At 51.2% G+C, this 61,442-nt stretch overlaps 1 protein-coding gene across 3 annotated transcripts; it reads right to left on the bottom strand.

Moving 5' to 3' along the window:
* Nucleotides 1-15,313: 15,313 nt before the first annotated feature.
* Shc (SHC-adaptor protein) lies at nucleotides 15,314-49,107 on the bottom strand. 3 transcript variants are annotated; one of them, XM_077658191.1, is made up of 12 exons: nucleotides 48,260-49,107; nucleotides 28,497-28,965; nucleotides 27,843-28,242; nucleotides 24,643-24,713; nucleotides 24,466-24,526; nucleotides 22,505-22,678; nucleotides 21,990-22,171; nucleotides 21,154-21,283; nucleotides 20,824-20,980; nucleotides 20,604-20,669; nucleotides 19,231-19,466; nucleotides 15,314-16,889 (listed from the first exon to the last, which is right to left on the bottom strand). In XM_077658191.1, exons 1-12 carry the CDS (start codon nucleotides 48,321-48,323, stop codon nucleotides 16,761-16,763), a joined length of 2,139 nt encoding a protein of 712 aa, XP_077514317.1. In that variant the 5' UTR covers nucleotides 48,324-49,107; the 3' UTR covers nucleotides 15,314-16,760. The 3 variants fall into 3 exon arrangements, with proteins under 3 accessions (XP_077514317.1, XP_077514318.1, XP_077514319.1); XM_077658192.1 differs by lacking the exon at nucleotides 48,260-49,107 and adding an exon at nucleotides 39,947-40,091; XM_077658193.1 differs by lacking the exon at nucleotides 48,260-49,107 and adding an exon at nucleotides 35,769-35,872.
* Nucleotides 49,108-61,442: the final 12,335 nt, after the last annotated feature.

The raw sequence follows: 61,442 nt of genomic DNA, 5'->3' as shown, positions 1-61,442 counted from the left end.
GTGTGGACCTGCGCATTATGGGGGGTCATCACAGTAGTAGTGAGTGGTTTTTATTAAAATAATATTAAAAAGGAAGGAAAAGATTTTTGCTAGCCCCGGCATCTGTCATCGATACGGAAGCAACCGTTTCAAATGCCGGCAGCACTGAGCACTGCAAATATGGCGGTTATTCTTGGCCTCGACCTCGTCAGCCAGTTCTAGATTGGTCTTTCTGTGCGGCTTCCGGACTACACCCCAATTTTCGAAGCGGAGTTTCTGGCGATGGTGCTTGCTCTTCGAAAATTAGAGCCAGCTTTTTCTTCAGTGGCTGTCATCACAGACTCTGTTTATTTGTATTCGTGCCTTGCTTCGGCTGTGGATTCGCCAATCTTATATAAACATCCTTCCATTCATTACTCCCTCAGCCTTGTTCACATGATATGGGTGCCAGGTACGTCATAGCGGTGTGACAGCCAATGAAGTTGCGGACTGCCTGGCAAAGGCGTCCCTCAATGGCCCCGTGCTTCCTCTCGTTCCGGCTACAGGGCACATCACAGCAGCGAGGTTTCGAACACAGAGTTTGTTACGAATGACAACTGGATCTCTTTTAAGATCTGATGATTTACTGCACCTGCAGTATTCGTGGAGCAGGCAATCATGCCATTCACGGCAGCTTGAGGTTTCTTTATCAAGGCTCAGCTGCCGGATCCCATCCGTAAATTCTTATTTGCACTGCTCTGGGTTGGCGCTTAATCCCGTCTGCGTATTCTGTGGTGAGCACGAAACCATAGACCATTTTTTGTTGTTTTGTCGCCGGTACACCATGATGAGAAGACGGTTTTTAGAGAAACCACTACAACAGCTTGACCTTTGAGCAGCCAAGTCATGTTACCGTTTGGAGCCACCATACTTGGGTGCAGCCACAAGTCTCTTTTTACCGCCGTCCAAAATTTTTTAATGGAATCAAATCGGCTACCTTGGTAATTTTATATTTTTTTGCAATATTATTTTTGTTCTTACAATTATTATTATCATTTAACCACTCGACTATAAACATGTCTCGATCTCCTGCATGCGTTATGCATTTCCCGTTTCATTTCGTTGTTCCTTTTTGTCTTACTTCCTTCCTCAGCAATCATTTTATTTTTGTCCAGGAGATATTTATCTTAAAAACTCCCCCAATTCTTGGCCTATCCCCCTATGTGGGCATGTGCCATTGTATGAGGGTAACAACAACAACAAGTACTGAAGCAGCTGAGCTGGAGCAGCGGAAAAAAAAGGATAGCAGGCAGAATGGAGAAATGAAATGAAAGAGGTGAGGGGACAGGAAGAGAGGATAGGGGGAGAGGTAATATACACAAACTATTTACACAATTAGAAATGTGTCCAGGCTGTGAACGTGAGGAGGACGCTTAACTTTAAGAGTGGAAAGCGACAGCGTTTTGCAGCTCTGCCAGATATAGTCCACGGAGCACCATCGCCCGTTCGACCTTGCCCGTTGGACAAATAGCTCGGCGTCTCTAGGAGGCCTCTCAAAACAGCCCATCCGCCGCCCGATGAGGTCATTAACGGGCTGCAGTGACTCTGCTCCCTGAATTGGCCGCTGTGCGTCTCCATTGAAAAAACTGGTTTTGGGGGAAAGGAAATGGCACAGTATCTGTCTCACATATCGGCGGACACCTGAACCGCGCCGTAAGGGAAGGGATAAAGGAGGGAGTGAAAGAAGAAAGGAAGAAGGAGGTGCCGTAGTGGAGGGCTCCGGAATAATTTCGACCACCTGGGGATATTTAACGTGCACTGACATCGCACAGAGCATAGGCGTCTTAGAGTTTTTCCTCCATAAAAACGCGGCCGCCGCGGTCGGGTTCAAACCCCGCGTTTTAATGGAGGAAAAACGCTAAGACGCCCGTGTGCTGTGCGATGTCAGTGCACGTTGAAGATCCCCAGGTGCTAGCAAAAATCTTTTCCTTCCTTTTATTCTTTCTTTATGTTATTTTAGTAAAAACCACTTACATTATCTGAAGGCAAATGTGCTTGGCGGGTCAGCTAGGTATATAGGCGCTGTGGTGGCGCGCCGATTTGTTGCGAGGGGCAAGATACTTTTGTGTCTATGTTTGTGTTTTGGTTTCTGCCGCCTTGAATAATTGTTATCTGGTCGTGGAAATACTTTTCACCCCCAGGGGTCACTACAGTAACCTTTTGCACATAAAAAGCCTGTTTTTTGGAATAAACCTCAGTTGAAGTCTTGCGTTCGTGGTGTCTACTTTCTTTGTCCGTGTGTTTCTGTACGCTGGAATGATGCCTCATAATCATATGCCATTTCCTTTCCCCAAAAACCAATTTTCAATTTTCAAGTGAATGATGATGATGATGAATCAACATTTATTAAGCCCGAAATAAATCGATGGTGCTCGCAGGCCCCAGACGGGGTGGTTCCCTAGTTACGGGACCCATACGTTTCCAGCAGCTCCTGGCCCCTGTCCGTCAGTGCGAGCTGATCGGTAGGACGGGGCTGGATAACAAGGTCTCCCATCGCTCAAAGGGTTGGGGATTGGGGGTGTTGGCGGGAAGGGGAGGAGGGGGCGTCTTGAGTTTTGTGCATTCTACCAAGACGTGGGGCAGGGTGCCCTTTTCTCGTTTGCAAAAAGGACAGAGCATATCGTGTTCCGCAGGGTACACGCGGTTCATCAGTACGGGATGCGCAAACGATCCCGCCTGCGCTCGACGCTGGATCATCTGTTGTTGCCTGGTGAGTTTGGGTTGCGGTTCTGGCAGTCTGCACCTTTCCTCGCGGTATATCCGGGTAATGTCCCGAAAGCTGGTGACCGGGTGCGGTAGCTCTTCCGGCTCGTGCTCGGCCCAGATTGACATTTCTCGGGCATGGTATATAGTCGGCGATGATGTTGCCTGCTACCTGCGAGTGAGCCGGGACCCACACGAGCCCTGTGGCTCTTCCCGGAGGCTTGCACTTGGATAGAATGGCTCGGGCCGCGGAGGAGATTACCCCCCTGCGGAAGCTTCCGTAGGCTGTCTTTGAGTTGGTGACCATGGTGTCCACGCTCGGCTGTGCGAGAGCGAGGGCCACGGCCGCTTCTTTAGCTAATGCGGGGTCTGTTGTCTTCAGGGACGCACTGACGATCAGCCTGTCTTTTGACGTAACCACCACCGCTGCATGGGCACTGTGTTTTCGGAGCGAAGCGTCCGCGTAGAGGACCCTGGGGTTATCTTCCAGCTTCCGGGCTATGGCTTTGGGTCGCGCGGTGCGCCTCTCGCCGTCCTTGCCCGGCGCCATGTTCCGGGGAAGGGGCTTGGTCGGAATGGTCGTCTTCCAGTCATCCGGAAGGGCCGCCTTGATGGGTACTGGCTCGATCTGCCATCCTGTCTTGCGTAGGACGGTTCGAACGTGTTCCGTGTGACTGAGCCGGATTCTCTGATTAGAGAGGTGGGCTTCGATAAGCTCCTCCACCGTGTTGTGGTCGCCCATGTCTAGCAGTCTTTGCGTGGACGAGTATATGGGCATGCCCAGTGCTTGCTTCGTTGCCTTACGAAGCATCATGTTTAGGGTGTCCTTATTCGCCTTCGTCAGCTGGAGATACAGGGCGGAGTATAGTTACCCGCGACACGACGGCGAGTGGACGGCTGGTGCGATGACATGCATGCTGCTGCTGTGATGTATGGGTCTTAAGGGAAGAAAAGAACTTGTGATACAGGAAAATTCTTGAAGTGCGACGTCGACACGGCAGCATTGATAATCCAGATACCGATATCAGAGATAAAACGATGACATCAGTGTGCGGCACGAGCGTCGGTTGCAACGAAGCTGTAAAATGGTTGAAACATGTTTGTAACGAAGGCGCCGTCGCATTTGTTTATTCTTTTATGATTACATTAAAATATTACCGATGTGTGCCGGGGTAATGTGTTTCTGACCTGAACAATCGGGAAAGGACAGAGAAAGGAAAGACAATGAGCTGCACACGCTGTGCAACTCAAGGCACGCAAAGTTCAAATCATACGCACCCGCTTTGGAGACAGACGTTCAGGATATAGTTTCGCGCTGACTGGAGTGCCGCTATTGATATATCATGCCGGGCCGGACATGCGCTGTTCAAGTGATAGCGTACACGAGAAGAAAGAGTTATGTGGCGCCCTCGAATACATGACTGCAACGCAGAAATGTTGCTGTTGCCTCAGAAGCGATGGCAACGCAGAAATGTTGTTGCCTCAGAAGCGATGGCAACGCAGAAATGTTGTTGTTGCCTCAGAAGCGATGGCAACGCAGAAATGTTGTTCTTGCTTCAAAAACAATGGCACATACCCACGGTGGGGGATTGCGCCAATAATTCACTTCCTCTTCATTGTGACTGCTTCCCGCCCACATTCTTGCACGTGCAATCCTGATCGCCACAGCAGGAATTGACTTTTCAGAGTTACTACCGACGCTGGCACAAACCGAAATAACTTCAGTTGCTTCAGGCAGCCCATATAATATCTGTGCTCGCATGCAAGCTGAAAGAAGCGGTGTAGGCTTGCAACGCATAGTTCTCTATAGGGCAGAAAGGAAATGGCGTCGAAGAAAGTGAAGACGAACTACCTTCGCGCGCCAGTGCATCGTAAGAGCGCCTATAGGAACAGACTCATTCGGCATGCAGAAGAAGAATATGCGTAAGTCGTGTTTTGCACGCTCATATCGATATCCTGCATAGCATATAGATCTGTGCGGCTCCCTGAAACATGCGACGTAGCTACAGCTGCATCTCTCAGAGCCTGTGTACGTATAATAGGGCTCCTGAGACTATACGCTGGAGGGATCACGCCTTCGTCTGACGCTCTCTGAATGACCCATGGTGCAAATAACGTTGTGCACACAAGCAGGTGCGACTTCAATAACGAAGTCAATAGCGTGCATGGCCCCTGCGTGCAAAGTTGAGGGGCGTTCGATCGCACGTCGTCCTAAACATCAGTTGCGATGCATTAAAATTTACGTGGTGCATGCGGCCTCCGACAGACGTGAATAATGATAAACACTGGACAAATCTAAAAGATTGGCCCACGTCTGCCAGTGGCGCTGTAGATTGGGCGAAGTGTACGCGGAGCATACGGCACTGTGTTCTACTGTATTTACTCGACACGGTGAAAATGAATAGCCACGCTGGGGTGATGTGTTTCATCGCTGCTAAGATTGCGCCTAATCATGCCATGCTTCCCATTCTCTCGGGGGACGTACGTTACGGTATTCCACCGCAGCGCTGTGCTCCATGCAGCGGATTTATGGGCAGCTATTGGAATTGCCAGATGCGGGATCTTTGCAGAAAACACATTTTGAATTTCCTTTGAAAAAAATAGGGGGGGGGGGGGCGACGTTGTTTTCCCATAGATAATTTTTGCTTCATGGTGGGTGAACAGCGCAACAAAGGCTGGACAAAGGCAAGACAAGAGCTTGTCTTGCCTTTGTCCCGCCTTTGTTGCGCTGTTCACCCACCATGAATGGTTACCAACTCGCCCAAATTTACGCTTTATTCAACATAATTTTTGCTTCCCAACCCGCCACCTTAAATTCGCTAACACATGCTTTACCTGTAAAACAACTCTCGTTTACCTCGCTCAATTGAATGACGACACCTAAATGCACGCGTTGGTGCACCATTTCTGCTCCTTCAAGACGCTGAACTCGAATGAAATCAGAACTTCACATTTTCCAAAAGTATATCACTTTTTCGACATAGTCCCCACCAGCGGCGATGTACTACTTGCGACAAAATATGCTCGGGGAAAAATGAGGGGAACCTTTGACGACAACAGCCCAGCCAGACAGCAGTTTCCACTGAGTGCGCAATGGACTAGCTACCTGGGACATTGAGAACGTGCATTAGACGTCCACAAAAGTCCCTGCGAATTCGCATCAACGCAACATGCACAAATGATCTCCTCGAAAACGTACCGTCAGTGCCGTATGAATGCCATATATGCTGCTGGACACTGGGCACGTGCAGTTGTATTCCAGTTTGATCCTGTAAATATTAACATATGTAATACCCCTGTCAAGCGCGCAAGTTAAGTGGCGACAGAAAATGGGCGAAAGGTTTGATGAGGTCAATGGAAAAGAAAAAAAAGATCTTAAAAATTGATCGTTTGACTTGAGAGTGCAAACAAAACGAGCTCAAATAGCCCTTAACAACGAAAAAAATAGAAATACAAGAAAAGCCAAGACCAGCCAAGACAATTCAGAGTTTTGACAACAAACAAGATGACGGCGTGCAGGGAAGTTTAATTTAATTGCGTTCCTTTGTTGTGTTGCTTCGCTTCTAGCTACACCGAAGCAATAATTCTTAAAAACAGTGTTACAGCAGGTAAAATAAACTGGTGACTGCTTTTTTTTTATGTACTGTACATACTGTGTCTTCGAAGTCGTTGCTAGCGAGGCTACGCACTCTGCCCTCAAAGTGTGTTCTGTGCACGCACTCCGGCGTGAGTGCGCACTTCGGCGATGTGTCCTTATTTTAAGCCGTTTAGCTCTGTTAGAGTGCGCACTTTTAGCAAGTGACACTCTTCGTAAGTGCACTTTATTTTGAACACTTGACAGGGGTATAACCCTATAGAACAAAACTTTTGGTACTGTTAGTCAACATCCTGAGCTTGCTTCCCAATGCATTATCAAGCCGCATGCAGATGTTAAGTGCTAGCAGTCTTGCAGCAACGTGGTCCGTCTGGTTGGGCTTGTCATGGGTTTTATGCGAAGAAAATACCGCTCTCAAACTTGCCTCAACGAAAAAATAGAGGCGTAAAGTTTTTTCTCAGTAAACTGCAGCCTGATATGCAAAATATGACGCTTACGCGCCCAATTGACAAACCAATCTGGCATGATACCGTTGGCGCAGGCCGATGCACATATATTATACGACCAGAGTGTGTTCGAGCTAACATCCCTTGCAAATGGTGCAAAACACGCATTTCGGATGTCTGTGCTGGTCTTTGTTTAGTATAATCGTTCATGTATCGTCACATGCCATACCAATCATCTTCAGCACGCCATACTAACAGGCTCACCATTCAGTCTTGCGTCACATGGATGTGGCATCTTATGTACGCTTGTACCATGCTGCACGCATAGTGACCGTTTATAGTTCTATATATATGAACGGCACGCACTGTATTGGTGACGTCTTCGTCGGAGGCGAAGTGCGTACCCTTCAGTTCCTTCACCTTGAGAATGAGCGAGAAAAATGATATCTAGAGATGCTTACTGTACCGTGGGGTAGCTAAACAGCTCTCCTCATTATTCTGCGATGGCATGCAGAGACTGATGCATCGATGCCCCAAATGCAATGCCACTGTTGTGGACTATGCTTAAAAATAACGTTCTCCCGAGAAAAAGGACATTGAAAACTTTTCTGTGAATAAAATGCAACAACATTTACAGAAATAAAGGTACAGTCCTAAGTGGATATACTTCTTGTTCATTTGTTTCTGTACACTGTTACGGTGACTGAAAGCGCGTTCTACGCCAGGGCCGTTTTGTTTAGCCGTCCGGAAGTGCAGTTGCAGCGGAGGCAGTAAACAAAGAGAAAGGCTGACCTGCCATTGGGGAGGCAAGGCGCATGCGCATCAAGGAAGAAACAGAATGCACTGTGTAACGAGGGCAAAGAATGCGTATGTGATGCGGAAGCTCTGCATGCGTCGTCCTATAGCCTAATTGCGTTGTGCTGCGAGCGTTCCGCGCGTTCTGTGCTTTGGCAACTGGGTAGTCACCGTTGCCTTTTCTCTTTCCACCCGCAGATTCCGCGCAGCCACTACCTCACATGCTTGCTCGGTATGTACGCAGGCACACCGACCCGTAACACACCTGCATGCGCTATATATATAGTTTTCACGTGACGTCAAGGGCGCCATCTTTGGGTGCACAGGCTAGCTTCCTCAGTGTACGCAGGAACCTGCTGGCTATATATAAGCCAGTCGTTTCCCGCGTGAAAAACATCCAGGTTTTCGCTGCGCTTTCTGTACCCAAAGATGGCGGCCGCTATGTGCCGTCGGTGCAAACTGTACTGTTGAGCCTGAATCTTCGATCGAGTTGTTTCGCTCAGCCATGAGTGCAAAACTGTTTGCCGAGCTGAAATGAAAATGAAGTGCGGTTAAAATAAATTCAAGTCAAATTCAACTAAATAAATACACCAGCTGTAGTGGAACAAGGGAGAACGTGCGAGCCACGGGTATGTAAGCCATACGTTAAGGCAGTGTAAGGATTCTGCCCACTACAGCGGCAAAAGTAAAACATGAAGCAACGCACAGTCGACAGAACCAGTAAGGGGAACACACGTGCGCTCGCTGCTGCGCGACGGCCCTGCGCCTGCGACTGCTTTCCGGATCAGAGGCATGCCCTGCCACACTTGGGGCTTGGCTGAGTTCCTACCTGTCGGTGTGCTCGCATTCCCAATGTAAGCGCCTTCCTAAGGGTAGTGACACAGTTGTTCTGCGTCCGACGCTCGTTGTGATCACAGCACTCAGGCGTTGACAGTCCCACCGGTTAGCGCTTTATCGCATTAATCGTAAATATTGTGAAACACAACAGGGAACTGTAGGGAACCCCCTCTGTTTCGATCAGAAGCTAAATGCTTCAGGGCTCAGAGTGTTTTGTATATATATATATATATATATATATATATATATATATATATATATATATATATATATATATATATATATATATATATATATATATATATATATATATATATGTATTCAGCACGCACGTATACATGTGCCAAATGTTTCAAGACCGCATATTCAGAAAACACTGTTTAATAAATGCTTGTGTTCAAGCAAATAGATTTAACGAATTCACAGAACGGAAGATACACACTGCAACACGTGTCGGATAGACGAATGTTTGGGAACCTACCGTTAGGCTTAGAAGGAAATATGGAGGTTTCCGGTCAGCTTTCCGGACAGCTTTACCACTCAAAATTTACCGTTATACTACAGCGGTGGCCAAGTGTTTTAAGCATCCGCCTCGTATGCGGGAGGTTCGGGGTTCGATACCCAGAGCCGTCGGCTACATTTTCCAAAGGGTAAGCTTTCCCCTGGCCTGATGCTCGACTTCTTTGGGGTGAAATTCTTTTAAAAAATGGCGTTTGACTCCACCCACGCAAACGAAAACCCCTTGCAATGGCGCTTTTTGTCCAAAGCTGCCCTTGCGCCATAAAACCAATTTGTCATCGCCATCAAACTGACCACTATGCACAATCTGTCAGCGATCGGCGAAGACAAGGAAAAATGCGACGGGGCACAGTACACGGCGGGAAAACCGTGCCAGTGCCTCCTCCACAGGCTCGTGCATAACTGCCGCAGAAAAGCGAAACACGCTGCAGTAGTTATTCGAATATATAGGCCTACCACGAATGTAGGCTGGCACTTTATGTAGCTAGGAGCCAGCGTGCGCATTAGAAAGAAAATATTCACTTATGTGGACACTTATTTTATACCAATGTGGGATTCAAGGCGACAAACTTCTGTTTTGACGTAATGGGCGGGACATCGGAGATTAGGACCATCAGGACCAATAAGGGCTTCTCACTTAGGTGAGATAAAACTTCTTTGTTGACCCTATTTGGTCGATTATATAACTTGACCCCTTCTTTCTATATATATATATATATATATATATATATATATATATATATATATATATATATATATATATATATATATATATATATATATATATATATATACACACACACACACACACACACACACACACACACACACACACACACACACACACACACACACACACACACACACACACACACACACACACACACACACACACACACACACACACACACACACTACAAACCGGGTGTTTCAGCGAACCCTTTCAAAAATTACTGCAAATATTGGGTTCAATATATAAAAAAATAGGTGTAAGATCTCACACTCTGCCCTGGCGGACACAATGTGCTCCAAACCCCTCTAAATATCCAGGTAGTCAACAAAAACCCACTAATCAACTTTTGAATTATCGCAGCTGGGTGGTTAGTCCCAATTGGGAGTTGGATGGCGTGAGCAAGACGATGTCGTGTCAGTGTTTGAAACGAAGAAAAACTCAATTTCTAGAGCCCTGCAGCGCGAAGAAATCCGACGCTTTTTCCCGCAAGCGACCGAAACTGAGAACATGAGGAGCGCCGGAACTATGGCGTAAGCGAAGCGTCCGCTGTGACGTAATGAATGCAGCGCCCATTCCGAAACGCGTGTGCTAACTTTCCTCGCTGGAGAACCTCGGCACTCAGCTTAGACCGCGGCCGACGTTATCGACTGCTCCGTCGCTCGGAGTAAGGAAAACTACAGTCATCGTCTGCTACGCGGCCGTCGCTTTTGGGAACACTGATAAGCACACCTCGTGCTCTGCCTGTCTGGTTAACTCCGAAAAGAGTTTTTTTCATCTTTTTTTTATTTTCGTCACTAGTTTCTTGAAAGGGACAAAGGTACTCTTCTCTGACAGTGTGCACATTACTGCTTAGCGTTAAGTGCCGGTATATCGACATGCACTGTATTATTTCTGTCAAGCGTCTATTTCTTTTATGCGGTATCTGCTTGACTGCTACAATAAATGAGAATGACTTCGTAGATTAAAATATTCTAACAGAAAACATTGCAATTTTAGCACTAAGGTGCTCCGTATACCGGCTGGCTCAATACAGTTGCCGTGTGCTGGATCAGACGTCCCGTGCTGTAAAAAGTGCTAGTACTTAACTAGGAAACCTTGTCCTCAGATGTTTAGCACATTCTAGTTGTATGACTAACAGGAATCAATGAAATTTGTACCCTTTATGGATTTAGTCGGTTGCAACCCCACTTGGACTCTCCAGGAAAGAACTAGTATATGGGATGAAAAGAAGCCGTTTTGACATCACGTGTTCAAAATGCTTGCTGTCTATTGCGATGCACAGTAGTATGCGGTCTTTGATAGAATTCACCGCAGAAATGAGCATCTCTCGGGGAATCGTTTCAATTGATATCTTGATACGCTCCTTAAGGTGCTGGCCAGGAATTGAACCGCGGAACGAAAAAAAATGTGGCGGGGCTCAGTCATGCTGAAACCACATTTCTTTCAATCCGTCCAGTTACTGTAGTCCAGTGGTAGCGCTGAGACAAATTCAGAGATGGCGCCTTTAAGGATGCAATCTACTTTTTCCCGGTGAGCTTTTCGTCGATGAAGTAAGGACCGACAATACGGCCGTCATAAATGACTCACCAAACACTTGCTGACCATCTTACTTGTTGCTTGTGCTGGCGTAGCCAATGTGGGTTCTTGTCGCACCAATAATGCGCACTGTGCAAGTTGACATTGGAGTCCTTGCAAAATTGGGCCTCGTCTGTCCAAAGCACTTTGTGCAGGAAGTCCGGTTCTTCATCACATTCAATTAGGCACCAGTTGCAAAAATCGAGCCGTTTCTGAAAAATCATTTGGCGTCAGTTCATGGTGAAAACGCCCATGATAGGGGTGGCTATAGCTGTGTATTGATAGTGACCTCCAAACTGATGCCGGGATGGCTCTGTACACGTTGGCGATTTCCGTGACACTTGCTTCTGGCCTGACAGAAACGTACGCGAGGACATCAGTGTCGAAATCGTCGGTTACGCTCCCTGGTCTCTTCCTTTTCTGAACGTGAAGTGATCCAGTAGACTTAAATCGATTAATTATCGATACGAACGTGGGACGAGTCGGCACAAGACGACCAGGATGTTGGGCAGCATACAGCCTAGATGCCAGCTCCGCGTCGATTTGCGCGCTCACACAAGCGATCACAATGTCCACCTTCTCGGCAGTGGAGTATTGGAGTTGCGCTGGCGCGGCCACTTCCACAATTCACTCAGTACAGCGTGACTTTTTAATCCTAGACGGCACTTCCACATAATCAAGTGATTTGACACACTGGCACTGCAATGGCCTCGTCACACGCGCACATCCAAGAAAAGCAGCTGAAATGCAAACGACTGCACTCTATCGGGAAACTGAAGCTAACACACGCTAACACAACCGCAAGAACAACTGCCCGATAGCACACAGCCACTGCCGCGCAAGCTCCCCTTGCCACGCTGACACAGCTTTTATTTTTCGGACGTGGTTCCTGATGCGCAGCGATAATAAGAAAACAGAAGATTAACCTAGTGAGTAAATGAGTTCATGATGACGCACAAAACCGAGCCTGTCGGGCAGCCATGCCAAAAGTGGCGCACAGACACACAAGAAGGCCTGCAGATGCGCCCATCAGGGCTCTCAAGCTCGACGTTCCCGTAGCAGACGATGACTATAGTTTTCCTTACTCCGAGCGACGGAGCAGTCGATAACTCCGGCCGCGGTCTAAGCTGAGCGCCGAGGTTATCGAGCGAGGAAAGTTAGCACACGCGTTTCGAACTGGGCGCTGCAATCATTAAGACACGTCACCGGCGGACGCTTCGCTTACGTCATACTTCCGGCGCTCCCCGTGCGCTCAGTTTCCGTCGCGTGCGGGAAAAAGCGTCAGATTTCTTCGCGCTGCAGGGCTCTAGAAAAGAGTTTTTTTTTTTCGTTTCAAAAACTGATATGACATCGTCTTGTTGACGGCATCAAACTTCCAATTGGGACTATAACCACCCAGCTAAGATAATTAAAAAGTTGATTACTGAATTTTTGTTAATTACGAGGATAATTAGAGGGGTTTTGCAGCATTATATTGTGTCCGCCAGGGCAGTGTGTGTGATCCTGCACCATTTTTTTTTGCTATATTGAACACAATAATTCAGCTATATTACAGTACGCGGGCCTCTAGAATTTCGCCTCCATCGAAATTCGACCGCCGCGGCTGGGATCGAACCCGCGTATTTCGCGTCAGCAGACGAGTGCCATAACAACTGAGCCACCGGGGCGGCCCTCACGCTCATTTGTGACGCCGCAGTCATTGTCTGGCGACTGAAACCGAAACTACAAAGGAAAAAAAAATTGGAAGTTATTTATTGTGCGCTGACGAATTCTACTTGGTTATCCGCGTTTACCAGTGTCGCACTCATCATTCCGATGCAAACGCACACTCCGTGAAAATTTTATTTCTTCCAGTGGCGACAGCTGCACCCAATTTTTGTTCTTTATAGGAATCGTTTCTGTGGCTCTTTCTAAAAATGCTAATCTTTGACCGGAAGCAAACAACGAATTTACTGCTGAGCAAATTGGACTTAAAAACTTTCCCGCCGCTCGCGTCCAAACTCGCAACGTCAAGACATCAAGATCTGAAAGGACTCCGTGATTAGCAACGGGAAGTAGATGGCGGTACAGCCTAGCCTCAGGGATCTGTTGAAAACTGTATCGCCGCTCTGCAGTTTGCTTGCGAAAGCTGCCGGTGGTGGCAACACTTGTATTTCATTTCTTGTAACTTTTTTTAGGCAAAGATGGTTCCATTTTCAGTGGAAGTAGCGTCTTTCCCATCAGAGTGTGCGGTAATCAATCAATACATGCCAGCTTGAATTCCTTTGCATTCATGATGTCTGAGAAATACCAAAGAAGTATCCATTTTTTTTTTCACCATAGAACAGTAAGATACCTTCTCTCAAAAGTAAAGAAACCAAGGATTTTTATTCTGGACCACGCTGCATCATTATGCATCGCCATCATTCACAATCTCTTGAAAGTGAGAGGAACTCTCATCCTTGCCCCAAGACCTAATTCTATGGACGCTACTATAGAGTCCCACTACATAGCTTGGAAGCAAACCCCTTGGGCTCTTTACCTTTGGCAAAGACTGTACATGTGCATAGCACACCGAGTACCGTTCACGGCGCGCTAACCTTCCGTTTCCTGTTGAAAAACAACAGCGAGAAAGACGAGCAACCGGAGCCTGTGATTCCAGACGGCGCCGTCTACATCATTGGCGCCTTTGTCCTGTGCCTGGTCCTTTTTAGCCTGCTCTTCATGGCTCACGTCATGATCTCTGAGAGCGGTCAGTGCACTTTTCGAACACTTGTGCATAGGCCTCGCACCAGAACCACGTGATCAAAGTGCCAAAAGCACCTTCGATGAACGTCACCAGTGCACAGTTGTATCTTCGATCAGTTGCACCTCCGTGCATATATGGCTCCATTACAGTGGGCTTAAACACACCGCAGCGATTTCAGGGCAGCTCCGGTGGAAGTTTATTGAAGATGCCATAGCAGAGCGAGACTACATGCAATGAAAACTTGTTACAGAAAACCAGAAAAAAATCATAAAATAGTTCGATATAGCCAAAATTCCTCATATAAAACGCCAATTACATCGGCTTCCTTGCAAAGCACCACAACGCACGGCGGCGTCAGGTCAGAAGCCAACTAGGGTGGCTTTCTCGCATTACAGTGGTGTCACGTAAAAAATCGGACGCCAGGACGAAAGCTATAGGATGGCTGCTGGAAAGCTGAAACAACCGACCATGTCGCAGGTTCTGGGGCACTATCGACGGATGCGAGAGGCTCTAACTGGTGCCGACAGCTTAGCTACCAGCTGTTCCCGCCGCTATGCCTTCTGTGGCACTGCTGGCAAATGCAAGATAAAGCGTGAATCGTAGTGCGAACGCTTGCCACACCACCACCAGCCACTTGTCTAGCTAGGCAAAGCCTGCCAATCGAGCCGGCATAGCTTGGCGCTCGGTAGCTCGATATATCCGTTTTATGGCAAACCGCTTTTGATATATATAGTGGGAAATGCATGTGTTTGTCAAAAATATTTAGGAGCAGTTCGATATAGCCAATAAGTTGTAATATCGATGTTCATTGTAACGAGGTTTGACTGTTTCCTAATCTACTGAAACTGTGCAGCATTATTGAATGTGGAAGTTTTTGCTTGCACTCGGATGGCAGGCGCTGGCTTCGCAACATAGCTGGAGCACTAAAGGATATAAAACAGTGCTCAGGCGAGCTATACACTTCGCATAAAAATAGAAAATTCAGCTGAAAATTAACCAGAATGTGGAAGGATTTATCAGAGACAAATGAAACAACCTTTGCTGCGGTTGAGCTTTGGTCAGCTATAAAGCATTGGGTTGGCTTAACTCTGCCAACCTCATTTCACGAAAATCAGAACAATTTAATTGCTTTCTTTCTCTTTTTTTTTTCTCAGTGGCAGTTGGAGCGAGGAAATGATCAGCACGTAATTTGTCTCCATCTGAGCAAGTCAATGGCTTGAAGAGCACTTCATCCATGTCATGTTGTGCCTTGTGGCTCCGTGCTGGACTGCTGACCCACTACTGTGAGCAGCACACTCAGCTGCGATGGATTTGTGTGTCACCCATCTCGAATAGTGACTGAGTGAGGCATCTTGAAACAAGTGTTCTTTTGTCCACGAGGATGCCAGCTCAAGAACTGAACGTTTCCAGTTGTTCTTTGCTGACAAGGACATTGTTTATTTGGGCATTCAGGTACTTTGTACAAAAATAAAGATGCAAGATATTAAGGGTGTGAGACAGCTTTGGCTCTACTGTTTATTCAAATCATGTTTGAAAGCGCAGCAAGGCTAGATGCTCGCAGAACACCATAAATTACTTTCTTTACAGATATGTACATGTTATAAACTATGTGAAACTCACAACATACACAAGCAAGAAAAACTAGCATATATAAATTAGAAGCTTGCTTGAGGAGAGGTGGGAAACAAAGAAGCAAAAATGCAGGGGTTGGGAGCTTTGCGAGGACAAGACACAGGAGAAGAAAAGCTTAAAAAAATTTCAGAGAATCCTAAAAGGCATTTTGTTCCACTTTGATGGTCCTAAGCCAGACGTGGGTGACTAGAGCTGGACAATGCACCATTCACAAAACTGTAGTGTCTCCTAGCATTAGGATGACAGCATTCCTCCTTTCATGCCAAGCATTTGCTTGCACGATGCCCAGCCAAAATCTTCATGGCCATGAGTGGGCAACCACAAGTGCTGTTTTGTTCGATTCAACTCTTCAGGCATACTTTACAGCAGTCAAAATAATCTGATATTAGCTATTTCAACAACAGGCTCAGTTCCGCAAGGGTACTAATGTGCCAGCAGGCGTGTGCAGTGCAGCTGCTAAGTTGCGCAGCCAATACTTTTTAAGAATGCTGTCACAATGGGCCCGTGATCCCTTGATAAAGTTGGAAGACGGCTTGGAAGCCAGTCGAAATCCAGCCCTCCCTTGCTTCAGAACCAGCCATTTTTTTTCTTATTAAGTTGCTTCTCTCCTTATTTTCCCTTTTCTCACCAAGAACTGTAGCAAACGGTGGATGGCACTGCCACCGTCGAATACTGGGTTGAAAGTTCTTAGCAGAAAAACGTAGCAGCCTAGGCACTCTTCAGGAAACACACTTTTCCTTCTTCAAGGAGGGGCAATAGTAAAAATAAGAAGGCTGGGGTCACCTAAGACAAACAGCTCGCCGCCCAGCTTCAAGCTGTGGCATGCTGTGTAAAACGCTGCTCACTGCAGCAGGAGGCCATTCTGAGTGCCACTCCTCCACCACGTGTCACTGATGGCAGCAGATGTGCCACAGTTGCTACCCGCAACTTGTCAAAAAAAAAAAAAACTTCAACGGTGCTGCACCGATGCTTGACAGTCGCACCGGTCAGAGGGTTCTGCACCGCTGGCGTCAGTCTCTTGAGAAGCCAGACCTCCTGTGGTCAAACGAATGTCCCACAAAAAGAGGCAGCACGAGTCCTCCGAGAAGTCCACAAAGGCACTGACTGACGATTGGCCGTAGTGATTTTGTTCGCCTTTAGCCCCTTCTTCTTTTCATAGGGGTGTCGAAGGGTGTTCGATCAGCGGGGCCTTGGCACGGGAGTCTTCAGGACAAGTGCACTCTCCGCTGAGATGATGGGGAGAGCGTTGTCCCGATGGAAATTTACGAGGTGGCTGACACTGTCAAAGGTGCGGTCTTTTGTGCGAACCTGAAACAGAGCAAAAGGGGAGGCAGCCTGATCAGGAAACGCATTCATTACCAAGTGAAAAAAATGTGCAAAAGATATGTAGTTTTATTTTTCCTTATGTTAATGGCATCAGGAATTCCGACTGAAATCAACACGCTGCCACTCCTTAAACATGTCGGGTAGATAACCTAACCTAACCTAACAAAATATAATAATTTGGCACTTTTTGATTTAAAAAAAAAAGGAGACTGTCGATTGCATTCTTGCCATCCTTTGTGAAGTCATATCAAGCTTAATGATAAAAGCCAACTGCACTGTACATATGTATTTTTCACAAATACGAGAGGGGCAGAAAAGTCAACCAGAACAGTACAAAATTTGTCACAGTGTGCAAGAAAACTAAGAGAAACTGTTAGGATGACAAGAGCTAAAGCAACTTGAACACGCAATTCAGCCTGCACTGAGGGTAAACTTTAGTTGAAACTCTGCAAGCATATGTTCCCATTGCACTTGTTCTCATCTTCCTGCCAGTTCACTACAGCTTCTGATCTCAACCCAGTTCTTTTGCTGAGTGCCTACAGTGTTTGGCTGCTGAGCACGAGTTGGTGGGTACGGTCTAGCTGCAGTGGCCACGATTCCGTGAAGGTGAAATGCAAAAATTATCGTGTACTTCGATTTCAGAAGGTACTTACGAACAACAGGTGACTGAAATTAGCTAGAACTCCTGAACAATGCAATGCCTCATAGCAGAAAGTATTGCTGCTTTGGCATGTAAAAACCCACTGATCCTTTTAATTCATCCAAAGCTACACCTTGAAGCTTTAGACATGGCATCAAAATAAACTTTCTTCTATAATCATGAGAATTCCTCTGAATACTATTAAGTGCAGCACACTGCAGTTTTCGCATGTGGGGTTCAATGTCCCAAGCCAGCATGCAAGCTATGAGGACCACAGTAATGGAGGGCTCTGGGTTAATTTCAGCCACCTGGGGTTCTTTCAAGTGCACTGTCACTGTGCAACACATGATCAGTTCTGCATTTCGCTTCACATCGAGAGGCAGTCGCCACAGCCTGGCACGAACAGAAAGAAATAAAGCATACTAGAGCATTTAAAATCCACTTTCTAGGCTAGTGGAAACTCGGAAATTTCATGAGCATAGACATATGCTTTTGTGAAAGCACCACTGATATGCATGGCTATCTAGTAGAATCCCGATGCTATAAGCATGGCTGATACAAATTTCGGGATGGTATAGTTCTCTGGCCAAAGTTCATTGTGTACAATGAGCACAATTTTGGGTGTTCCAAATACTCACCAGCGCCAGTATGGATGATACAAACATGTGAGCTGCTACCACACCCTCGAGCACTAAGCGCTGTCCCCACATCACTAACGTAGCAATAGCCAGTTGCGCGTAGCCATAAATAAATCCTCAATAAAACATGTTGCGGGACTAGTTGGTGATGCATTTTTTTGTAGAAAAGTAATTCAGTGCTACTTTTTTCCGGACAAGCACACACACAGATATGACACACAGTCAAGTTGGTTTGTGTGCTCATCTGAAAAAAAGTTGTGCTGAATTACTTACCTAAAAAAGAAAGCAAAAAAATTCTGTAAATTGTAAACACACCCGCCAAAATGCATTTCCTGTGCATCTGCATACGGATTTTGTTTGTTTTGGAAGTTACGAATTTCGTTTCATACGAATATTTTTTGCTGCACGGCAAGATTTTACTCTACCACGAATTGTTAACATCTGCAAGGAATGATATGAATGTAATTAAAACAGCAGAGCATGCTTTTTTAACTGTACTGAGCCGATATGCGCACAGCTAAAAGCCTTCCTCATCTGTACTGTTGAGATGTGTCTTTAAGTTCCACCACAACCAACTGCAGAATGCACAAGACTTACAAAGCTTCCTTGTAGCTATGTAGAAAAATGTGCGACAAAGGGACCACAATGCACAAACGTACACGCATAGAAACTCCCCACTGTTGGAATGCAAACCAATGCATTGGAGACACCCCATAAGAAAAAGCCACAGATTGAAGCATACATGCTACTGGCACCCTGTGATGTGGAATAAAAGTTTGTTGTATCATGCACTTGCCTGGAAGTCTTAGCCAGACAAAACACCAAGTGCACCATAAGATGTTCATATGTACTTAAAACTGCACATGTGAACTGCATCATGAAAAAATTTACTTCGTAAGAGATGCGACAATCAAGTGGAGGTGATTTCTTTTTTGGCCACCAAACGCATGCCAGAGTGAGGAATTCTCTTTTCTGTACTTTCTTGTGTAGAAAGCATGTGTGTGCAATGAGACACTTGGGCAAACAGTGGGAGGCTGGCACGTACCACGCCCGCGGGATCGACGAGCAGCAAGTGCCGCCGTGCCCCATTCTGCATGCCTGTGAGCACAAACTGGCCGGGTGAGTTGTGTGACTCGCGCACAAGGAAGTCCCCGTCGTGAGTGAGGCGCGCCTCGCCCTCCTTGCGGCTGATGGCGCCGTGGAACCATGGCTCCCGCTCCAGGGTGGCTCGGTGCCAGGCCTCCTCTTGGGGCACACCACCTGCCGACGGTGCCACCGGAGCTGCATAAACAGGGACAGTGTAAGATGCTGAAGCCTCGCAAGGTACTGGAGCTCCAACTCCATATGCAACTACAGTACAAACACCACTGCACTGTATGCCCTTCCTCTAGTCCTTGTCAGAAAAGTTGCACTGTTTTCTATCTTTGCTGCCATGAATTACCAACAGCTCGATCAGCCACGCTTGCAGGACACACCTGAGCACCGTGTTTTGTCTAGTATTTGTGTTCATGTTCAGCGTTCCTATAGTTGCGCAGCGGCTTCAAGGTCACCACACAGTTATCAGACCTTAAAATGCTCAAGGCAGGAGTAAGAGCGACAAGAGTTGCAGTAACCCCCCCCCATGCGGACAAGAAACTTTGTGGCACACAGACAAAAACCAATGGAAAAGACTAAAACCAAATTTCCTCACCATACCCCGCAACAAACACAGCCACAGTGCATTTTACAGCAGTGGCTAGTGCTGAAAACAGTTTATATATATATTTTTTCAGTGCTGAAGCAAAGTCCAGTGCTCTAAAAGAGAGGGAAAGGCCCCCAGGTGCACTGTTACTACATTTAAGGGCAACAGTGCAAATAACATGGGCAAAAGAGCAAAAGATGAGGAAAACACAGTTGTCCATGTCTTTTGCGCCATCACCCTTAAAATGTATCAGCAACTTGCCTGTTTAGCTATAGTGTTATACTACTAGACATTGGCTGACATCACCTAACTTCAGTTTCACCAGAACAAATGCCTTACTATCTACTGTAAGGAAAAGAAAGTGTTTTTGAGAATTCCTGAACAGAGGGTTAGCAGCATACAAATTATAGATATATTAGCATTCAATCTGCCCACTATGAACTGTCAGTCTGTCTCTCTCTCTCTGCGTGCGTGCGTGCATGTGTTTTAGGTTTTATGGTGCAGCTTAAGCAACTAAACCTATCATGTGCAAAACACAGGGTTACAATTAACGGTGACAACTGGGCAAGATGGTCAAGGCTCATTATTAACAACAACCCAAAGAAGAGCAGGCGTAACGCAAACAGAAAGAGGCTGGACAAGTGCTTGTTCTGTCTATCTTCATTCGTGTTGAGTCTGCCCTTCTTGCGCAGTTGTTAATAATGAACAGTGTTACAACAATTTACAAAGATGCTCACGCATGTCAAAAGGGTCCAAGATGCCATTCTTGCAGAGCCCACTGTCCTGGACCATGTTGACGTATTCTGTTAAAAAAGAGAAGAAGAAAACAACTTAAATGAAAAGGGTTCGCTGCAGATCTGTCAACTGCATTCCTCCTCCGTGGAAAAGGTAAAACTGTGGCAGCATCAAACTAAAGTTCACACTTCACTGCAGAATATCTTTCTGTGATTTACTCACCATGGCGTTGCACGAGAGGTGCTGGTGGAAGCTCCTCGCCGCTCAAGTCAATGAGGTTGGTGTCACGAGAAACCTTGCGTGCATTTGGTTGTGGTGGAATGACCACAGGCACGCCAGGTAAACTGGGTAGTGCGTCTCTAGAGGAATCCTTGACAATCTGTAATGCCAAACGAACCACCTTGATCAGGCAAGTGCTTGGCACATAATCAATATCTGCTTCTGACCACCCGGTGGCCGCCTTGTAGCAGGCCAAGAAACAGGCAACCGGTGGAAACAAAAGCTTTCATAAAACTGTAGTGCAGTGAAACTGCATATTTAGCCAAAACCCACCTCAGCTGCAGACTCAGTTCGGTAGTCGGGCAGTGGGGGCACTGGTGGAGGTGGCGCCTCGGGCGGTATCTTGCCAGGTAGGTCGTTGTAGTAGTCAGGATCATCTTTCGTTGGCACCACTGTTTCTGGCCTGCAAGCACACACACATGCAGTCATGCATGATTACCTCAACTCAGGATGAACCAAAGAGCCAGGTAGATGTGCTTTTGAGTTTTTCTCAAAATCCACTAACTTGTATCCACTTTGACACTCCAGTGTTTTACGCAATAATTGTTCCACGGAAGATGATTCTGAACACCTGTATTTAAGCACCCACGCGTCTGGCCCTTCTTCCAAATTTCTAATGCATCACACCTGGGATGCTCAATACACTGCAAAATCTAAACCGGCAGTCCAAAAACAGACAAAAAATTGGCAGTGGCTTAGCTCGGCTATGCCAGGATATACGTAGCGAAAGCTAAGGCATAGCTTGGTTAGCCTTGGTTAATCTTGATTGCAAGTCCAGGTTAGTCTGGTTGTCTGGCTTGTTGTTGCCACGTGGTTCGTCACGCAGTTGGTCCCGTGACCAGTAACATGGTTGGTCACGTGGTGCGGTGCGACCACGGTGAGAACGCGAGCATGGCAAAACTGCGAGTTCGTGGCCAATGTAGCTTTCGCTACAAAAGTTTGAAGAGGCTGCAGTGTACTAACTGGGCTAAAAGCTTTACCTGAACCTTTGGAATGCAAAGCACTTGCCAGACTGTGCTTCTTATCTATGAGCAATGAAAATGAGCAGCAGCCCTTGCCTAAAAGGGCAAGGTGACGTGAAACACTGTTTGTGTAAATATGTTCCTCACCTCTTTGGCGGCAGCCCTGGTGGGGGCGCAGTGCGCATGAACTCCCTAAAGCGAAGTTCAAAGGCATGCCCGATGGTTGAAATGACGTCCTGCGCCAGCACGCCACCCGAACATTCCAGCACGAAACAGGCTCGTGCATTCTGCCCGTCCTTGGCCACGTATGCCACGAAGTCTAGCGTTTCCTGTAAAGTGGACACAGAAGGGGGCTTCGTGTTTTCAAACTGTCCTTTGGCTGTGCTGTACAGCTACTTTTTCAATTTAGAATAGCTATTTTTCACCTCCCACGCAGACCAAGAAATCCAAATTCATGGGGGAGGGGGGGATTCAGTACTGCAGGGGGGCAATAAACACGCCACTGCTATGAACCATTTCTGGTAACCATGCATGACAAGACATATAGCTTGGTAGCAAAAAGTGATTTGTGTACTAGTCTACACAACTTCTTTCAGCACAAGCACTACTTCTTTCAGCACAAATGCTCTATTCTCAGCAAAAAATCAACATGTGAAGCTCACCGTGTCACCAGCAGAAGCGAACGAGATGTTGGGCATGCTATGGTCGGCGATCACTTGGCCACTCTCTACAATGGCCAGAGTGAGGTTAGAGCTGGTGACGCAGAGAGTGACATTGGAGCCAGCGTAGTCTAAATTTGGTCGATCGGCCAGCATCCTCTGCAGCCGCCGATCCACCTGCAAAAGGAAAATCATGGCAGGACTGTCACGCCTGTGCAAGCCGCAAAGTGGAAGCAAGATTGGCACAGGACATCTTTTCTGACACATCATGAAATCACACATCAGCAAACTGCACTAAATATATGGCGAGTGAACTGAAACATACCTGAAACACATCACTTGGTTACCCATCCTGACTGACTGTTTTGTAATGCTTAATTCAACCGATGTAGCACATTTCCTCCTTTATGTGAAAATACATTGTTGCATTTGTTACACATTTACTGTCGGTAAAGGGGCCCATAAATGTTTTCTCTAGGGAGACAGGGAGAAATGTGTATCATGACTGATGCTGCTTTTGTCAACCAGAAATGCACACACAACCAACAGAAATCTCACTGTTCTGAACCAGGTAAAGCTACAGCAAGTAATTTCAAGAAGCACGTGCTAAATGTTAGGTGCTTGCTAGGGAGACGGATTGCTGGGCTCAACTTTCACCATGTGCCCACCTGCTTAGTGCTCTAAAAGGGCCCGCAATACATGAATGCTGGCAGCCGCACAGCTGCGAGGCAGTACGCGCATAATTTCAAAACTGCTGGCCTCGCTTTTCCTAGTCCAAACATCCGGCCTGGCAGCGAGATCTTTCATTCTTTTACTACGCCTGTTCTATTCTGTGTTGTTGCCTGCTTTCCTACGCCAGGCCTGTTGAATGTGAGCATTGAGTCAGTCAGCAGCACTCATCTCTCTTTTCAACGCCCACGCATGCACACTGCTAGTTGCTGGGACAGGAAGTGGGGGGGGGGGGGGGGGGGGGGGTAAAAGAAAAATTCTGTATATATATACGATACGTGCTATGCCAGCTGCAGGCCCCCGGTGGTGATAAATCATTGAAAAGTGCCCAAGCGTAGCTTAACAACACAGACAAATGCCTGCAAAGGAAGCTGCACACGTACACGAGCCGCACGCAGGCAGGCAGCCATGGCTTTGCAGTGCAAGGCGCCGTCGGCTACAACCATCACTCAACTGATAACACTCAGCACAGCAACGTGGCAGGCACCCAGCTTGAAACCATGTGCACTCTTCTCGCACGCAAGAGTGAATACAGAGGCGCTGTTTAATGGGCAGCTTGCATCAACAGAGGTCTAGATACAGCCATGATAAATATCATTTGCCCAGCAAGCAATGCCAACTCCTACTTCTGCACTGCGAGACTGCACCCAGCATAACGCTACTAAGCGCTAGAGACTAGCCTGCTAACTGAGAGCTGTGGTCAGACACAACCTGACTGCAAAGAAGCTCCACCTAAACAAAAAGCTAATCCCAAGGTGAAGGCATATATGCAAAAATTCTGACGCCCCTGACTCTTTTAGTGGACATAAGTTTGCTATTGTGATCGGTTGGCACCCTGCAAGCCATAGGCTGTAGCTAACTGCTGTGTTTCTTTTTTTATGTTGTTTCTAGGAGTTGTACTTTTCAGTTTTTACTTTCTTTTCTAGATTTGGCATTGTTTTTTAGTGTTTACATCAGAATGCAACTTCCTTTTTTGGTTCCCCCCCCTCGTTTACACTGAAAACTTCAACAACCACTAGTTTGATCCTACTATAGTGCTTGTTGGTCTCCAAGGTACAATGAAAAGCAATATCTGGTTAGATAACAAATGCAATACATCCTCCAGTATTAAAGTTAGCCTGAGCCTTCTTTTGGCAAATTGAGCTCCTAAAGCTCCAATCAACCACTAAAAAGTCAAAACAACATTTCTGTACATTAAAAAACATGCAATTTCCAAATGTCTTCAAGCTCCTTACCTTTCTTTTCTTATCCACAGGCCTCAGCCCTGCCGCTTCACAAACCCTAGTGATGCACTCCCTGGAAGTAGACAGACAAATTATATAATTTTACACTCTACTGCTACTAGCATGGCAACAAAGTGCGATTCATGACTGTCAGCAGAATGCCGCAGAAAAAAAAAAAGCCATACTCACTTTGCAATTAGGGACCGCGTGTCAAAATCCAGTGACTTCATTGACATCTTCACATCAAGGCAGCCAATATACTGCAAGCAAAAAGAAAGCACAGTGAAATCAGCATAGCACTCTGCAAGGTACAGTGTGCTGATGGCAAATAATTTTTTTATTCAACAAAGCAACTGTGCATAATCTGAGCTACAAGTAACAAACGCTAGCAAAGGAACAAAGCAAAAGGGAGAGAGCAAGTCAGGAAATTGCAGCTTTACATGAAGGTCTCACACTCTACCATTGATGCTAGCCTGTCACACTATTTAGCTGGACACAGATTCCAAGAAGTGCCTAATCAGTCTATAATTAGGTGCAAAGTTAAAAAACCAACTGCCATGCAAACTACATATGCCTGAGGAACACTGTAAAATCATTAGGCAGGAGAGTGTGCACTAATCAGTAGCCCCCAACCACAGATGTCACCAAACAAAGCAATGCCAGTGCACAGACACAGCAACAATAAGGCTTGTGCCCAGAGGAGGCACATTTGCAGAGAGAGCCCCATTCAGCTCCCATTTCCCCTTGCCCAGTCACCTTGAGGAGCAGCCCACCACTCCCAATTTCCAAATGGCACAGTGCCTCAACAGGAAAGAGAGGGCGAGGCAGGAGGGGGACACAGCACAAGAAAAGAAGCCCCTCCTTCTCCCCTTTCCAGGTAGTCAAGAATGAGCAGGCCTAAGGGCCAGCTTGCCTAGCCTCCCTCCTTCTCCCCGGAGCCGCCCCCCCCCCCCCCCCTCGCTGTCTGTATTCACAGGTGGCTTCTTTACAGCTCTCAACACAGGGCTTCCTTCCTTTGCAAGGATCGAAGGTCGGGAGAGGGCAGGGGGCGCCCTGGAGAAGGCAGCAACAGAAAGCCCCCCCCCCCCCCCCCCCCCACACACCAAAACGGCAGAAAGGGGGAGAGGGTGGGGGGGGGGGGGGGAACAGACAGAAGCTGCGGGACCTAGTGCCAGCTGTTCTTTCGACTCCAGGCAAACAGAGAGAAAGGGAACCTTCCGGTGGGAGGCGGAACCCCCCCCAATTCGCATCCCGCTGTGGAAATGCGCCGAAAACCGGAAGTAGAGAAGCACGGCAGCCCGCACGCACGAACTCGGTCGTCGTCTGCTTCCGGTTTTACAACACGCTTCTTGTTACCGCGACACGCCATCCGAGTGGCGCCCCTGCTGCCATCATTTCGGGGCTTCCGATCTGCCCTGCGGAAGGGGCGAGGAGAGCGGGGCGGAACCGCGGTCGGAGAGGAGGTCGACGGAAGTGCAGAATGCACGAAACGGACTGAAAGGGAGCCGCACGCGATCGTCGCAGGACGCAAAATCGGCGGGAGCCCTGCTCTCGATGGACCGGCTGCCGGAAAGTGCGCCGCGCAAGCCGCCTTCTGCCGCGCCGGAAGTGCCTTTTCTCGATCCTCGAAGTTCGCGACTGGACGGCTATTCGAAGGGAGGGGGGGCTCGACTGACAAGCCGATCGACTCGTGAAGCACAGAGGGGCTCTAGGGCAATTTCCTGCCTCATAGCAAGCACCGCGTTAAGCTCAGCTCGTCCCAAGACCACAACATTCGCTGGCCCCAGGCAGCATAGTGCTAAACAAAGAGCAATCAGATCTCTTTTCTGTTGCTTTCGTAATGTTCTAGTAACGTTACCTGAAAGAGAACGGAGGAATGTGCAGGTTACGGCCCGCCCGCTTTTGTTCGCCTGGCAGCTTCTGCTTTCCCTGTCGGCAAGCAACACTAGTCGCACAGAGTAACATAAACACTAAAAGTGGACACTCGGGCTCTTTTGGGGCCGAGCTCAGCGTTCCACGCATCCGCCATATGGCGTTGCACATGGCTAGGTGGGACTTTACTATGACCCACCGCCTTATTTAAAGGGTTCAGCCTTATCCATCCGCTGCGGGCATGGCTTGCGAAATTTTGGCCTCCGAGATATGATGCAGAGAGGCGGCCATCTCTGTGCATCTCTGACCATCTCAAGGCAGGCGCGCTTCTTCACCTCCGCCAGGTGTGCTGAGAGAAAATGTCGGCCGCAGGGGCCCTACGGGAGTGTCCTCTCTTATCCAGTTTACTGTATCTTAAGTCGAAAGCCTTTAAAGGCTCATGACTCGCCAGCGGGGATGCTCGCAGAAAAGTGTCACACTGTAGCTGTCGGTAAAACTGATGACTTCATCTTGTCAGACGCCTCCTGAACGCCGATCTGGAAGGATGCCGCCTAAACGCTATCCTGTGTCTCCTGCAACCAAACGTGCGCGCGCTAATGAACCACACCGACACAAGCAGCAACACCGCGCTAAATGGTTTCGCCTCACCGCGCTTTAGGTCAACAAAGTGCTTCCCTGAATTTTCTACTCATGGTCGTCGTGCGATCGGCAAGAATCGCCAGAAAAACTCGACCAATCACTTGAGGGCTTGCAATAGGGAGGCGCAGATGATCAGCTATCCCCCTTCCGGAGAAAGTGCCGAAGCCGCTGCTTTTATGCACACATCTGCGCACTCGGCAAAGGTGTCAAGTGGTCCTGACCACAGAGGCGCCGTCAACCCAACGGGCACAGCGGGACGCAAGTTCGTTCTCGCAGCGTACGCGTAGGCCGCGGGCGACACGCGTCGGTGCGTCGGCGCTATTTGCCGTCACCCGCGGGAATCGGGCCAGGGAATCATCGCACGACAGTCGACGAAGCGGGGCCCACCATGCAACGACGACAGGACGTGTGCGTCCCGCTCGCGCGGCCATGTTTCCCGCATCACCGCCCAGAGCGGAGGCACGCCTTCCACGCGTCCCCTCAGAAGACCTGGGAACGCCAAACGCCAATTCCTAGACGCTGCGCGTCCTGCTTCAGCGCCGTATATGCACGAAGCGGGCGACGCACTGGTTTTCTCGAACAACCGCGAAGGACCAACAGGGCCGATATCGAGTCTCAAGAAAACCGAACAACACGCCGACAGGCGCCACTCCTGTTGGTCCACAGGCCCTCGGGGCACCTTTCGTATCATTTTCCCACTCGGCGAAGACCTAGCTCAGCCACAGACAGAATGAGAGAGAATAAACTGCATGCGTAAAAGTGTTCGTTTCCGAGCTGGGGTCCTTATAATGAAGGACGTCCAGAGGGCCCCTTTTTTTGCCGGCGAAAGTATTTGTAGCACACGACACCAGAAGCGCCTGGCGAAGAGGATGGCTCACCCTGACGGCGTACGTGACTCCCGGGCCGAGCACCTGCTGGTCCGTGTGCAGCCAGCCCCGGGCGGGTCGGCTCACGAACCCAGAGGGCGCCGGGTGTGGCTGTCCGGGCGTCCTGGCGCCCCCCAGTTGGGACCAGGACGAGGCAGCGGTGGCCATCCGGCTGCCGCTGCGGCTCCGGGGTGCCGGACTTCGGCTGCTGCTGGCCTCGGAGGGGTGCTGCGGCGGTGAGGGGGCCGCGAGGGCCGGCGGTGCTATCGACGCGGCGGTGGCCGGGGGCGAAGAAGCGGTTATCACAGCGGAGGGGCCGTTAGAAGACGTCCGGCTCGCGGGACTCGGTGCGGGGCTGACGGGAGCCGGAGGCGCCTGGCACTGCGGTGGCGACGACGACACGCATGCGCTCCTGCGGCGAAGGAAACGAACACCGCGGTCATCGCGATGCGCGTGCTGGTGGCCTGCCCGGTCGGCAAGTCAGGGTTAATTACCGCAGCATTCGTTATAGGGTGGGCTGTAAAATAAGAAAAATAGTGTCCTGCCGGCACCGCCTGTGGCACAAGGGGCTTTAATTAAACCACAACAGCCTCACGGTGCCGCGCGGCCATCGCTCCCAGATCCACAGTATACCGCCAAGCAAAAAGGTTGCGGGGGAGCCCTCACCCCTGCGGCAGGCGCGTGTATCGCTCGGCGCCGTCGGCGAGCGCCGCGTCCTCTCCTCCTCCGGCGAGCAGCGAGGATCCCTGGTGCAGGAGCGCGGGGTCCTCCTTGCGGCGCAGGTTGGCCTCGAGGTGGCGGACAAAGGAAGGCGCGGGCCCCGCGCCCGGGCCCTGCGCCGCCCCGCTGGCCCCGGCGCCCGTCCTCGCTCTGCGCAAGACGCCGCCCACGCCGCCCTCCGAGACGCCGCCGCCGCTCAGCAGGGAGCGCTGCTGCTGCTGAGCCTGCTGAGAGGACTGCTGTTGCTGCTGCCGGGACGGAGACTGCTGGTGCTGGTCGCTGCGCCGCCTGCCCAGGGGCCCCCCTCCGGACTTGGGCGACTTGGCTCCTCCGCCCGACTGGAGCGCGGCGCTCTTCTTGCCAAGGGTTCGGCCGCCGCTTGTGCAGCAGTCAGCCAGGGCGACGCGCACAGGGCCTGCAAGGGGAAGAAGCGCCACGGTTTGAAGCGACGCAGGCCTCGCTAACTTATCTGAAAACGTTTCGATTGGATCCCTCTGCTCTGGGCAAGAGTGAGATTATGTTAGGAACGGTATTTAGCTTCGCAAAAGGAGGACGTGGCGGTGCTCGCTCGAGTCATGCAACACAACAAATCCCCCACAAACACCCTAGTCATGCCGCCCTCAAACCTCCTTTCGAAACGTGCTCATAAGGCCCTTCTACGCCGACAGGGCACTATCAGTAGCGGCATATGAACACAGGCACGAACAGCGCTAGGATCCCGCGCCAACTGAGCTTCGACAGGCTCAAGAGCTCCCGGAGAACAACGCAAACGTCCGCTGCACGCCAGCCGCGTTCACGCAAAGGGGGGCCCGAGACAGCAAGCCGGCAATGTCGCCACCAGCGACAGTCGTTTCGCCGTTCCTTATATTCGACTCAAAATGGTCAACATCGCTAACTGTTTTAAGTTGGAGACAAGCTCTCCAAGAAGAGGGACCAATCCCCGCGAGCACCACGAACGATGGGAGAGCGTTTGCATCGGCACCTGCAGCACCGCAGGCACACGGACACAACGAGATACATGTTTCACTTGCCACGCACTCCTGCTTTCTGCGCGGCTATAGGAAAAGAACGCAACTAAGCGAAGAAAAAGGGCGTTTCTTGAGAGTACGCCGAGTGCACCCATCCAGGAGCGCACATCAGGTTTTCCAACGCATTAAAAATAATAATAAAGCTTCAGTGGAACTTCCCGTCCGTCACTCTGCAACTTGCTATTATAGGGGACAGCGCTAGTATACAGGACAGCTGGCAGCAGCTCTGCCCGCCGTTTCAACAACATGCCGAGAAAACTTGTACAGGTGCAGTAATTACAAAATTTCCACCGCATATCACAAACGAAGTGTAAGCGGACAGACAGCCTGCCCTGCTTTGAACCAAGTGTCAGGGGATCTATGCGATTTTACACTGGCTGCGCTTGGGTGGATGACAATGAGTAATTACTCCCTTATTAGCAAATCTGCTCTCTGTATATATATATTATATGTGTGTGTGTGTGTGTTTTACGCGAGCGAGAGGCTCCTCCGGTGGAAGTGGTCGCGGTACGCCACAGCTGTCGAAGGCGGGCGGACGAAAAGGCGCTCGATATCCGCCCTCGGCCCCTGATTGCCTCCCGATGACAATCTCCGCGCGCAGCCGAGCGAACCAACAGCCGTCATTTTCGGGCCGTAATTGGTCCCGCGCGCACGGTGTCTCCGCGCGTACACAGAGCACCGCATCGGCGACCGTTTACGGCGCGGCGCCTTTTTCCCAGCCGCCCTTCCTTACGGACGCCATGGAAGGAAAGGAAGGCAGCCAGCCGGAAAGTTCCCGGCACGCCTCGCTTTTCTAAGCCGGCCAGGGTGCGTGCGTTGGCTAAGGCGGTGCAGCCATGAGGCTACACGAGGCTACACGGCCTGCGCGGTGTGTGCGGGCGTGCACACACATTGCACAGCCAAGCGACGACGCGGGAGAATCAAATGTGTGCGCGCGAGTGAGTCGGAGGGGGAGAGCACGTACCCGTGCGGAGGAGTCGCGAGCAATGCCGCTTAGTGTTATTACGAATGAGGGGAAAAAAACAACAACACAAGCAGCGACACTTCCAGTCGAGGTAAGGCGAAGAACCACACACCGAGCCGAAAAAAAACTCTAAAAGTAAACGTAAAGCGAAAAATAAACGGCAGGAGAGGGAGTGTGGATCGGCGCAAGGATTCATAGGACGGGAACGCTTTCGCTGTTGTTGCGCGCAAGGGAGCGAAATTAGAGCAATCATAACAGCCAGGAGGGACAGGGAGACGAACACGCCTGGCGTAAACGAGAGAGTATGCGGCGAGCGAGCCACAGGGGAGAGACGCGCGCCAGGGCGATCAAGACACCAGCGCAAGCGGCAGGCCGACATGCAGCACAAATGCGCCCCGTCGGATGACTCCCCCCCCCCCCCCCCCCCCCCCCAACTCGCTGAGGGGCGCGAACACTCGGAGGGAGGGGGATGAAGGGGGCGGCGGTGTAGTAGTAGTAGAGGTAGAAGGCGCGCTTCCCGGAAACAGAAAAGCCCACTTCCGGTCAGGGGAGCGGCGGCGAGAAAACACCGGAAAGCGGAAACGACCGTGTCGGTCTCCCCCTTGAGAAGGAGGGGAGCCCACACGACGGGAGGCGACAAGTGCGCAGACACATGCGCCGCTTCTCAAGGGCGAACAGGCTGGCTGGCTACGCCGGAGAAGTCACTGGGTTATTAGCGCAGCCGCGGTTGCGGAAAGTAACCACGGGTAGTAAGTAGCCCCGAGGTTAGGGTACCTGGATGCCGTAAGTACATGCAGGACGCCGAAGCCGAACCATGTGCACTTCTCTCGCCTGCCGCACTCGTCTCTACGTTCGAGAAAAAAAAAAAGAATGTTTTTGTGTCATTTACTGCCTAACTCTGGCGTGACCATTTCTCGTGAACTCATGCGTTTCCACTACGAAGCCCCCCACCCCGCAGAAAAAAAAAAATGAAACCATCTAGGGGCAAAAGCTTAATAATGGTGGAAAACAGCGCAAACTGAGCGAGGCACAGAAGAAAGCAGCACACGAACTCAGTCGGCAAACACTGCACGGACAACGCGCTATTCGCCACAGAAGGGTGCCGCTCCGTTGTGTGTGTGTATATATATATATATATATATATATATATATACGCATACACAATGCGCTCGTGTTGTTACGTTGTACACCATCTTCGCACCAACACGCCTGTAAATGGGCCGCTTCATAAAACGCGCCACGCAACTCGTCAGTTGCGGGTTGCAGAGCAAGCAACAGCCAGACACGCGCGGCGCGTGACAGCGTCAACGTGAAATGACACCGGCTTGCCGCGCGCTTGCTGCCACGGTCGGGAAAAAAAAATGTATACGAAAGAGCAGCGGCTTCGCGGGTCGGATGACTTCAACTCGATGCGGTCGTGGCCGGATCATCATCCCTACCCGCGAGTGCCTTCCTCGGCGCTGTCACTAGGCGGGCCTCCACGTGCCAGGGCGTAGTACACGCACGCAAAGCAACCTTCAACATCGACCTTCAGTACCGGCTGCAGCATATCGGATGGCGCGCGCGCAGCAAGGTGTACTGGTAGCTTCAATGTGAAAGAAAACACCGTTGGAGACAAGAACGAGCCCCGCCGCGGTGGCTCAGTGGTTAGGGCGCTCGACTACTGATCCGGAGTTCCCGGGCTCGAACCCGACCGCGGCGGCTGCGCTTTTATGGAGGAAAAACGCTAAGGCGCCCGTGTGCTCTGCGATGGCAGTGCACGTTAAAGATCCCCAGGTGGTCGAAATTATTCCGGAACCCTCCACTACGGGCCTATTTGTTCCTCTCTTCTTTCACTCCCTCCTTTATCCCTTCCCTTACGGCGCGGTTCAGGTGTCCAACGATATATGAGACAGATACTGCGCGATTTCCTTTCCACCAAAAACCAATTATTATTAGACAAGAACGAACCCCTGCACTGAAGCCGGGGACGTGATATGTCTTGCGGGTATCAAGTGTCCATAAAACAATGTAGCAAAAATAAAATAAAAGTGAGCTTCTCAATACTACTTGCGGATGACCATTGGCTGAATGCCACTCATGCGTTCCATCACAAAAGGTGGGGTGCACGCTCACTCGTGGCCGGCTGCCCAGGGATAAAAGCGCGCTTCGGCGCACCGTCAATTGCGGCCGGGTCCACGGTACACAAGTGTAGTAGGAAGGTGCATCAGCACCTTGGCCGAAGAATGAGCTGCTTGTTATGCGACAGCCGAGTGCGTTTTGGCTCTTTTTGTGAGCGCGGTCGACTGGCTTTCGTCTAGTTTCTGCAACACTTAGAGCAATGCGTTCGGCTCTCTTCAGCGCTGTGCGCTCGCTCTTCGGTCCGACAGGGCTGAACGACACTAAATGTCCGAAGACGAGAAAAAAAGAAGGGTGATCAGTTTATTAAGGATTTTTTTTTTCATGTGTCGAAGCAACCCTGCGGGGTGTGAGCCATGCGACAGATCGCGTGGGATTCTGTCACGTGAACCTAACACCGAACGAGAAAACATGCTCGGTTGTGAACTTCAGGCATCTACTTCGGGCACAAGCACAAACACCACTGCGACGCAAACGCAGAGGAGCGGTTGATACCGTACAGAAGAAAACACCACCGGGTCTTATGAGAGCGTGCACCCGATTCGGCTCCGGCGGCCGCCATTTTTGAGCCCGGAAAGCGCATCGAAAACCTCGGCCGTTTCGTTAATCCGCCCATCGCCAACCGGTTCCCGCGTACACTGTGGAAGCTAGCCACAAAGGTGGCGCCCGTGACGTCACTCGAAAAAAACAATGTTTAAAGAAAAAAAGAAAAACAGCCGGAAATCGAGCCGACACTTTTTCCCTTTCTAAACGCGCACAGGCTCGGTTTCAAGCATTCTGGAACTCGACCCCCCGTCAGTTCTATTATGCGCTTCTCGTGACCGAGGACCCCGCAGTGCGCGCTTGGGCGTCTTCCACGTTTCACGCGCACACGCCGCAAGCTCGTGCCTTTCTCTCTCCACGCCGCACACACGCGGAGGGGGGCAGCACCTGTTGTACGGGGCCGACGTGAATGGGGTAGGGGGGGGGGGGAGGAGGAGAAAAAGCAGCAGCGGCGGCGCACTCACGCCACGCACCGCGGGTCTCCGGACGAACGAACGAACGACTCATTCGAGGATTGCTACAACGTCGCCCACGCGCCATCACGCAGCGACCCGCGAGCAGCGTGACCCGCAGGCACGCAGCAGAGCAAGGGGACGGCGACGCTTGAGCAGCGAAGGCACAGCGGGGCTTGTTATTCGCGCCGGCGCCCTGATCTTAGTTAAGGGCCTGTCGTGACGTCAAGACAGCGTCAAGCCGGGTTCTTCTCGAAACTACAGAGAACAACCAACGGTTCGTCGACGGTGACACAAGGGGGAAGCGGCCGCACAAAATCTGCAGCTGTGTGGGCATCGATCGGAGCCAACTCGCTCAAGGCCGCATCATCGTTATCGTCATCGACCCAGTCGAGAAACCACTGCAGGACAAAGGCTTCTTCTTCCTGTAATCGTTCCAGTTGCGTGCCAGCCATACGCACAGCACGCTCCAGCTGGTTTCCTGAGCTAGACATTTCGGATGATTTTATAGACCACCCGCAATTGCCTTTTCCACACCTTGGTAACGCCAGCTCTGACACGGCCCCGCCGCGGTGGCTCGGTGGTTAGAGCGCTCGGCTACTGATCCGGAGTTCCCGGGTTCGAACCCGACCGCGGCGGGTGCGTTTTTATGGAGGAAGAACGCTAAGGCGCCCGTGTGCTGTGCGATGTCAGTGCACGTTAAACATCCCCAGGTGGTCGAAATTATTCCGGAGCCCTCCACTACGGCACCTCATTCTTCCATTCTTCTTTCACTCCCTCCTTATCCCTTCCCTTACGGCGCGGTTCAGGTGTCCAACGATATATGAGGCAGATACTGCGCCATTTCCTTTCCCCCAAAACCAATTATTATTATTATTATTATTATTAGCTCTGACACGCTATTCTATAAGACCACCTGTCCTGCGTTACAGGTGACAGGCCAGGAAAAAGAAATATAGCATGCTGAGTGACACCGAGTCAAGCTGTGTCATATTTACCCGCTCAGCTTCGCACCGTCTTAATTGAAGTAAAATTCGATTCACAAAATGACCCGTGGGTGGCTACCAGAGCCGGTATCGGCCCTGCAAAGCGGCGGTGGAGGCAGCACACAAAATCGTCACAGTCTGTGTTTTTACCGTGCCGTTTCCCCCATCGCAGCGAGAAGGTGTGTGTGTGAGAGAGAGAGGCTCAGCTTTTAACAACAGCCCAGCAGTAAAATAAGCGGTTTACATAAACGCACTAGACATTAAGTGCCCCGATCGAAAGGTCGCTCCGTGATTAACGAGTTTGCCGAGCGCTTTTATCGCTTCCCAGATAAGCCACGACAGGCAGAACTATTTCACACCGAAAGAGCGAAACCTCGTTACCGAACCGCACAGTGCGCGAGCTTTCGGGAAGCGAGAGCAAACGACTCACAAATCACGCTCTTCTGTCACTAAAAACTTCACGAACGCTGTGTGTGTACACACGATCACGCGGACACAGATGGGCAGGGGTGTTTGCCCCCTTTTCTATCCACGTGACCACGAAGCTTGCAGGGATAAGGTGACCGCAGATGACACGGGGCAGGCGTTAACCGCAGGGGAGATGCCTTTGTCCTGCAGTGCGCGCAGTTACGCTGAAGACGATATCTCACGAGAGAAATGGCATCACCTAAGACCAGTTACAAGTCGTCACACAAAAAATCCCCCCCCCCCCCCCTCCCGGCCATACACAGGGATTATTCGCCCACAAGGAAAACACTGGGGAGTACACAAACGTAAACGTCTTTCACTCATACTCGCAAACACCAATAGTTGGTTGCGCAGTAATTAACGTCCCCTTTCATTACTGCCAACACATGCTACGCACACACGATTAATCCGAAAGACTTATTCTGCACACGTACGCTCCGATTCATCTGTACTCAAATCGCGGGAGGGCTGGAAGAAGCTGGTGTCGCTAGGACGCCTGGGGCAGGCAGTACTTCGTACGTGCTGTGCCCAGTACAGGGTCAGAAGACACCCGCAAAGGCTCGAAATTCCGACCACCGGCGACGACAACGTTGGCGCCAAAGCAACCAAGCGATCGTACGGCCTTCCTTCAGCGAACGATTAATACTAGAGCACATTACCAGAGGCGAGACTTTTCCCCCAAGGCTCCATCCACGCTGCAGAATCCGGGACGCCGATCAGCGCAAAATTCAGAGGTACGCAGATTGTCGCGTCACCTGCGGGCTGCCGGCGACACTGCCTTTCACGAAATAGGCGACACTGTCGGGCAACTTTGTTTGCCTTTTCTGTCGCCTCCTCGGCAAACCATTGTTGTTTGCAATAAACTCTTGGACTCTTTTAAAAGCCAAGATGGGCACGGGAGATGCCTCGGATTAGGAAACCCACGGACTGCGCGCCAAGCAAAGGCGAAGTCAACGCGACTCGCGTAAAGAGGAAGCGCGGCTGGAATATGACGCGACGAACTGGGGCTAGTTAACAACGCGAGTGACGTCTTTCGGCATGGGACGAAGTTACACAATCGTTCCACGCCGGTTACACGACGAGGCCAACGGAACGGCGGAGAAATACCCCAGCGTGTGCGCGCTCGTACAACTCGAGACGGTGACGATAACGAGCGCGGCGCCTCGTAAAGGAAAAGAGAGAAGGAGAGGGTGAAAAAAGAAAAAAAGAAAGAACACCACGCAACCCTTTCTCCGGGATGGGGGAGTTGAACCATTGCGCAAGGCAAGCAAGGCGCGCGACAGCGGTGGCAAAATCGCCACGACTGGCCCGCAGCCATCGCGCGGTAAGACAAAATAAAAAGACGCGCCGCGACTATTATCGAAGAAAACCCGCCATCTCACGTGACGCAAGCGCGCGCCTAAATCGCAGCTGACCGACGTTGAAGACGTAGTGTATTACGTCACGAACGAGCCGGCGGCGTGTTTTTTTAAAAAATCTCCTAACCGTGCGCAACATAACGATGCGGCTCGGGGATGAAATACGCCCAGAGACCTCAGAGGAAAGAAGAAGGGGAAAAAAAAAAAGCTACTGCCGCAGCAAGCACGTCCTTCGGGTTGGCCTTCCGAACGACGAGCACAGACCTCGACTGAGGCGAGAAGCCGGAATGCGACATTAACGCAGGCGACGACGACGGACTATACTAAGCGCATCTCCCAACGGCTAAAGAGAGGAACAGTTGTCGCGGGCATAGAGAAAAATGCGGCCTCAACGCCTTCACCGCTTCCACAAACCGCCGTGAGCCTGCACACTGGAAATGTTCACCAATGATTAGCGGCCGGGGAGGAATTACAGTCGGGGTTAATTAATAACATTGCCAAAGAGCGGTTTTCGTGCCTTCGGAGTGGAAGTGAACCGCGCTACTGTTCAGTCTCCTCGATTAAGATTTGCTCGCTTCTCTGTTCCCGTCTCAACTGTTTTCCTCGCGTTTCATTTGCCCGCCGTTACAGTACTCGCTTCGAACGGTGCTGTTTTAGGCGATACCTCGCGTGCTGCACGCGACCTAGTCGTTCGACCGCTTACAAAGCGAGCACTGATAATGTGAACTGGCCACATGTAGGGAAAGGGGGTATTCCGGCGTCGCCAACGTTACATCTGGAGACACCAGACGCCGTCGACGAAAGCCCGAGAGGTCGTCGCCGCCGTGCGCTCGAAACGAACTGCCTCGTTCGCAGCACCTTTGAGGTCGCGACGTCAAGAAGCGCGCTCCTTGCTCTCTGCCCTTACAGAAGCGGGCAGCAACGGAAGAAAAAAAACATTTACGGCGGCGGTGCCCAACAACAATGGGCAGCAGCAGTGCACAGTGGCGGCTGCGTTCCTCCTGACAATGGCGGGCGAAAAAGACAATGCGGCCATTTGCGTCGCGGGTCACGCGGGGGGGCTGCGGAGGCCAACGCGGCACACACACACACGGGGCAGAGGCAGCAGCAGCAGCAGCGAGCAAGCGCTCCTCATTGGGCGCCCATCAGCCGGCGCAGCGAGCGAGACACCGCGACGTCTGCCGCCCAAGACAGCCGGAGAGAATGGCTGCTCGGGCAGCAGCAAGAAGAGGGGGGGGGGGGGGGAGAGCCATTGAGGACAAAGCGCCATTCGCGGGAAGGAACGGAGCAGCTCGATCCGTGCCGCGCCCGTCCTCACAGGAAGAGAAATACGCTCCCGGCTCCTGCGGACAAAGGGGGGGGGGGGGGGGGGCGCTCTCTTCCGCGACGACCGCGTGGCGGCTGCGAACGATGGCGACCTTGGGAGGAGAGCGTGTGTGTGTGCTCTCTCGTCGGGCGACCGTACGGTGGAACAGCCCAACTTGGCCCAACTCGTTCCTCCTGCAGCCTCGGAGAGAAGAGGGAACAGCGCGCTCCAGCACTACCACGGCTGCAAAGGCAATCTAGGGGGGGAGAAGCACCAGGGTTTGAGGAGAAAGGGGGGTAGCAGTCAAAACGCCCCTCCTTCCACATTAGGATACATACGCATGGCGTAGCCACGGAAACAACACCGGAAGAGAGAATGGAAACGGTTATCCTAACCCAACAATACGAGTGTCGCTATCATACAGCGACTAAGCGGAAAATGTGGCAGTTTCGCCGGCAGGCTCGGGAGGAACAACACCGCTTCTTTCCGTTTTTTTTTTCTTTTCTCGCACGGAGAAAAGGGTAAAACCTGCGAGATCAGGAACAAATTATCACTCCACCGTGACACTCGCAATGCGAAACTTCACTCATCGTCGCATGTCTTGTTTGGTACGTGTGCGAGAACGAGGAACCCCTGAGTCGTCGTCGATGACGATTCCCCTCGGTCGACGTCGCCGCTCGGCTCGAAGACCTCTGGCTCGAACACGACGTGACAGCAGTCACACTAAGCTCTGAAGGGCCAAGGCTCAGCCCGAAGAAAAACAAACCGCAGGTGGCTTGACGTACGTACAACGCTCGTAAGAACACTTCTCGTAAACGAGTCAATGCGGTCCCCTCTCCTGCGCCTGTCCCCTCGCCTCGCCAGAACTTGGCGATATATAGTTTGGAGTTTGGACTAGATGAAGAAGCGAGATCCTGTCGATAGCCCAGCGCTGTCAACGGGACATGGCAACAAGGCCAACGCAGCCGCCCGTTTCGTGTCGGGTGAATCTCGCGCCGTTTCCGCAACACGATCTCGCGTTGCAGCGCGAGCCGACAGAGCCTCGCGTCCATCGCGCGTCAGGAAACTCCAACAGCAACGCCGTTCGTTCTCCATTCGGGACCGACCGGATACGAGTGTCGCATTCCAGCGCGCTCGCCGCTTAGGGGCCGCGATAGGAAACCGACGCTGGCGAATCGAACAGGTAGCTCCCGCGTACGTGAGTGCGGGCCGACACTGCAGCGACGACCCAACCGACCCAGGCCTACAGATACAGGCGCCACACAGTCTTTTCTTGTCGTCCGTGTTCGTCCCTGCGACGGCACTTTATCGCGAAAGGCGCTGAGAAAACAGTTCTCTTTTCTTGTTCGTAAACTATGCGGAATTCGGCCACGGTGGGTTTACACAAACTGCAAAACGCCCATTTCTGCATAACGAGCGTCTCCAGGGCCGACAACATTTAGTAACGAGGCGTGATGGAAGTTGAAGGCAACGAGCGGTCGTGAGCACGAATTCAACGGAGACATCTTATGGAGAGCTTGGCAGTAACTATGCACACTGGAGACGTCGCCAGTGCCCCTATACGTCCATCAATAACGTCGCGTGCTAACAGAAAAGCTCCGAGGAAGGCGAAGGTCCATCTCGAGCGGGTAAATCGCTGTGCGGAGTCAGCGCATGTTAAATGCACCCCAGCTGGTGGAAACGAATCCAAGGCACTCAACTACGGCGCCTCCTCGTTTCTCCCTTCTTCACCGTTCCCCCAATGCGTGGTTCGGGTGTCCATCTTCAGTGAGACCGCCGCGCCTCTCATTACTAACTATTATTATCGCAGTCATTATCATTATTCGCCGCATAGCAAACGTAACGTTTCTATAGCATTGCCGGGCCTAAGTCGCGCAAGAATATGTTGACTTTTACTGGCCCGCAATATCTTGTGTGTCTATATATTTTTGTTGGCAATGAACATTAAAACAATAAACGTGAACAAAGGCACAGAAAAAAAAAGAGACCAGCTGAGCGCTGTGTCCATGCACCTTCGATTGTCTGCGTCCCCGTCGAACTATGCTAAATCTACCCCCCCCCCCTCTCTCTCTCCCAAAAAGTACGGTATATCACTGACGCCTGAAACGCAGTTTGTGTAGCGGCTGTGTACCGTCCGCTTGTGCGTGAAAAACGGCGATGTGCGATGACTTACCACCGTTTCTCATCCGAGCTGGCCCACTCGAAAGGGAAAAGAGACTCCGAGCAGGGCGAGCACACACCCTCGACGACGCCACGTGCCAAAATGCGCGGCCACCGCACTACGAGACCTCGCGAGTGCCAACCGCCGCCGCGCCACGTTCCGGCGACGGCGAATCACGTCCGATCGACTCAACGCCGGGCGAAGGCTGCTTCCGGAGCCCGTGGGAATATCTCGGGAAGTCGGATGACTCGCAGGCGAGAGGCGATAGGCCGCCGCCGCCGCCGGCTGAGCATGACTGTGACTATCGTCGCCTCACAGCGGTGAGTCATCCGAACTCTGGAAGGCACAGTTCGGCCATGCTTCACCCATTAACTCACACTCGCCAGTTTAGCCAGTTTAACGCAGTCGCAGAAGACCTCCTCCCGCAGATACAAGGGTAACCACTGGAAAACCGTAAATGAAGCCTACCCTGTAATTTACAGTTTGTGACTTCAGTACAATACATAAATTTAATTCCTACAACGAGTTCGGTTAATTACGAAGATTTGCTTATCAAAGCGCGAGAAACGTGCACTGGTACAGAACAGCCACAAAGGTCCCGCGCCGAGAACAAGTTCCGCACGCTCGGCACGTGACCGGCAGGATTTCGACGGGGGTCAGCTCGAACCAGAGAGAACAAAGACAAGATCTTTCCGGAGCCCTTCACCACGGCGTCCCTCATAGCCTGAGTCGCTCTGGGACGTTAAACCCCCATGAACCATAAACCACAAGATCGGGTGTGCCGGACGAGCCGATACCTCCCCCAAGATGTTGAGACTACCCCCGAAACCCTGCAGTACGGAGCCAGTCACCGGTAGCCCACAGCGAGGTTTGGGACCCGAAAATGCATTGGCAAGTCCCATCCGGCAACGCGATGTCCCACATTTTCACCGCAAATTCATCGCGCACCACTTCACGTGTTTCATCAGTGCAAAGATGCCGCGCAGAGATAACCACTTCCAAAGCGGTAAACGTTTCTTGCCTGGTATTGACCTAGAGAACATCACAATATTTGAATTGAAGCAACGCCTCGGTGGCTCAGTAGTTAGAGCGCTCGGCTATTGATCCGGAGTTCCCGGGTTCGAACCCGACCGCGGCGGCTGCGTTTTTATGGAGGAAAAACGCTAAGGCGCCCGTGTGCTGTGCGAAGCCAGTGCACGTTAAAGATCCCCAGGTGGTCGAAATTATTCCGGAGCCCTCCACTACGACACCTCTTTCACTCCCTCCTTTATCCCTTCCCTTACGGCGCGGTTCAGGTGTCCAGCGATATATGAGACATATACTGCGCCATTTCCTTTCCCCCCCAAAAAATACAATTAAAAAAAAAGCAACAGCCTATGCAGTACAGTTGTAGTTTGCAGATAGTGACTACTCTTAAGTACCCACCCGCATAGTACTGGCCCAGTGATGATTCCGCCCAGTATGCACGAGCAATCGTACGTGCATCGTAATGACCATATAGTGTACTTCGTAACCTCCCTCTGCAATACGAAATGTGTTTCGCCATTTCCTAGGACACAGCCGCACTTGTTGTCTATTCGCTCTGCAACTCGCGACGCGCGTTTGATGTTGCGATCTCGTACAAACGGAACTGCAATGAGCCAAAGCTGCCTAAGACCCGACCGACTCTTCTCCCATCTCCCGAGGTACAGGACAGGCCCCAAAGAGCCGCCCAGGAGCGACGCACAGAGGCGCCGTGAATCAGCGGCCGAGGAAGCAGAGAGCGGCAGCTGCCAGACGTGAATGAACCGGCCGCGCGAGAAGAAAGGCGGCCCGTTGCGCGCATTCCTTGGAAGTTTGCCTGGCCTCGCTCGGAAAAACGCGGCTTCGCCGGCCACGAAGACTTTTCCTTCTTCCAACTGGCGCTCGCTTTCGCCTCTCGCTGGACGGCTGACGTCGGCGGCAGAATCGGGAGGGGGGAAAAATACGCCCGCGCTGGCATGCTCCGCGATGAGTACTCGGAACAGAGTGCGGTGGCAAGCGCCCTTAAAAAACTTCCGGGATGCGTGGCTGAAACAAAGCGCGCACACACGCCATTCGCGCGGAGATCGCCGGAAGGGGCCGTCACGCGAAGGAAATACCCCGGACAGCTAGCTTCTCCGCTGGCGGTGTTGCGGGCAGGTTTCGAAAGGCGCGAAGAAGCGACGGACACCGTCCGTATATGTGGAGTCGCGAATGTGAAATCTCGAAACAAACCACGGCTTCAGGTAAATTGCCCCGATGGACTCGGGACATATCTCCGAAGTTCCTCAGCGCGAACCGATACTGCAAGGCACGGGTAAATTTCGCATTAGACCACCGGAGAAATGCGACCCGTAAGCTCGTTCATGCTCAGTCTTGGGATTCAGACATTTTGAATTCCTAACTTATATTCTCTGCTTGCAGCAGCAAGGAAATGTGAGTTCGCCCTGATCAGTGCACGAGAGTGAGCTACTGCTTAAAGTTTGCAGCAAAACTTTGCTAGCGGGTGAAGCAGAACGGTGTGACAAGGCCGGAGTTTTCACCTCTCTAGGTTACGAGGAATACGCATAGTATTAGGTGATAAATGCGGGCCGCTCAGACCAGCCTCACCCTCGCAGCACAGGTTTACGACCGCACAGCTTAATACCGGTCGACACAAGGAGGAAACAAGGGCCCGAGGAAAACTGACCCGGGATCTCTTCCCACGTAGCAGTGTTCGCGTGTGTGCCAAGTTGGTTCACGGAGTTTTCAGGAGACAAAATTTAGCGCAACACAGGCGACAAGCTCGAGCTATATACAAGCGCGCCACACATCCCGTCCAATTGTATGCCGCCTGTGCTGCGCTCAATTCCTTCTAAACCTCAAAGGAGAACGCAGATTCCGTGTCTTTCCTACTAGAGCCGTTTTAAATTCACTTTCGTTTACGGAAATGTCATTTATGAATGCTCGAGGCGGCGGCGTTTTTATGGAGGAAAAACGCTAAGGCACCCGTGTGCTGTGCAATGTCAGTGCACGTTAAAGATCCCCAGGTGGTCGAAATTATTCCGGAGCCCTCCACTACGACACCTCTTTCTTATTTCACTCCCCCCTTTATCCCTTCCCTTACGGCGTGGTTCAGGTGTCCAACGATATATGAGACAGATACTGCGCCATTTCCTTTCCCCTAAAACCAATTAATAACGTGTCTAAGGAAACGCTCGCTCCTAACAGCGGGGACCAGTTGTTCGAAGCATGAACTCGGTTGCTTTCACTGTGACGAATAAAGTTATTAACGTCGACGATACACGTTGCCGGCATGTTGTACAATGTGTAATCATGCGCCCAATGGCACTCCCCGAATAGCAAAAGGGAATCGAGGCAACAGGAGCTCCTGTACCTTGATCACTCTCGACTCTCTTATTCGACCGCACGCAACGATAGGGCGAAACCAGTGCAGAAAGGCAAGGGCGCGATAATTATTCGAGTCACCCGCGTACCGTGACCGGAAAACGCGACATCGATCCGATACAGACTTAATTACCGAACCTGCGGGCGGTTATATCTATAAACAGACTGCGCATACATTTAGATAGCGGGCGAGACGGGCGAAGCAGCTCGGCCCAGTCGAATGCCCTCGCAGGTTTCCCGGCAGGGCAAACACGGCCAGGTCTTATTTTTTTTTTTCATCTCTCCGCAGTCCTTATCAGCACGAGGAGAGGTGAAAAAGACACCGGAAACGACACGCGCAAGATAGTCGCGCGCAGTAATCGGCAGCCGAATACTGGGGAGGTTTTTATCGCCGCAACGACGCAGGGAAACGGAGACCCAGACGGCCTCTCGAGGAAGCGCTGCCAGACAGCATCGGCTGCGTCGAGTGCGTGCAGGGCGCAGTTGTTGACATCGACGCCCCCAGAGAAATGTCGAAGCCGCCGGCCGGACTCCTCCGCGGACGCTCTCCGAGATCTGCCGCTGCGCTCCAAGTGCGCGCGCGGATTGCTCGAATCAAAGCAGCGACGTAATCGAACACTCGAAGGGGAGGAAAAAAAGCAAAAAGCATTCCCAGTGGTAGGTATGCATGGTACGGCAGGTTTAACGTCCAAAAGCAACACATGGGTCCAAAGCGACACGCTTGCTGTCAGTTGCCTGCTCCGCACGACCCGCGTACAGTTGTTGTCGCCCGAACCGAGCAAAACCTGACTCAGGCGCCATTTTCTTTTTTTCCTTGCTTCATCCGTCAACCGGGATTGATGCACTCAATGTGCCGCATTCTTTTACACCTATCCAAGAGCGGAAACGGTCGGGGCATTTTACCGCAAACGCAACGCACACACGACACAGGAGGTATCCATGAGTGTATACATGCCCGCCGGTAAAACAAAGCCAGTATTAGCAAGCTCTTACGATAGGACGAGCAAGCTTCTTTACCACTAGACTAATACCCCTGTCGCACGGGCACCGCAAAGGCATTTGGGAGTCAGCTCCTTATATCCAAAGGCGAAGGAGAGCAGTTACATGGCACAAATGTTGCGCCTTTGCCGCTAGGGGCCTTGGAGGCGAAGGCGCCCGTCCCAGACCTTTGGAGCCGAAAGGCGCGGCGTTCGACAACCTGCGATGCACAAAACTTGCTGTTGCTGATGAGAGTAGCAGTTGCAGCTCCTTTAAGGAAGCGATTAGATTTAAAAAAATTGTCTGAGCTCAACGAATGAATAGAATGCCCCACTTTAACTTCAAAACACTCACTTCAGTCGCCTCTTGCACAGCAGCGAGTGCTAAGCCTCAACGACTGTTCCACCTTTGGGCTGCACCGTGTAGCTGCATGCGTCGCTGCTCCTTCGAGCTCTCGCTCCTATGACGGAAAGAGGTGCCTTTGCTGCAGAAAGGCCCTCGATGAATGCCGTGTGACAGGGGTACAAAACTGTTAGTGATTTTGAATACCGCACGCGAGACAACTGTAACTCCCGCATGCAACAGCGCAATCGCTGCTGCATGCAGCGTGTATTCACAGCAAACAAATATGCGCGCACCGAACACTTTACACGCCCGAAGCAGAGAAAAAAATGGGGGAAGAGGGAGTGGGGTGTGCATCGCCGCCGAAGCAGGGAGGGAAGAAACCGCCCACCGGACGCTGATGCATGCTTTTTGTGCGCGCATCGTCGCATTATGCATACCCCTAATTACGCCCCTCGATGAACGCTTTTGCGCCTCGGGCGAGCGTGCGAGAGAGGCGGCGGCGGCCTCGGGCGTCACGACAGGAAAGTTGCGTCGCCGGGAGACGAAGAAAAGCGAAGCCGACGTCAGAGTGCGCGCGCGCGTGTGGGAAAACGGCAAAATGCCGAGGCCTGCTGGCGCAACGCTGCGCTGTATGTGCACACCGGTGAAAGGAGTCCTACACAAAGGGAGAAAACAAAGATGCAGACACATTACAGCGCTTCAAGGTCCGTCCACACGCTCTTAGCCGCGCTCTCATCATCGCTCCACCATGCATGTCCAGTGCGGTCACCTTATCGCCGCAAACTTCCCAATCCCGTTGGCACGCCTGACTGTGGCGCCCTCTGCTATTTAACGCCTTCGCTTAAAGTTCGCTCAGCTTGCCTATCCGGGGACATCAGTTGCCTGCTGTCCCCCGCACTGCGTATGCCCTGCCCGCGTCAGTTTTCTTGATTTCAGCTAAGATCACCACTGACCGGCGTTTTTTTGTTCCCCGATACACACTGCGTTCCCCTTGCTCAGCTCTCGGCCACGTCGGAGGCTGGATACACAAGCCCCTCGCAGTTTACGCGGGACATCCGACCGGCAGGTGAGCCCCATGAAGATAATCCCATTACGGTAGTCAAGCCGCCCGCAAATGCAGAACCGCCAAACAAATAAATCGCTCAAACGACATCCCGAACTCCCTTACCACGTGTAACCCTACCACCTTGGCATCTTTAATGTGCACTGACACCGCACAGCACACGGGTGCCTCGCTATGCGAGATGAAAACGTTTCACGAGCAAATCAAAGGCGGAGGGAAGGGATGTAGGAGGGACTGCCATTGGCACAGGGTCGCCGCAGTAGTGGAGTGCTCCGGATTAGTTACAACCACCCGGGGCTCTTTAACAGCACACGGATGCTTTTCGCATTCCGGCTCCGTCGAAATGAGGCCGCCGCAGCCGGGATTCGATACCTCAACCTCGTCCTCAGATCCCGAACGCCTCAACCATTGGGCCACTGCCGTATTCCCCCGCATAGCACCGGGGACGCGAAATATTCAGACGCCGGTGTCCAGCCTTGTGCGATTAGGCACTGCATTATCCGATACGGGGATCTTACGGGGCCGCGACATGCGCTTTTTCGCACTGCTCTCGGACCATGTATAGCAGCGATTCGCCCGGCGCCGCGCACACACTCGCGGTGAAAGGGGGGGGGGGGGGGGGGGGGGGAATGGGGCCCCTTACAAAGCTGGGGACGCCGACGCAAGGAGCGCGGCCTTCTCAAGGGCGCATCGCTAGCACGTCGCGCCCTGACAGTCCCCCCCCCCCCCTCTCCCCCTTTTTTCTTTGCGGCGCGTACGACTGGAATTTAAATCGGACCCTCCTCCTCCTCGAGCCTGCCAGCGTCGCTCAGCGTAGGAACCCTGTCGCCGAGGGAGGCCTGTTGATTCTGAACAAAGGGCTCTAAGCTGCGCGCGCACGCACCGGATCCAACACAATGGCCCGTGCCACCTTCGCCACTACCACTACCGCCAGTACTACTACTACGGCGTGGCGGCGCCCGCTGTGACGTCACGGGGAAAGCTGGCTCGCGGTTGGCGGCGCACGCGGCACGATCAATGGAGCGCCGGACTCATTCACGGCTCAGTCCACCGGCGAACGCGTACGCAGGGGAAAGGGAAAAAGAACAATGAAGCCGGGAGGCCGGCCGTGACGAGACAAGGGAATGCGACGCGCTGTGTCCAGGGCCGCCTTCGGTCACAAGCCTGCCCGGGTACAAAATGTACGTGCGTACCGAGCACAGACTTCCAAGTGATTGACGCGATGGCAATTAAAGACTAAAAAAAGTATCTCATGCTTTGAAACACCGCGCGGCTTAAAAACTAGGTGCTGTTGTGCGTGTCCTCGTAGGCAGCAGACTCACTGGCGAATAAAGAGCACAGAGCAATTTGAAGCCGAATCACAGTTGCTCGCGTATTCGAGTAGTAGCAGTACTAGTATGGTAGTAGTAGTAGTAGTATCAAAGCACTGGAACGCACCGAATATTTCTCAACAACACGCAACCCAGGGCAGGGCCGCTGCACCACCACCGAGAGTTAGCAATTCCAGCACTTTCTTGTCTATTTTCTTTCCCGTTTCGTGCAGAAGAGTGTCTCGAGCCGGTGGACTGCCTGCCTGCCTCCCCCCCCCCCCCCCCCCTTTTTTTTTTTTCCTCGCCGTGTCCTCGTTTACAACCGAGCGAGGCTCAAAAGAAGAGCGTTTTTCTTTTCCTCGAAGCGAAACGAGAAGGCGCGCCGCCGCGACGGCTGCTGGCTATCCAGCCAGCAAGAAAAAGACGGCCGCCTTCTTCCAGGCGTGCGTGCGCGAGAACGAAATAGAAGCGGAGGCGGCGGTCGAGCCGTGACGACGATCGCGGTCCCTTTTTCTGAATGAAGGCCCGTGGCCGGTGCCTCCCAGCCGAGGAGGGGCGAGGCAGCAGGCGAGGAGGTCCGATTGAGGACAGGCCCCAGCGACGGGCCGCTCCTTGGCGGCGCCCAGCCGTGCCTACGCAGGGAGGGGGGCCCACGGCAGCCGGCCCCGAAAAGGCCTACGCTCGGCCGACACGAGACGTCCACCCGCAATGGCGGCGGCTGAGAGCTGCAGCTGTGCGTGCCACGCAGCGTTCACCCCACCATCCCCGCTCAGTGGTGGTCCTTCCTCAGCGCACCGGCCAGACGCCGACCCCCGCAGCTGCTCAGTGTCGGGCGCGCTGTGGTAGTACATTACACGCGACACCGGGCGACGTGCCCGGGTGCTCCGCGAACTTTTGAACCGCACCGCCGAAGCGGGTGAGACTGCTGGTGGTTGGCGCAAGGCCAGACTAGAGTCGTAACGGGGTTCCGGAACGATGCTCCCCGGCGGACAGAGAAAGGGCCGCTACGTACGCTAGACAAACTGCGCGGCATCCAGTGCAGAATGTGTACAGTTAAGCGAACGAAACTTCCTTCATCCGTACGCCCACTGTATGTGGTGCTCCGCAGCTGGACTGGCTATTTCGGTTCACTCTTCCGACAGCCCGACTGCGAATGGGAACCCAGAAGTGGGCGCCAAACCGAATGCCGGAACAAGTGGCAGTGGTAATAAATAACGAGGGACAACAGGAGGAGAAACTGACCCTGCACATCGGCATCCTCTTCCTTGAGTGTGCGGTAAGCCGGCAGCGTGAAGCAACGCAGCATGATGACGACGACGAGGAGCTGGCGCCGGCGGCCCGCTGCCACACACCATGGACCGAAGGAAACGCGCACGTCGCGAACACTCTCCCGCTGCTGCAGGAGGGAGGTCTCGGAAGAAAAAGAACACCAACTGGTCGGCCTGCCGATGGTGCTTCAGCCGCGGTCCGCGTATCACACGGGCTCGCTCACGTCACTCGAAACACAGAAGACACCACCCCTCATCCGACGAGACAGCAGGCAGGCGAGCCGGTCTGCTCAGTGTTAGATCACGGCGAGACCCACCAAGTGCGCTGGGGCGCGTGACGTTAGTCCTAGTTAGGCAGACGACGACGCCGGTGCGCCGGCGTTCCGACGATCCGCGGCGGCGGAGCGCCTGGCGAGCGGAGCAGCACGTTCCCGGGAAGGAGCCATGACGGCGAGGGTCCTCCTCGCTGGGCACGGGGCGGGTTCTTCTTCTTGTCGGCAGCCTCTCCGACTCGGCGACGGTGCCGGCCGGAGGTCATCCGGCACGAAACCACCCGATGATGCTACAGTACAACGTCGTCGGCCCGAGTCCGCACTCAGCAGCAGAAGGAAACGAAGCCGACCCTCGCTCCCTCTTGGCACGCGTTCAACGCCTGCGTGGGCACCACCAGACCGGGCCCCTCTCTTTCCAGCAGGGATCAAACTTCTCGCGGCGGCGGCGGATTCGACGCTTGGTCCTACGAGGCCTCCATGGAGCAGCGGCGCGGATTACGGCGACCGACCCGACGCTACTACTATCCGTCGTCGTCGCCACTACTACACCAAAACGTGCGTTCACGCAACGCAGAGAAAGATACTAGAAAGGAGGAAGGAAACGCACAAGGGGGAAAAGAGAAGCAAACAACTGGCGACAAAGCGGCAGAGCCCCGTTCCCCTCTCCCTCTCGGTTCTCTTCTCTCCAGAAAGAGCGGCAGGCCGGCTGCGTAGGCACCCAAAAACCAACTGCGCCGCAGCAGCAGCAGCAACTCGCAGGATGGAGCACGGAGGGTGAGGAGAAGGAAGGAGACGAACAACCCCTAACCAGTCAGCCAGCAGCCGGCCGGCTCTCTCTCTCTCTCTCTCTCTACGAGCCGTGCACGGAGCCACCGACAGCAAATAAACACACACCGCAGAGAGGAGCAGCAGCGCGCTCCGCTTTCTGTTGCTACTTTTATTTCCACGCAGTTCCTTTCACCCTCCTCACTCACACTATCTGAGCAGGCGAACGAGCCCTCCCTCTCCGACCATCCTCGCGACTGGACGAAAAGAAGAAAACAAGCACGGCAAATGCAGGAGGAGGAGGAGAGAACGAAAGAGGCGGCCGCGGATGAATGAACCGGGAGTGGAGTAGAGGAGGGGAGCAAGAAGGACGACCGGACGTGACGTTTCAAAAAGCCGTGGGAGTAGACGCGCAGCAGGAGGCGGCAAAGAGAGGAGCCGGAGGAGGGGGAAGGATGGCGGGAAGACGAACGGCGCATGCGCGCGTCCTCCGTGCCACCCGGCCTGGCGCGCGTAGCTGCGTGGACGTGAGTGCTTGTATTTATCTGCCGCAGAAGAAGCAGAGAGCGCGGGAGAGAAGCGGCAGGCCGGCGCGCTGCCTGCTGCGACGACGGCGCCCGCGAGGGCTTCATGAATGAACGTGGAGAGGACGACAGCTTCGAGTAACCCTCCTCCTCCTCCTCGGCTAGCGCGCGCGCGCTAGCTACTCTGAGCCGACTGACGAAAGCGAATGATGAAAAAAGCCAGGAAAGAAGTAAAAAGGAATGGAACAGCACGGAGTACGATCAAGAAGGGGATGAAATGTTGCAACGATGCAGTCTGACGTCACGAGCTATACGCTCGTATGTGCGCGCGCGCGTGCGTGCACACTCGTCGTAAGCCCTGCTCACGGACTCCGCATCCCACGCCCTACTCGCATCGAGCTCGCATGACACCCGAGCAATCTGAGAAACCCGGAGAAATCACACACACACACACACGCAAGAACAAAAGGCCGGCTTGGATCTAATTTGATCCCGTTTCAGGCACCACTTTCGTCGACGACGCTCTACGCCCGGCACTTTTCTCCTTCCTCGAGTAATCCCTGCGCAACACCCACATTTGCTGCTTAGTACGTCGCGACAGCGCTGGGAGCACTAGCGCCTCGTTAAAACGCACCGCGGCGCAGTACCGCAGTCGACGACGACTTAGCGTCTAGATGCGAGTCGATACAAAAACAAAAAAAAAAAACGAAGACCACGGATAAAGAAGCAGAGCGGAGATCCACTTTTCGAACTTAGGGGCGGCAGAAAACGATCCCGCCCACGCGCGCGACTATTTTCGAACGCGCACGAGTTCGCTCCACCGGGAGAACTGCGGGGGCGTCGACGGCGCTGCGATCGCGCCACTCCCCCCCCCCCCCCCCCCCCCCAAGCTAAACGCGAGCTGTGTTGTTGCGTGGCAGCTTTTGCTGCGACGACGCGTCAGCGGTAATTGCTGCGAGTTTATTACCAGCAAATATATTGGGACGGCAGTGGCAAATCGTAAAACGCCGCTTGAGTACACCGACAGTAGAAAATCCTCCGGGCTGTGTTGTGAAGACTTCGGCCTTTTTCCGTAACGGGAGTGCTGTATGCACATCTTTTCCCTGCTTGCGTGCCTATGGCAGTGTGGCAGCTCTAGACTAACAAGAACGTGCGGCACATTCATACACTGGCGCAACGTGGACTTCAACATGAATGTCAAGAAACGAATGTGACGCACGCTCCGCTGTAAACCTGAGTCGCATGAAATCCCGCGTTTTTAAGCGATGGCTTGGACATTTTTCAGCAGGGGAGGAGGGTGCAAGTTTTCCCGTCAACACAAACAACTGACGGTATTTTTTGGCACCCAGTGGCCGAAAATAAACGTGCCATGCCTCAAGTGGGTATCAGTCGACAACCAGATAGTTACTATGCTACCATGAAAATAAAATACGATGATGATGAAACCTTCGTGCAGGGCAATTCTCACAGCACCCTGCCAGCGCAGTATGAAGTTCACCGCTCCAGTGCACTTGATGAAACACACAGGGGAACGATCGACCCTCGCAAAAGACGCACTAACGCCGAAGGACTTTAGCGCGTTACAGCAACTCTCTGACTCCAGAGGCGGGCTCGAACCCGCGACCTCGCTGGCAGATGAAAGCCTGCGAGAGCCACCGCGGCAGGCTAAGATGACTGTGTGCACGGTCCCAGGATACTTCACTGCCCACTGAGACGGCATATAGCACAGTGGCCGGCTGAAGATTCTGATGCACAGAGAAAATGCGAACCCGAACGATTTACATGATTTATGCGTTTCCTGTAGCGTTCAATTATACGCGACTGAAAAACCAACACGATTCGTGTCTGTCATGGCGCGGTGAGTCACGCCAAATGAATGGCAGGCAAGGAAGACAGCAATCGGTTAGGCGGTATAAATACCACGTCACCGTGTGAACTGATAGAGCATAGATAGAATGCTATCTACCCTCTTCCGGCCGCCATTGCGCCGCTCGAAGGAAAGGAGGACTTGGAAGCCAGGAGAGGACGAGATACGCGCATGATGACCGCGATACCGAAGACTGATGTCACTAAGCGCGTGTGACACAGTATACTCAGCTGCCCCGTCCGAGCGTCGGTTACTCATGACAGCAATAAAACTGTACTCATCTCAAACCCAATCAAAAATTTTCCGTAAGCGCAATTACGGTTCGTCGACACTTGCGCACATTATTATCAGCGCTCGTTTCAGCATATAGTTACTGATTCATAACTAACTGACCTTGCTGCCAGTTCAGCTCTACATCTCTCTACCTCTCACAACCTGGACAACGAGAAAGAATTCCGAAGGATGGGAAGTTGGGCGAGTTGGTCGCTACTTCATTCATTCATTCATTCATTCATTCATTCATTCATTCATTCATTCATTCATTCATTCATACACCAGGGTGTACAGGAGGCCAAGGAAAAAGCCGTTTTACGACGGCTTGAGGAGCCCCTGGCCCCCAACAATACAGTGGCAGCAGAAGACACAGAGATAGTGAAAAAAATTATTACAGCTTAGCGATAACAAAGAAGATCGATTAAATTATTAGCGCGTAAGCATGCACAAGTATAACAAAAACATAGAAGGTTCTAAACACGCACACATATGCACACAAAAAAGAATATCGTCCAGGAATGTACAATCAGGTTTTGAATATAGCTGTTTAAACTCAGAGGGGGCTAATTTCAGAATATCAATGCCTAATCTATTGTATTCGTTTAGTAGCTTTGGTAACGAATTTTGTAGAATTTGTCTACCGCATGTTAGTACGACATTTTGGAACTTTAGAGTGTTCTGTGCTTCTTGTGGGATACTCTACTTAGAAAAAGCGCGATGAAACGCGGACAACACGAAGAAACCACACACGAGCGCCGCGTTTCTTCGTGTTGTCCGCGTTTCATCGCGCTGTTTCTAAGTACAATGCAATACCGACTAGCCCGGAACCTTGCTCTTTTGTGGGATACGCCAGATTATTTTGTGACAAGCCTGCTATGTTTGAAAGAAGAGAGATCGAGTGTTTTTTGCGCTCAAATAGTATTGGCGGGACAATATGTAGCGGTATAAATCGTGTGATCTGGTTACGTTATGTTGTTCACGGTTACGACATGTGCAAAAGACGGATGGCAATGAATAACGGGCCGCACAAGCATGACGCGATCAACTGACTGCTTTACTCAGAAATCCCGCATATAGAGGAAAGTTAAAACAAACAAACAAACAAACAAACAAACAAAAAGAGCGAAATGTGAAATGTGTGATACTCGCACTTCGATTTTTATTTTCCAATTATCCCCTTCTGAGTGCACGTCTCTCACTGCAACATTGCACTCTAAAAAAAAAAAATCATGTTATGCGTCCCGGCAGCCCGCTTCGACAAACAATGCAGTTAAAGGAGTATAGACACCTAATTTTGGTGGCACGTTTTCTTCTCCACAATGAAGCGGAAGACACTACTACGCATGAATCGCCATGTGATGTTCGCCTACAACCGCTAAATAATTTATAATCGAATTTTTCCTGTCGCGCTGTTTCGGGTTCGGTTTCAACAGCCGAACGATGGCTGTGACGCCAAAGTGTGCTTTGTGTCACGTGAGGCACGGAAAAACGTCCATATAATCGCTGCTTCATCGTTTTAATTTACTGCAGTGGTGAAGCCAGTCTTCCCCAAGGGCCGAAATGACAGCGAATATAGAAGGAGCGATGATATGGACGTATTTTCATGTCTCACGTGACCTGTAAATACACGTTGACGTCACAGTGCTCATTCAACTGTGGAAACCGAAACAGCACGAGAAAGAAATGCGATTATAAATTATTTAGCAGTCGTAGGAGAATACTAGGTGGTAGTCCATGTATAATAATGCCTTACGCATCATTACAAAACAAGAAAACACGCACTCAGAAGTTAGGTGTCTATACTCTTTTAAGCAAAAAAAAAAAAACTCCCACGCGAGGCACTGGTCATAACGCCGCGTACAGAGCGCAGCGAATGCTTCGAAAGTTGACGCAAGTTCTCGTAGAAAAAAAGTCCCCCCCCCCCCCCCCCCCCACACACACACACACACACACTCTCTCTCTCTCTCCGGTATAGTATTTTTCGCGCATTCAAATCCCATTCACGTCCGATGGTCCCGTGACAAACCGGAACGCCGGGGCGAAGGCGACGCGCGTCAATGGGGCCATTACTATGCAGCGCTGCAATGAAGGGGGGGGGGGGGGGGGGGCACGCTGGGGCCGAAACGTCGTATACATGTGGGACTGCGTCCGGTCGTACATATATATATACTACGGATATACGGCTGCATTCCGGGTATTCGAACGGGCGCGACGCTATCACGCGCCTGCAAACCCTTTTCCTCGCCAGATCTTGGCGGCATCGATGGCTCGAAGGCCGGCCCAAGCGAAGCTTAGGACGCAGCGCACTCCCCCCTTCCTCTTCCTGGCTCGGTGTCAGGGGGGCGTCCTCTGCGTTGGCCGCCAGCGCGGGGAGTTTTTACGACCGCTTGGGTACAGAACGCTGCGTGTGTGCACGCCCATATAGCCACGCAGCAGGACGGGTCAAGGACGCAGATTGCAGGGTGGAAAATCGTCACCATCAGCACCGCACCGCCATCACCGCAGGCTGTAAACAGCCCCGCGAGCTGTTCTACAGACGTGCCGGCAATGCCATCATCTTTTCCTCGGATCTCGATGCACGAGCGGGGAGCTTGATCCCACACGAGGACCGATATCTTTCCCGAGGACTCACTCGTGCACAAACACAACGGGTAAAATAGGGCACGTATGCCGACAAGTCGTCATCCTTAGATCTCTGTCCCCGCGTGTTGATGTGGGTTAAGTTTGAGGTCTACATTATCAGACCCTTGTTCTCAGTAAATACAGATACTGCGGCCTTTTCTGGATGCTTGACGTTTTTTTGGTGAACAAGTGAATTTAAAAATGGAATTTCTTTTTCCCTCCACTCGAATTAAACTCGCCATGTCAAGATCGAAAAGGAATCCGAGATCATCATCGTTTGGAAGTGGATGTTGGTGCAACCTAGCCCCAGGGATCCGCACTCAAAAAAATCACCACCGCTTGCTTGCGAAAACGGCCGTTGATGGCGACACCACTACTAATTTCATTTTTTAAACGCTTCTTAGCTCATAAAAGCTCCGTTTTCAGTGAATGCAGCCTTTTTCTCATCAGAAAATGGCTTTTTCTCGTCAGAAAATGGAAATTAACTTTACAAGTCAACTACAATTTATGGCCCGAGCTGTTACATAACACAGTCTCCCTCTACGTAATAGCCAGGCTCTCTCTCTCTCTCTCACACACACACACACACACACACACACACACACACACACACACACACGCGCGCGCGCACACACACACACACACACACACACACACACACACACACACACACACACACACACACACACACACACACACACACACACATACACACACACACACACACACACACACACACACTTATACCGATTACGGACCGGCCATACTTATCTCTACAGTTGCCGCCGACCTGTACGGCACAATACGGTCCACGCTTTACAACAAAGACGTGTCACGGTCGCTGTGGCAAGCAGCGCGCGGTTTCGGCGAGCAGCGCACATAGCGCAGGTGCATTATTACATATACGTAGAGCTGCACTGCAGCGACGCCTGACCCGAACGGGGCCAAGCATACACATGGGAGCGGTGCGTCGACGTCTGCGCGGCGACGCGTCAGCCACCCACCACTTTTTCTCTTTTTTTATTCTTCCGCGATGACCGCATCTCGAGAGGAAGCCGCGCCGGGGGAAGCGCTCGAGACGCCGGCGCAGAGAAGAGGGGACATGACGCGCGCCCGATCTCGATACCTCCTCGTCATGCCGTCTTCCTGCCATTGTTGCCGGCCTCCTCCTCTCTTCTTTCCCCCCTGCTATCCCCTTCTCTGGTTCGAGCACACTTCGCGCAATGCGCTCACACCCACGCGGTTTCGCGACGCGCTTTGCGCTAACGCCGCATACCAGCTTTGCCTCGACGAACGCGCGTGCAGACTGCGCGGCGATAGCGATGCTCACGTACGCTATACGCTATCCTCCTATAACGACATACTCCACTGTACAACCACGTTTTCTCCCGCCACAACCAACCAGCTACTGCTACACTACTTCTACAACCACTGCGGATAATAACGATAACTTTAGAATTAAGTACAATGACGTCATAATTCGTCATGAGTTTCCAACTATCTGCGTGCTTCACGTGGGAGTGCAGCTCGCTACACACCGTGGTACGGCAGATGAGTTACGAAACACCCAGATGAAAAACCTATTTGCGCAATATACAGGGTGTTTCACCGAAAACATCTCGCAGTTTTTAAAAATAGGCTTTTTTAGTTAGAAGCGCACTTTTCTTTTCGGCACAGCATTGTCAGCGGTGTAGTACATCAGAATACAGCTAAGACATGAACTAGCAAGCTGGTTAACTAATACTGAATATTTAAATTTTTGACTATTACCGTTAAGCTCCTTAGTTGTTGAGAGGCCTGTAGTCCACGGTAAGCAATATCCATATCAGTTTTTACAATTTCCAAAACGTGGTTACGCTCGGCGCTGTGGCCCAACAAATGTTGGCTATTTCGACGAGTTACGTGCACTGGAGAGGAGCTTCTCGAAAGCCCATGTGTTTTGACGCGATGTAGCCCAAATTTGTTGGGCCACAGCTCCTAGGGTAACCGCGTTTTCGAAATTCTAAAAACTGATATGGATATTAATTACGGTGGGCTGCACACCTTTCAGTAATTAAGGAGCCTAACAGCATTAGTAAAAAAACAATTCATTATTAGTTTGCCAGCCTGCTAGTAAGCGCGTCTTAGCTGTATTCTGATGTACAATGCTATGTCGAAAAAAGCGCTCTTCGAACTCAAAAAGCGTATTTTTATGGTTGATGGGGGTTTAACGTGCCAAAGCGACTCGGGCTATAAGAGACGCCGTAGTGAAGGGCTCCGGAAATTTCGACCATCTGGGGTTCTTTAACGTGCACTGACATCGCACAGCACACGGCCTCTAGAATTTCGCCTCCACCGAAATTCGACCGCCGCCGCCGGGATCGAACCCGCGTGTTTCGGGCCAGCAGCCGAGCGCCATAACCACTCAGTCACCGCGGCGGTTCCCAAAAAGCGTATTTTTAAAAACTGCGTAAAGTCTTATGTGAAACACCCTGTATTTGGGTGTTCATATGAGAAAAATCAGAGAAACAAACGCGTGAAATTTCCTTTCTGAACAAGGGGAACTAATGCGGAGATAAGCACAACAATGTTCTGAGACACGGACGAATACGGCCATCGAGAAAGTGTGAGCAATACAATAGCCAGGAATAAATAAACAGTCGAGTTGCAAATACTGTTCGAGCATTTAAAAAAAGTATTTAAAAAAGTATTTAAAACAGATTTGAAAAGCCTTTAGAACTAAATGAGTAGGAATATTCATGAAGAGGTTAAACGGCAACCAGCAAGGAAATATTTTTAAATATGCCGAAAACATGAATTGATACCCGCAGAAATGAGTGCAAACAAATCAATAATCAAGTGATGCAGACATGTATGGTCCGAGCATATCACAACGCGTGCACCGATAGCGCAGGAATGATTAAGGACAACTACAGTGGCGAAAGGCGGACGGCCCCAGTCGAACACACAGAATGACCAAGAACAAATGGGCGACCAATCAAGACAGTTTACACAGATACTGCAAAACGGCTGAAGTACATTTGCAGCAATGACGATGTACAAATATGCAAAACAAACACTTTCAGGGCGTCACCTGATACATATATGAGGGGAGTTTATTGTCTATCTCAGTCTGTTCCACCGACGTTAAGGAGCTGGGCTTGTCAGCAGATTGAGACAATTACGGGCCCGGACAAGAACACATAGTAGCAGGTCACCCCGATTAGAGCACTGGAAGTTACTGTATTGTCTACATGGTGAAGTGTGGTCCAGAAAGAAAGGAAGGGATTTAGAACATCGTTTTGTAATAGATTCTTTATAAAGAAAAAACAAAATAAAATAAAATAAACAAACCCATGAAAGGTCAATCCCTGCATACATCGTCCTACCACCACGTCAAGTTTAGGGGTCAAGTAGTTTAAGTGTTGCAAGAAATCATTTGGAAACGATCGCCGCAATGTGGAGACCATGATTTTGGAATGTCCTCGGTGTGAGAGCTTATGAATAGGACATTTCAGTAGGCCTGGTTTTCAGCATCATTCATGATGTTTCGATGCTATCAAAGGTGAGTCCTCGATGGCTACCACGAATGATGCCTCAGTAGAAAGCACGTCGCTAGCAATGCAGCCAAGAGAATTTAGACACGTCTAGAAAAACCCAGAAGGCTTATATTTTCGAAATGTTACGCACGACGAAGTGAGGCCGTTACTACAATCCGGAGTCCCAACTAATGGAAACCCAAAGGTCATCAACTGCAAATAAATTCCGTGTGCAAATATCGGCTGGAAAGATGATCGCAACAGCTATTTATAATACTGGGGACGTTTTACTACCAAACTGCGTGTCACACATAAGAATGACTGGGCACATTTATTTTTCAATACTGAGTCACTTGAGCACTCAAAATGAAACACCGTAGAATTTATCGGAACTGTGTGTTGCTGCTTCACCACAGCGAGGGAACTCGTAAGACACGTGTGGTGCGCCATATATTTTCAGTCATGTGATACAAACAAGCCAAAACTGCCACGTAAATCACAAAAGACTACCTGGGAATGCGGTTGCATGGAAATTAACCATTCACCCTGCAGTTCAGACCCGGATCCCGGAGATTACTTTCTATTTTGTAAGCACAAGACATCTCTGCGCCTCCTTCAGTTGCCAAGGCACCCATAGGAAGCGCACAAGTATAGCGTGCATGGTGTCAAAGGGGATTACATTGATACGTGGTAAGTTCAATTTTCTCCCCAAGTATTGTTATCGTTTTAAGGCACACAGCTTACTGACCCCCCCTCCCCGTATTACAGTGGCCAAGAACTAACGGATACCAAGTGTGCAAGAACCCGGCGGACGCTTTCATTCATTCGGAGTGCGTATGCGTCAAGAAAAAAAAAACAAATCAGAAAATCAATATTTTTTTTTCTGACTGTGAGAACTACACAGCTGCTGATGGCTTCCACGTCGGTATTTTTACCCATTTGCTTTTAACAGATAACACCTGCAATGCCTGACAACCTAGACGCTACCAATCTAGTTGTTAAGCAGTTTTCGATAGGTTTCAAAGGAGAACACCCCCCTCCCCCATGGTGCCACAGAGATATCCCCATCAACACATTCAGGTCCGAGCGCCATAACCACTGAGCTACCGCGGCGGCCAACAGTTTTGTAAGCGCCGGTCCCAATTAAATATTTTTGCTAACCATAAGCGGGCCTTATGCACAGCTATCAATAGGCTTTCTTAGCACCGCTTTTTTCAACCCATTTTCTTTCTTTCTTTCCTTTTTTTTTTCTGGGTGCCCTGGGAAACGGCTTCGGTCATTCCTGACTTGACGCACTTCTGACTTCGCCTCGCGAGAACTGTGTATATGCGCCTTTCTTAAGTCTGCAGTGATTAAGCTCCGCCCACATTCATGGCCACCGCACACTGTTCCTCCGAGACAACGAAATACTAGTCCGCTGTCAAAGCTTTTCTGATTACTTGGACAAGCTAATCACAAGACGAAGCCATAAGCGCTATCATTTTAAAAGTTGGTTTTTGAGGAACGAAAATGGCGCAGTAATTGTCTCACATAACGGCGGACACCTCAACCGCACCGTAAGGGAAGGGAGGAAGGTGGGAGTGAGAGAAGAAAGAGAGAAAGAGGTGCCGTATAGTGGAGGGCTCCGGAGTAATTTCGACCACTTGGGGATCTTCAACGTGTACCGACATCGCACAGCACACGCAGTGTCTATCATTTCAAAGGCAATGGCATCACTCAATGCCTATGACTAGTTTAACGAAATAAAATGTTAAAATGTAGAATTCGCTCACAACTGCGCCTGGTTAGCAGAGCAATTCATCATCCTGCAGGCCATGCGCTATTTGAGCAAGGTTTGTTGCTGGGCGAGTTGGTTGGGGTACATCTTGAGAACACAGCGCTTGCAGACAAAGGACCAGAACAAGAAGGACACACACAGCGCAGGTGTGTGTCCTTCTTGTTCTGGTCCTTTGTCTGCAAGCGCTGTGTTCTCAACATGCGCTATTGTTGCAAACTTTTTTTTTTTACGCACCCGGGGACTCTCCTCTCCCCTTCAGAGCTTCCAAAAGCCACGGGTGCCGGAAACCCGAATTTCGCGAGGGACACAGGCCCCCGTGCTTGCCAGTGCACGTGCCTCGACGCACCCGCGTCATCGCCGTGTGGTGTGCCAGCCAGCAGCCGATCGAGCGTGAGCGGCGCGTGACGTCGCATCGCGCCGCTCGAAAGGGGACGGATCCGGTTCGAACCGGATCGACATGCTCCCATTCTGGAGCGGCACGTGCGTCAGTTATAGCCTCCCGTGCACGCGAGCACGAGGAGCAGGAGGGAGAGGGGAAAAATCTTTAATTAAGGCCCCGTAAAAGAGAGAAATAACTTAATTTTATCTGCCGGACCCGAGTGAAGCCAAGCACTGAGGGAAGGAGGGGGAGGGTAAGGGAAACAAGGAGAGATAGACTGGCAACGTTACATGAGCACAGAGTGGGTTCCGTATCTGCCCTGATCTTGGGACGGTGAGCTGTCTCAGGCCACCTCCCGAAGTTGCCCGCATATGAACCCTCGACGGCGAAATAAGCCTCTAGAGGGCGCTTCTGCTTCTGCACAGCACACGCATTATAGGCCAGTGCGAGCAGAAAACCGTGACTAGTGCTGCGGACACACGTATCGAGGTCCAAATCAGAGGAGGTTGCTCGGACAAAAGCCTTTCGATAGTCTCACTTTATTGTTTTGAGGATTTTCTCCCCGCCCTCTGAGTCTTCCTTACTTCAGGTTGATGACGGCGTAGAAATCTGGGGCAGGGAGGCAGGGATCTCGGATTCAACGCCCCAGGCTGCGCGTGGCCGTGCAGCCCTCGTATACGCGGATCAACTTCGAACATTTAATGCGAAAGCATTACTAGTCCCATTACGAGAAAAGACGGCGGCGTGTGGCATGAAACATGCAAAATAGGGTGATGTCATCAAGCGGTCGTATGACTGGCACAGTAAGCCCTGCACCGCCACTTCAGACAATCCTATACATGTCGTTCGCGCGCGCGCGCGCGCGCGCGCGCACACACACACACACACACACACACACACACACACACACACACACACACACACACACACACACACACACACACACACACACACACACACACACACACACACACACACACACATATATATATATATATATATATATATATATATATATATATATATATATATATATATATATATATATATATATATATATATATATATATATATATAGCATTCAGTAGGGGTTCCAATGCGTAAGTTTACAAGTGTAAGTACAGTATTACAACAAACGCGACTGTTCGTTTTAAAGGTAT

Source organism: Amblyomma americanum, chromosome 3 (assembly GCF_052857255.1).
Source record: "Amblyomma americanum isolate KBUSLIRL-KWMA chromosome 3, ASM5285725v1, whole genome shotgun sequence".
Taxonomy (NCBI): Eukaryota; Metazoa; Arthropoda; class Arachnida; order Ixodida; family Ixodidae; genus Amblyomma; species Amblyomma americanum.
The sequence above is the reverse complement of the archived record's forward strand: the minus strand, read 5'-3'. Positions and strand labels throughout refer to the sequence as shown.

What these genes read in the sequence shown, in the direction of transcription:
- Shc (XM_077658191.1), bottom strand. Translation starts at nt 48,323, where the DNA reads ATGCTGCGTTGCTTCACGCTGCCGGCTTACCGCACACTCAAGGAAGAG. An exon ending in CTGTGGATAAGAAAAGAAAG is followed by an intron (nt 22,679 to 24,465) that starts GTAAGGAGCTTG and finishes TTCCTTTTGCAG; the next exon opens with GTGGATCGGCGGCTGCAGAG. An exon ending in ACCTCTCGTGCAACGCCATG is followed by an intron (nt 20,670 to 20,823) that starts GTGAGTAAATCA and finishes CTTTTTTAACAG; the next exon opens with AATACGTCAACATGGTCCAG.